Below are 60,948 nucleotides of genomic sequence, written 5' to 3'. Positions count from 1 at the left end.
AACAGTGGAAAAAATCCTAAATTTTCATCTGTATGGGATGGTAAAATAAATTCTGTACTTTTTTTCTGACGCTCATATGAAACTATAAAAAAGGGAGCTCCCTATGTAGTAAAATGGAAATATCTTCAGGATACATGGTTAAGTTAATAAGATGCAGCATACTGTGTATCACATGCTGTCATTTGTATTAAGAAGCTTGCTGGGCTGGCTGTGGTGGCTTACTCTTAAATTCTCAGCACTTTGGGAGGCTGAGGTGAGAGAATTGCTTGAGGCCAGGAGTTCCAGACCAGCCTGGAAAACATAGTGAGACCTTGGTCTCTACAAAATAACTAAAAATTAGCTAGGTGTGGTGGCACTCCCCCTGTAGTCTTACCTACTTGGGAGGCTGAGGTGGGAGGATCACTTGAGCCCAGGAGTTCGAGGCTGCAAGGAGATATAATCACACTACTGCACTCTAGCCTGGGCAACAGAGCAAGATCCTGTCTCAAAAAAAAAAGCTGAAAAATGAGTTGTAATTTTTGCTTGTGTGTGTAACATATGTCTAGAAGGATACGCAAGAAAGTAATAATAGTAGTTGCTTGGTTGAAGATGAGATGGATGGTAATTTGATAGATGGGACAGATTTCTTACTCTATTATTTTACTGTTTGACTCTTAACCATATAATTGTAATATATTTTTCAAGAATTAAGTAACTGCTGTGAATACAAATGTTACCATATTTCTTTATGTTTCAGGAGGAGGGGGACAATTCTTAATGGATCTGAGTGAGATTCAGTGACAACTCTGAAACACATACTAAATCTTTTGACACTTACGTTTTTGCTATGGAGTTTCCTACTGCCTCATTCTAAACTTTCATTTAATGGAAATGATTACTTTTTCCCATAAGTATTTTTGACAATTTTCACCTGAGATGTCAATTATTTCTGAGATACGAGTTTTTTCTCTGTGCATTAATTGCTTCTCCAATAATTGTGTTCGACAACTTGATATCAATTGTTTTAATAGCTTAAATGGTAATAAAATTGCTCTTCTAGGTGCTATGACTATAACATATTAAATGGATGTAATCAACACAGTCATAGGTAAACTGTGGACATGTGAAATCTGAGACAGGCGAATTTATTTTCTGCTTATACTGCTAAAGTGACCCAAGAACTAGAGAAGTTCTTCTTAAGATTGAACTGAGGTTTTGGAGAAGCACCTGAAGAAATGAGAAAGGAAAGACGCACGCACACAGTTGCCTGGTTGGCCAACTCCGGGTGTCAGATGGAGATACAGGTGTGGCAGATTGATCACCAGCAACCTATGTAGAATTGCCAGCTAAGTTTAGGTAATGTTTTCTAATTTTCCTTGTGATTTCTTTTTGATGCATTGATTATTTAAGAGCATGTTTTTTTAACAGCATGTTATTTAATTTTAATTATTAAATATGAATAATTATTAAGACCATGTTATTTAAGAGCAGGTTATTTAATTTGCACTTTTTTATGAATTTCTCAAACTTTCTTCTGTCATTGATTTCTATTCAACTGTGGCTGGAGAATACACTTTGTATGGCTTCAGCCCATTTACATTGACTGATGCTTGTAAGAATTCATGTGTGGTCTATGCTGGAGACTGTTCCATGCGCGCTTGAGAGGAATCTGCATTCGCTGTGGGGTGGAGGGTTCTCTAGATGTCTGTTAGGTTTACGTTGTTTATAATGTTGTTCAAATCAACTATTTTCTTACTAATTTCTGCCTAGCTATTCTACCTAATATTAGAAAGCAATAACAAGTATTATTAAGCAACTGTTCTATTACAGACATTGAACTAAATTTGTGACCTTATTTCTATGTATATGTCTCAAAAATAATGACAACAAAGAATATAGCGATTCAAAAATATTTTAAAAATAAGTAACTATGTACATGGACTATATCCTATTATGAACCAATTTAAAAGACCAAAGTAAATATATCAAGGCTCTGAAAATAAGGCATAAAGTGGAAATCACAGCACCTAAATTTAGGAACATCTGGAAATCTGTCTGTTCTGCCATAGCTGTTGGATGGATGGTCACAGGTGCTGTCCATTCCCATTACAGGTTAAAAAATGAGAACAGCCAAAGCTTCACATGTTCTGCTGCTTTTTTCCCCATCCACAAGTCTTTTCTGTATTAAACAACTCAGGACAGCTACTTTTGGTTGATGTATTATCATATCACAGATGCTTGTTACTGTTTGTTCTCTGGTATTTGTGTTCTTTTATTATACTTTAAGTTCTGAGATACACGTGCAGAACGTGCAGGTTTGTTACATTTTTTATGACTTTTTCTGATTCGTGTGTGTTTTTGTGATGTGTGTGTATTTTTGTGATTTTGTGATTTTTGTGTATTTGTGATTTTTACAAGACAGAATTCTACTTGTAAGTAGGAATTCTGTAATGTAAATGGGGGACATTATGTATTTACCAAAAACTCATGTCTGTTTCTTTCTGGTCTTATTTCTACACCAATTGTCCTCTACCTCTTGGTCTAGAGTCTCTACACTTAAAAAATTATTGATGATCCCAAAAATGTTATTGTTTATGTGTTTTCTGAGTGTTGAAATCAATTTTATTAAAAATTAAAGTAAATTTGAAAATATTTATTAATTAATTTAAAAATAATAAATCTACAATGTTAACATATTTTTTCATGAAAAATGAATATATTTACCAAAACAGAAAAATATGAGAAAAGTGACATTATATGTTTGCAGATTTCTTTACTGCCTGAATTAACAGAAGATAGCTGGATTTATGTACCTGTTTCTATTAATATAGCCAATCTGTTTCAATTAGTGGTTTTGGTTGAAATATATGAAAGTAAATGTGTCCTCACACAGATATGTAGTTGGAAAGTAGAGTAGGATTTCAAAAGTATTCTCATTGTAGATATTAATTGGAGCTACAATTATAGGCATTTTTTCTTGGATTCTAGATCAAAACTGGAGAAGAGACAATTTCTTAAAGGTTAGTTGCAATGAACTTTATATATATGGTGGCATTAAAGTCCATTGATCTATCTTGCATTTGAATATATCTTTTATCCACACATGATTGTTGTTACATAATGATTTGGTCATTTGGAAAATATTGGTTCACCAGCTTATGCAAGTCTTCCTTTAACTGTTAGAAATGTAAAAGCTTGGCCGTGTGCGGTGGCTCACGCCTGTAATCCCAGCATTTGGGAGGCCGAGGCGGGTGGATCGCTTGAGGTCAGGAGTTCAAGACCAGCCTGACAGGGTGAAAACCTGTCTCTACTAAAAATACAAAAAATTAGCTGGGCATGGTGGCAGGTGCCTATAATCCCAGCTACTTGGGAGGCTGAGGCAGTAGAATTACTTGAACCTGGTAGGTGGAGGTTGCAGTGAGCCGAGATCATGCCACTGCACTGCAGCCTGGGTGACAGAGTGAGACTCTGAAAAAATCATGCTGCTATAAAGACACATGCACACGTATGTTTATTGCGGCACTATTCACAATAGCAAAGACTTGGAACCAACCCAAATGTCCAACAATGATAGACTGGATTAAGAAAATGTGGCATATATATGCCATGGAATACTATGCAGCCATAAAAAATGATGAGTTCATGTCCTTTGTAGGGACATGGTTGAAACTGGAAATCATCATTCTCAGTAAACTATCGCAAGGACAAAAAAACCAAACACTGCATGTTCTCACTCTTAGGTGGGAATTGAACAATGAGAACACATGGACACAGGAAGGGGAACATCACACTCTAGGGACTGTTGTGGGGTGGGGGGAGGGGGGAGGGATAGCATTAGGAGATATACCTAATGCTAAATGACGAGTTAATGGGTGCAGCACACCAGCATGGCACATGTGTACATATGTAACTAACCTGCACATTGTGCACACATACCCTAAAACTTAAAGTATAATTAAAAAAAAAAGCTTGAGGCACTTACATTTTCACAAACTTTAGATCAATTGTAAAAACTGGGAAGCCACCAAAGAAAGCAGAAAACATAATGTTCAAGTCAGATTGGCCCTCAAAGATGAATGCAAAGGGGGTATCTGTGAATAGGTGGAGCGAATTTACAGATAGTAGTGGACTATGGAGATTCTTCTCCAAAACAAAACCAGGAGCTAATCAGCGAAACACTCCCAACCCAGGAGAGGATAGCTGCCCATCAAGGCTTATGGGTGAATGGACCTGTGTGCAGTGTTTTTACACACTCTGAAGGAGAAGGTTTACTGAGGTTGCCCAGCCTCTGCTCTCCCACATGTATTGCACATGTATGTGATGACCACATGACTTGCACTGCAAACTAATGTCACCAGCCCATGAAGGGCCACATCTGCAGCAGAAAGTGAATGATGTTTCATATCATCTATATTATTTTGAAATCTGAGCTGGTGTGGTACTTAGATGGAACCTGAAGTGCCTTCCTTGGATAAGAGCAAGTGATTTTCCGTTAAGAGAAAAAATGAAATGGATGCTTGGGCACAAGAAGAGTGGACTATGGCAGAGACAGTGATGTGCTCCTCCCATTTTGTTTCCTCTCCCCTGCGGACAGTGGGGCTACATTTCCATCATATTCAGGGCTGTCAGGTGGTTCCAGTTAACCCGCCTCCCAGGGGTGACTTCTCCACTTCTGTCTGATTCACATCAAAGATGAGTCTTAGACATCACCAGATGCACAAGTAGTTTATTCTGGCAGTGTACTTAAGAGTCAGATAGTGGGAGCAGGCTGAGGCCTGGGCCAGTCTCAGACTGGGGTCAGGTGATGGCCTGGCTGAGAGGACCTCCATCTTGACACCATTCTCAGAGTTTGGAGGATTCTTCCCCCTTTCTTATAACTGTATTCAGTCTCGGTCAGTTACCAAGTATTTCCTAAAGAGAGTTAAACTATTCTTGCACGAATAACCTTTGTTTTAAGACTCATGAGAGTTGAATCTGGCTGAATTTGCCTTATCTTCTGGAAATCCCCAGGCCAGGGTTAAAAATTCACAGACCAGCTTGTAGCTTACTGTTAAGTGATGTGTAGTATTGGCCCTGGGAGATGCTTGGCTGGACCTATGGCTATCATTAATGCTATAGGCACTGTATGACAATTTCCCAGCCTTTCATGAAGTCCATTGGGGCCATTGAACACTGACCATGTGAAAGGATTGTCTTGCAATCAGGTATGTTAATATTGACCCTAACCTCAGCGAGAAATAATGTTCTATTGTGTAAAATACTTGGTTTGCTGGTTGCTTTTGTTGTGTTGTAACGCTAGTCTTACTTGGCTGATGTTGCTAATTCAATAGTGTTTCCACGTTTTAAAGCTCACAATGTGCTTATTTAATAGTTTCTGTGAGCCATATGGCACCCGATTTGATAGCAAAATTCAGTGAAAATTCACTTGCTCTTAAAATCCAAGGAAGGCACTTCAGGTTCCATTTAAGTACCACACCAGCTCAAATTTCAAAATAATATAGATGATATGCAACATCATTCACTATCTGCTGCAGATGTGGCCCTTCATGGCCTGGTGACATTAGTTTGCAGTGCAAATCTCCCACATGCAATACATGTGGGAGAGCAGAGGCTGTGCAACCTCAGTAAACCTTCTCCTTCACAGTGTGTAAAAACATTGCACACAGATCCATTACCCATAATCTGAGAGTGTTGATTGATTACTAACTCAATGAAATCTAGAATATGACAAGGTACAAAAAAGCCTAGTGAAAAGGTCCTTCTGAGACCCTGATAGAGTAAGAAGCAATGCTAATTTTTCCTTCAAAAATATCCAAAGGGAAGAGAATTTGTAGCAGCAAGAGCAGCATCAACAACAATGAACAGAATATGGTCTTTTCTCAATAAGACAATAGGGCTTTCTACACTCAATAATTTTGGAAATATAGGCTATAATATATTCCCCCATATGTTTATCTCATAATTTTGAACCTATATGATTTCTCTATATTTACTGAATTCTATGAAGGTGTGTTTGGTAATATCCAATAATACTGTCTTGAATCCAGTTAAGATTCTTGATTGGCATTAGGGTATGAGAATGATTTACCCTCTATTTGTCCCTGGAGGGAAATAATTTTTCTATTAGAAAAGGTGCCTCTGGATAGATTTTAAAGGCAACTCTTTGAAAATTGTCTGTTATTATAACAATAAAATACAAAATTTAACAGCAAATACATCTGTTGTATTTGGCATTCATTTGAAATGATCAAGTGAATAATGTTTAGAGACACAAAGAAAATCCTCCCCTTGAAAATATTTGCTTCATAAAATAAAATAATAGAGTGATTGGTATTTATTCTCAATTTGATTAGAGAGTATTTCATGCATCAAACAAATAGAGACAGAAAGATAATGCATTGAAAAGAAGACCTTAACAAACTAAATAAATTAGATTTGGAAACAATTAAAAAGTAGAATTAAGCTTGCAGAAAAGATAATCTGTGATATTTAAGATAAAATTAAGAAACAGTGAATCAAAGCAATTATAGAAAATATAATGTAATAAAAAATAGTATAAAGTAACTTAATCTAGGAAAGAAAGTAACTGTTGATGGAAAGAGAGGAAATAAATGAGAACATAGTATGCAAGGTAAACTGGGAGAAAATATCCAGAAACAAACAAATAAATGAACCTCTAGCATTGCCTAATAATATAACTGATCAATTCCTGTGACAACTGCAAAATATTATACGTAATTAAGAAGCATATTGTTTTCAACAAAATGGATAAATAAACTGTGATGTATTTATATAATGAAAAACCATAAAGTGCTAGATATAAATGAGTTACACTTGGAGAAGAACATGGATCAACCTCACATACATAATATTGACTGAAAGAAGCAGACATAAAAATATGTATTTCATAATTTTATTTAAATGAAGGCTATTTGTGACAATAGGATTTGCTTATTTCTGTATTTTTATGTGTGAATATATTTTAGAATTTTTAATACTCATGCCCTTAATAAATGGTATGTACTAATATTATTGCCATTTATCAAAATGTCATTACTTTTTTGATTTACTTTTCCCTTACAGACTTCTCAAAATAGATGTAGCATGTTGAAGACCCCGAATTAGTGACAGGAGGATTTAAGTGCTAGATCTCTCTTTAATACAATGTAAAATTGTCGGAAAATCATATAGTTTCTTTATAGATTGGCTTCCTCATTTGCACACCAGATAGTGCTTTACAAGGCATAGAACAAGGACATCTAACTATGGGCCAACATAGTTGCAACTCTACAATTTGACTCAAAGAATAACAATGACATCTTTTGTTTTTCTAATTTGAAAGATAATAATCTAATCCTTCACTTCATGAATGTAACTACTTTGCAATTTTTGATAGGTGGAAACTATTCTTACAGGGCTTTAGGATAAATTATGATATAACCATAATCTGTCAATAACAAGCAAACTTGAACATCAAGCAGATAATTCAAATAACACACACTTGTAAATATAAATCAGAGTTCGCTTTATGCCTGATAGTCTTTTCTGTATGACATGTATACTTTTCTAAAGCAAATAGGAGCTGGAGCAGCTGCAAACTTGGTGCTTGCCTATTTGTCCGTTGTTTGAAAACTGTGCAAATTATTAGCACTTGTACTATACTTGGATACTTGGAAGCCATTTTTGCAAAAAATAGGAAGCAATTTTATCCTAACATGGATTTTAAAGCAAGCATATTGGCTAGGAAGGCGCACTGGGCAGAGATTTACATCAAACTGACACTTCAAATAAAGAGTATCGTGGGGAAATGAGATGCCACTTGCCTCTTGAAAACTATGACCAGGCTTTGACCTTAGAGAAGTAAAAGGAACCTTTCTCTCCTTATGAAATTGGCTATATAAGTGCGTGGCTTGGATAAGCAAACACGCAGAAAAAGAGAATTCCTCTAGCATTGAATAAGTTAAATTATGTGCTTGTTGTACACAATTTTAAAACTGTAGAAGTTACAAATAAAAAAAATCAGCCATGTCCTCATCTTTCCAAGATAGAGTATCATTTGTTTTCACAAAATTGGAATCCTTCAGCACATTAATTCTCCATCTTGCTTTGTTCACTTAACATTCCATCATATAAATTTTCCTACATCATTTCTTTCCTTTAAAAATGCAGTTAATTACATTTTGTGATTACACATTATGAGTCCACTACAATTTGTTTAACCAGTACTCAATATTGGAGGTCTACATATTTGCTCTTGTTTACAAAAATGTGGTGAATATGTAAATCTGATAAATCGCTTAAAGTATTTTTTTTTGCTATAAGCAAAATAAGTTATTGGGTGACAGGGTGTCTTAATTTTTAAGGTTCTTCAGAAAACCAAGTACTGCATGTTCTCACATATAAGTGGGAGCTAAATTATTAGAACACATGGACTCATAGAGGGGAACAACACACACTGGGGTTTATTGGTGGGTGGAGGGTGGCAGGAGGGAGAGGATCAGGAAAAACAACTAGGCTTGATATGTGGGTGATGAAATAATCTGTACAACAAACCCTCATGACACAAGTTTACCTACATAATAAACCTGTACATGTACCCCTGAACTTAAAATAAAAGTTAAAAAAAATTACAGAATAGCTTCTGAAAAAAACTTTTTAAGATTCTTGAAGCATATTTTGAAGTTGCTTTCCCGAAAATTTTTTGTTGATTTTATATTCACAACAGATGTTGTGAATTTTTAAGTTTTTGAGTTAAATTATTAAATTGATAATGGATTCATACAATTATTTGTAAGGTTCTTTGACACCCTGACCCTAACACAGACTGGAAGGAATTCTTTCTTGTAGTCGTATTTCCCTCCACTACCCTAGGGAGTGAGAAGTTCTAGGATGACCAGGTGTGCTTGAGTACATTTGAGGACAGAGTTCATTGGTCAAAGCAGCTTTGAGAGCAGGGATTTGCTGGAAGTAATGAGAACTTCCTGTTTCTAGGGAGAGCAGATAATAAGAATCTATTTTTCTATGGGATAAAATATTTATTTCTCCAGAAATATTTTAAAGAAATTAAATGGTATATTTTTCTGGAAAGTTCATAATGCATGCTCTCCATTTTAGGCAGATATACCAAATAATGCTTAAAATAGTTTATAATATCATTACATGATATTAAGAGATAAATCAAGTCATCCTTTACATTCTTTTTATAGGATCTTCTCTGGACTTGTAATATAACCTGGTTTCTATTTTATATGATAGTGTTTTGTGGTTGTTGGTGGTGGGGGGACTTCTCTCGTTTATTGTGTCCTCCTTAAAATCTAGCACTCAGCCCCATAGGCAAACACTCATAAAAACTTGTTGAATGGAGCAATCACTCATAAAAATTTGTTGAATGGGGCAATGAATGAATCAATGAATGTGTACATGAGTTTTATGTGTGATAAACTAGTTACTAGATTTAGCACTAGGATGATTAATCAGTTTATTAGGTCCTTCTTGGTTCTTCCCTCCCAAGCTACTTGAATAGTTCAACATTACTTGAACAGTTGGGTGACCTAATTTGTATTGTATTGCTTTTGCCCAGTCATTCTTAGTGTTGGATTCATAGAGTTATCAACTGTTGGAGTGGTTTCAATGCTTGGAATCCAAGGGATAAAGTAATTAAAGCAAACAAAACAGGGGCACAATAAAATGTTTCCTAACTTTAAAATTTTGTAAAAAAGATAATAAATACCACCATTAACTTATGCTATCACTTTTATTTCACAGGATAGAAGTCATTTTGACATCCCCAAATAGGAAGAATTTACCCTTTGGAATTCTTCTGAGAGCTGATTGTATATCTAACAAATACTTAATTGTTTGTTGATTGATTATTTTTTTTTTAGTATTGAAGACAAAATGTTTATTTTTTTCAAAGAAAAATGGCAATAGCCAATTAGAAACCTACTTATTTTTTCAACTGCAATTTTATTTTCATTACATGGAGAAGTGACTTACTGACTTACTATTTTAAATAGCTCCTTCCCCTTCTCATCTGAAGTTTATTGCCTACTTGTGGTGAATCCTTCCAAAGAGATCATTCCACTGTCCCTCAAGTTCTGAGGCTTTGTTTCTTATACCAAAAAATGCAAAATGTAATTTCATAGTGTTATATGTGTGTGTCAATTGTTAAAAATGAAAAAAAATTGGAATAGGCAATTAAGTTGAATTTTTTAAAAATCCACACAAATGGGGCTTGGTTGAAGCAGAAATCCATTCCTGTGCTCCAGGACATCTGATTTGGCTCCATGAGTCTTTGTAAATTGTCTTTTTTATCCTAGCCACATTATGATTTTAATAATATTAATTCAAATGTAAAGAATAATTTCATGGCAAAATATCTTGTGTGTGATTGAACTGAGGATATGTTGGCATGGGCTGGCATTTAGGAACTAATGACAAGAATACCCTCCTTTCCAGTTTGAAATTCCTCTCTTAGTGTCTGTGCACCTGATCCTTAGCATGGGAGGTAACCCCTTTGTGCTGTGGGAGGCACTGTCACATTGAACATATCTGAGACCTTCAATATTTGGTAGAGCCGGAGCCTGTATCTCTTTTGCTCTGCAACTGTTTTATGAGAAACTCCTGAAATATGCTCCTGTAAATTTGAAATTTTAAATAGAGTGACCTATTCATAGGTTTATAATATGAATGGTATATACCAGTTTATAATACAAAGGAAGAGCTCTTGCCCCCTTCCTCCCCGCATACTTTCATACTTTCTCTCAATCTGCAGGAGGGCTATTTTTCTTTTTCTTTGCTTTTTCTCTTTTCTTTCTTTCTTTCTTTCTTTCTTTCTTTCTTTTTTTTTTTTTTTTTTTTTGAGACAGAGTTTCCCTTTTGTTGCCCAGGCTGGAGTGCAATGGCGTGACCTCGGCTCACCGCAATCTTCGCCTCCCAGGTTCAAGCAATTCTCCTGCCTCAGCCTCCCCAGTAGCTGGGATTACGGGCATGCACCACCACTTCTGGCTAATTTTGTATTTTTAGTAGAGGCGAGGTTTCTCCATGTTGGTCAGGCTGGTCTTGAACTCCCGACCTCAGGTGATCTACCCACCATGGCCTCCCAAAGTGCTGGGATTACAGGCATGAGCCACTGCGCCCGGCCTGGGCTATTTCTTTAAACCCATATTTTCAAATTCTTCTGGGAGCTGATTCTATTTCTACTAAGTATTTATTTAATTATTGATTAATTGATTGACTTCACACTTATATAGTGACCTCCTGCCAAGGCCTCAAGGCCCCCCTAAAGTATCTTCAAGTGACTTAGAAAAGGCTGGTGCCTGAGTGCACAGCTTAGTAATCAGACGGGGGCTGGACTCAGTCCCACTGGGTGATGATCTCTGGGCAAGTCACAACAACAGTAGCTATGTGTGGCACCCCCACTTCAGATTATGCTGGACAAGGAATGGGCCTTTCTTTCTTCAGCCCCTCCCGATTCTCTTGGGTTGTCAGAGACAACCCAAGATGTACTTGGTTACACTTGATGCCTCTTGCTAGTAATTCCTGATCTTGGCCCACCCTGGTTCTATTTAAGTCATCATGCCAAGATCAGGAGAACCCAATCCTTCCAGAATGTTTAAACTTAACATGCACCCTATTTTGACTTTGGAACAAAGTCATGCACACACTCACCCAAAGAAATGCTTTCTTTAAACAGACATGCCTACAATCCTCCTGGCGTATGACTTCCAGGAAGTAAGTTGCATTGAATCAAATTTTGCTATGGGCACCAACAGATTCATTTGAGGTACAAATTTTGTCAGGTTATAGTATGAGTATTAGAATAAGACTGTAATTTTTGTTGCTCTGGTTTAATTTATGACTCAAGACCAGTAGCTGTTGCATCAGATTAAAGGGAATTAGCAAGAGCTCAGCAGACCTTACAAATAAGGTCTGCCATTTTCTGTAGAGTATAAAATGTTCTCTGATCTGGGCCCAAATAAAATCATACAGAGTTGTATTATTGAGAAAGAAAATGAAACACCAAAATTTTATATGGATGAAGATCAATGGGTCCTGAAAACAGCTTTTCAGAGTATTTAATTAGTTTGATAGGAACCATCCACAATTCTCTAAATTTCCATCACTGAGGAAAAAATACAATATTCCTTTGTTTACCATGGTCTTTGAAAGCAGAACAAAGAGAGAATCCACTTAGATTGCCTTAATACCTTTATTTTCCAACATTATAAAAGACAATCTCATTTGTACCCAAAATAATAGTGGCTGGCACATGTGCACTGTTTGCCAGGCATTCTTCTAAGCTTATATATATATTGGCTTGTTTAAGGAATTCAGCTTAGCCAGACCATAAGAAAATTGGAATCTGAAGTCTTCATTTGTATCTTCCAGGATTGCATGGTATTTTAAATTTCTGCTTCTCCTTAGTTCCTGAGAACTGGAAAATTAGGATGCACAGACTCCTTTTTTTTGTATCTTTTAGGGGTTGCATAATATCACTCATGTGTGTTACACATTAATTTTCCTCCTAACCCTTTCCTCTATTTGCACATGGCCAGAGATGACCTGCCCAGAGGCGGCTTCATAGGAGAGATCAGCTCCTGGGAGTGGAATCTGAGCACTTTAGCTCACTCTATGGGTTGGTCTGAGTCAGATGTCTTCCCTGTGTCCAGTAGGCTGTGGTGACATCGGTAGGAGTCATGAGGTACAATCTTTACCAGAGACCATCCTGAAGTGATTTCAGACTTGGAGAATGGGCTGTCAGTCGTCCCAAATCACATCTAGGAACCTTGAAGAATGGGGCCTCTGCAAGAGGAGGTGGGCTGGGTCTTCTTGGTGAGTTTTGCAGCCAACGTCTGCCAGGATGGTGTGTGGTAATGGTGAGCCAGGCAAGGCCGGGGTGGAGCCTCTGTCCACTGCTAGGAGGCTGCAGATTCCTGAAGGTTCTTCCAGACGTGCCTCTAGATCTCCCCATCATTCCTGTTGGAGTTGATTTCTAACTGTTCCCTCTCTTTTCACGTCTCTCTCCTCTACACCTCAGACAGAATTACCCTTCATAAATACGCATTGATCCTATGGATTTACTATTAAAACTTCATTCATTGATCCCCATGGCTTGCAGCAGCAGCGTTTACGGGGTGCCAGGTACACTGGTCAGTGTGACCCAGTTGGCGAGCTGGTAGGAGGGGGCTGTAGGTGCCACCGCTAAAGGGCAGGAAGCGCCATCGCGGCGCCTTATCCCTGGGCTCCAGCTCTGGGGAGTTGGAGTCACTGCGGGAAACCGAGGGGGGCTGGCCTGAGGAATTCTCACCGTGGCGCCTCCTCTCCAGCCGCGGCCCACCTTCTGCTTCAATTCGCCTCCTGTCAGCCTTAATATTCTCTCCCAGTCTAGACACCATTTCCTGAAAGTCCCCCTCATCCCTCCCTTGTTTATGTTCTTTTCTGTGACCTAAAATGCTCTTGCACACCCTCCTTCCCAGCCTGCAGAGACTCGTCTTTATGAATCTCATCTTGTTTCTTGGCGCAGCTTCCCTTTTCCCATCTGGCTCGGGAAGCCGGCTGCTCCTCCTGGTTTCTCTGTATTGGACACGTATTGATCACAGCGCTCAGTGTTGCTTAGTGAGGCCTCTGTTCCTCCCACCTCACCGCGGACTCCTGGAAGGTGGTGAGCATTTCTATTCATCTTCCTTTCCACAGGCTGCACTCAGCCTTCATGGGCACACTTTTCTGCTGAGACTCAGAAGTCTGAGTGCTTGGCTTGCAGGTGCTTGGCCATCCTCTCTGTTCTCCGCCGCCCTTCCTCAATCTCCTTGATTGATCCCTGGGCCGCCGCTTGCTTCAGCTCCTTGTGTTCGTTCGTGAGTCGAGGCTGTGGTGGAGTCTGGAGGTGCTGAGCCGCTCTGGGACTTTGGAAAGGCTCCTGGAACATCTCCACTTAGCATTTTCACACCATCACGATGATCTGTCAGCACTATTATCTCCACCACGGGATGACGAGCTGTCCTGACTTGCCCTGAACTTTCCTGACCGGACTGAGGAAACCTCTCAGGCCTGGGCAAACCGGGATGTTCAGTGTCGGTAAATCAGAACCTGGATTCCTCCATGGCAGGGCTCTACGTGTTTTATCTTTCAATCCCTGTAAAGTAGTATGGCACTGGAACAGAGGAAATGCTCACTAAATGTTTGCTGAGTGAATGAATGAATGGATTAATTGCAAAAGGCTGAACAACAGCTAGGAAAAAAAAACAAACAAACAAGATTCAAGCTGCTGATTAGATGGCGCTGACTATGAGGGTAGGTTTTCCCAGCAGCCCTCCTGGTGCAGCTGCAGCCAAAGCTTTAACCTAGAAGCATGCATTTCAATGCTAATGCTTCATGGTGTTGTATGATTCCCAGGGAAGAGCAAACACTGGTGCTGAGTAAGCTGCCCACTTTTGTGTCTATTGCATTTTAAGTAGGAAGCCAAGAACAGAGGCAGGATGCTCTGAGGACACAAGCTAAGCCTGCTTCTAGCTCTCAGCTGCCTGTTACTCACTTCTTGCCTTAATATTGATTTCATTTATTTTACTCCCAGATTTGTGGCAATATAATTTCAATAGATAGTTTACTATTCAGCAATGGTCCTTGTAACCATAAAAAAATCTCTATTTCATTGTCGATTTTTCCAGGCTTCCAGTTCGGGGCTGTGGATCTGATGATGTGGTGTCTTATGTGAGGGGGTCGAAGATCATTCCTTACAATGCTTGGACCCATCCGCACACCAGTTGTTTATATGAAACATTTGCCAGATTAACAGATACCTACTTGAGCCTCTTCTGGGCCAGGAATTGTCTTTGGTTAAATGCCCTCCCTGAGAAACCAAGCTTAAGGGCTCCTGACCCAGGTTGGGTTAGGGGTGGGAGACACCTAGACCAACTGTGCGGGGAGCGTGGAGCCTGAGAGAAGGATCCAGGAGGCCATATGGGAGGAGCAAAGCTCAGTAAAGTCATGAATATGAGGACACTAGGCAGACAGGGACGAGAGGTAAATTAAGGAAATCATTGCAAGTCAGAAGTTTCAAAGTCAGGGTTGGAAACAGCACCTGGAGAAATTCCCTGATGACCCGAAAGAGAGAATCTAAAGCTGCCTGTTTATTCCTGGGCAGAAAGGGAGCCAGTGTGGACAATGCAGCCTGGCTGCTCTCTACCTCTCCTATTGCTGGGAAGACCCGTTCACCAGACCAGCCTGGAGCAGTGGCTTAGGCAACCCTCAGATGTGAGTCCTGCCTCAGACCCTTCCACAAATGATTTAATATCATGAAGCCTCAGTTTCATCAGGTATAAAATTAGGTGAGGATCAGGCTGTCCTGGGTAGTTTGGGGGATCATTAAGTGAAAGAATTTATACAGGCAATAAAGGACTAGCTTGGTCATAGTTGTGTGTTGTCATTCATTTGAGAACCTCTTTGGATGACTTCAGGTTCAGCACACAATGAAATGTGAACCTGTGAATCAGCCCCTTAACATATACTCATGCTTTCTGGGAGCTCCCTGCAGAGGTATCAAGGGCAAGCAATCTAGTAGTCACCGTAGAAAAAATACTTAGGTAACCACAGTAAAAACTAAAACCTGCAAAGTGCTAATAGCTAGAAGTATAGCTAAAATAACATTGAGTTTTAAAGGAGAGAGAGATTTGTTGTATGTTCTATTTCCCAGGCTGAGATGTCTTCACAGAAAAATCTGGGGGGGTGTCTAGAGAGGTAATAATTGGACCAGTGATTCTCAACTTGGCTGCCACATGTGGGAATTTTTAGATATTAAATATGCTTGGTTCTACCTCCAACCTACTGATTTGGGGTGGGGCAGGGCCATGTGCATGACAGAGCTCTACACACCTCTCATGCCTATCAGGAGCACACATGTGGGTCTGATGCATGGAGAGGTTTGGTTTTGGTGCACGTAACTAGAAGTTATAGAAAACAAGGAATTGTAGGTGAGGGCATACTGCAGCCTGCTCTGAAGCCTGTGTAAAGAGGTTTGAGTGTCTGTCAACGGATTTTGGGAAGCAGAGTTGCATGACTAGACCTAAACTTTACCAAGCCCCTCCTAGATAAAGAAGGTACATGTTTAGAGGCTGCAGAGGTATCCCAGGTGATATATGAAAAAGTCTCAATTTAGTGAGTGGGATAATATGGGACTAGAAGTGGGAAACAGGCATCCTTCTGGAGAGGCAGTTTGAGGTTCCTAAGTGTCCATTCACCTTATAAACATTACTGTGCACTGTGCTATCAGCAGGCACTGCACTTTCAGCACTGTGCTAGGGGCTGGGTGTATATGCAGTGAAGAAGCTACAGTGGCTACCTTCATGATGCTTACACTGCATTAGCATCCTATTTAATGGAAAAAATTGTCACACATGTGACGGCTTCAAACAATACAAATTTATGATCTTATAGTTCTGGAGGTTAGAAGTGTGAAATAGGTCATAGAAGGCTAAAATCAAGGTGTGGGCAGGGCTGCGTCCTTCTGGAGGCTCCAGAGAACTGATAACCTTTATTTCCAGCTTCCAGAGGCTGTCTGTATGGCTGGCTTGTGGTCCCTGCCTCTGTCTTCAAGGTCAGCAATGGGGGTGAGTCGCACACCACGCCACTCTAACATTGACTCTTCTGTCTCTCCCATCCACATTTAAAGGATGCCTGAGATTCCATTGGCTTTGCTTAGATGACATTGGGTAATTTTCTTATCTTAAAGTCAGTGGATTACTAACCTTAATTCCATTTACAAACTTAATTCTCCCTTACCATATGTCATCATATGTTCACAGATTCTGAAGATAATGCATGGACATCTCTGAGGAGGCACTCTTCTGCCCATCACACACTATGCTGAGGGAAGCCAGATGGCAAGATAAACAGGTACATGAATTGCATGCATTTCTGTATCTATGTGCATTTGTATACATACATAACTTCACATCAAGGAATGCATATTGACAGAAGCAAAGAAAATGCTGTGATGGAGAATAAAATGGAGAACAAGTCTGTTGGAAGAGGAGATATCTGTGCTGAGAACTGAGAGAGAACACAATCTCTCTTCCAATTTCTCTTCTCTAAGAAAATAGCTTTATGGTTTACACTCATTAGATTGTTTTGAGGATTGAATGATGTAAATGATGTAACAATTTTCACAGAACATCTAGTAGTGTCACTGATGATTCCCCAATGCTTAGAATAGTTTCTTCACAGCGGTGGCTGCAGAACAGCGGTGGCTGTAGAACAGCGGATTTTGGTGACCCCCAAATGCTGCTGCCCGATCATTCCTCTGGAAGTTTTGTCTCAGAGGAGTACCCGGCCGTGTGAGGTGTCAGTCTGCCCCTACTAGGGGGTGGCTCCCAGTTAGGCTGCTCGGGGGTCAGGGACCCACTTGAGGAGGCAGTCTGCCCGTTCTCAGATCTCCAGCTGCGTGCTGGGAGAACCACTACTCTCTTCAAAGCTGTCAGACAGGGACATTTAAGTCTGCAGACGTTACTGCTGTCTTTTTGTTTGTCTGTGCCCTGCCCCCAGAGGTGGAGCCTACAGAGGAAGGCAGGCTTCCTTGAGCTGTGGTGGGCTCCACCCAGTTCGAGCTTCCTGGCTGCTTTGTTTACCTAATCAAGCCTGGGCAATGGCAGGCGCCCCTCCCCCAGCCTCACTGCCGCCTTGCAGTTTGATCTAAGACTGCTGTGCTAGCAATCAGTGAGACTCTGTGGGCGTAGGACCCTCCGAGCCATGTGCAGGACATAATCTTCTGGTGTGCCGTTTTTTAAGCCCGTTGGAAAAGCGCAGTATTAGAGTGGGAGTGACCCGATTTTCCAGGTGCCCACTGTCACCCCTTTCTTTGACTAGGAAAGGGAACTCCCTGACCCCTTGTGCTTCCAGAGTGAGGCAGTGCCTCGCCCTGCTTTGGCTCCTGCATGGTGCACTGCACCCACTGTCCTGCATACCAGAATCTCTGGGACACATTCAAAGCAGTGTCTAGAGGGAAATTTATAGCACTAAATGCCCACAAGAGACAGCAGGAAAGATCCAAAATTGACACCCTAACATCACAATTAAAAGAACAAGAAAAGCAAGAGCAAACACATTCAAAAGCTAGCAGAAGGCAAGAAATAACTAAGATCAGAGCAGAACTGAAGGAAATAGAGACACAAAAAACCCTTCAAAAAATTAATGAATCAGGAGCTGGTTTTTTGAACAGATCAACAAAATTGATAGACCGCTAGCAAGACTAATCAAGAAGAAAAGAGAGATGAATCGAATACACCCAATAAAAAATGATAAAGGGGATATCACCACTGATCCCACAGAAATACAAACTACCATCAGAGAATACTACAAACACCTCTGCGCAAATAAACTAGAAAATCTAGACGAAATGGATAAATTCCTCGACACATACACCCTCCCAAGACTAAACCAGGAAGAAGTTGAATCTCTGAATAGACCAATAACAGGCTCTGAAATTGTGGCAATAATCAATAGCTTACCAACCAAAAAAAAGTCCAGGACCAGATGGATTCACAGCCGAATTCTACCAGAGGTACAAGGAGGAGCTGGTACCATTCCTTCTGAAACTATTCCAATCAATAGAAAAAGAGGGAATCCTCCCTAACTCATTTTATGAGGCCAGCATCATCCTGATACCAAAGCCTGGCAGAGACACAACAAAAAAAGAGAATTTTAGACCAATATCCTTAATGAACATTGATGCAAAAATCCTCAATAAAATACTGGCAAAACAAATCCAGCAGCACATCAAAAAGCTTATCCACCATGATCAAGTGGGCTTCATTCCTGGGATGCAAGGCTGGTTCAACATACACAAATCAATAAATGTAATCCAGCATATAAACAGAACCAAAGACAAAAACCACATGATTATCTCAATAGATGCAGAAAAGGCCTTTGACAAAATTCAACAACCTTCATGCTAAAAACTCTCAATAAATTAGGTATTGATGGGACATATCTCAAAATAATAAGAGCTATCTATGACAAACCCACAGCCAATATCATACTGAATGGGCAAAAACTAGAAGCATTCCCTTTGAAAACTGGCGCAAGACAGGGATGCCCTCTCTCACCACTCCTATTCAACATAGTGTTGGAAGTTCTGGCCAGGGCAATCAGGCAGGAGAAGGAAATAAAAGGTATTCAATTAGGAAAAGAGGAAGTCAAATTGTCCCTGTTTGCAGATGACATGATTGTATATTTAGAAAACCCCATCGTGTCAGCCCAAAATCTGCTTAAGCTGATAAGCAACTTCAGCAAAGTCTCAGGATACAAAATCAATGTACAAAAATCACAAGCATTCTTATACACCAATAACAGACAAACAGAGAGCCAAATCATGAGTGAACTCCAATTCACAATTGCTTCAAAGAGAATAAAATATCTAGCAATCCAACTTACAAGGGATGTGAAGGACCTCTTCAAGGAGAACTACAAACCACTGCTCAATGAAATAAAAGAGGATACAAAGAAATGGAAGAACATTCCATGCTCATGGGTAGGAAGAATCAATATCGTGAAAATGGCCATACTGCCCAAGGTAATTTATAGATTCAATGCCATCCCCATCAAGCTACCAATGACTTTCTTCACAGAATTGGAAAAAACTACTTTAAAGTTCATATGGAACCAAAAAAGAGCCCGCATTGCCAAGTCAATCCTAAGCCAAAAGAACAAAGCCAGAAGGCATCACACTACCTGACTTCAAACTATACTACACTGCTACAGTAACCAAAACAGCATGGTACTGAGACCTGGTACCAAAACAGAGACATAGATCAATGGAACAGAACAGAGCCCGCAGAAATAATGCCACATATCTACAACCATCTGATCTTTGACAAACCTGACAAAAACAAGTAATGGGGAAAGGATTCCCTATTTAATAAATGGTGCTGGGAAAACTGGCTAGCCATATGTAGAAAGCAGAAACTGGATCCCTTCCTTACACCTTATACAAAAATTAATTCAAGATGGATTAGAGACTTCAATGTTAGACCTACAACCATAAAAACCCTGGAAGAAAACCTAGGGAATACCTTTCAGGACATAGACATGCACAAGGACTTCATGTCTAAAACACCGAAAGCAATAGCAACAAAAGCCAAAATTGACAAATGGGATCTAATTAAACTAAAGAGCTTCTGCACAGCAAAAGAAACTACCATCAGAGTGAACAGCCAACCTACAGAATGGGAGAAAATCTTTGCAATCTACTCATCTGACATAGGGCTAATATCCAGAATCTACAATGAACTCAAACAAATTTACAAGAAAAAAACCAAACAACCCTATCAACAAGTGGGCAAAGGATATGAACAGACACTTCTCAAAAGAAGATATTTATGCAGCCAGAAAACACACGAAAAAATGCTCATCATCACTGGCCATCAGAGAAATGCAAATCAAAACCACAATGAGATACCATCTCACACCAGTTAGAATGGCGATCATTAAAAAGTCAGGAAACAACAGGTGCTGGAGAGGATGTGGAGAAATAGGAACACTTTTACACTGTTGGTGGGACTGTAAACTAGTTCAACCATTGTGGAAGTCAGTGTGGCGATTCCTCAGGGATCTAGAACTAGAAATACCATTTGACCCAGCCATCCCATTACTGGGTATATACCCAAAGGATTATAAATCATGCTGCTATAAAGACACATGCACACGTATGTTTATTGCGGCACTATTCACAATAGTGAAGACTTGGAACCAACCCAAATGTCCAACAACGATAGACTGGATTAAGAAAATGGGGAACATATACACCATGGAATACTATGCAGCCATAAAAAATGATGAGGTCATGTCCTTTGTAGGGACATGGATGAAACTGGAAACCATCATTCTCAGCAAACTATCGCAAGGACAAAAAAACCAAACACCGCATGTTCTCACTCATAGGTGGGAATTGAACAATGAGAACACATGGACACAGGAAAGGGAATGTCACACTCCAGGGACTGTTGTGGGGTCGGGGGAGTGGGGAGGGATAGCATTGGGAGATATACCTAATGTTAAATGACGAGTTAATGGGTGCAGCACACCAACATGGCACATGTATACATATGTAACTAACCTGCACATTGTGCACATGCACCCTAAAACTTAAAGGATAAAAAAAAATAGTTTCTTCACATACAAGGGCCTCAATAAACACTTGTTGAATCAAAAAATTCATTTTGAGTTTTGTGCTGGTGCAGCAGGGATATTATTTTTGGAAACATTTTCAGACGTATTTCTATATTCTGACGATTTTTGCCTTCGAGACTTCACCCTGACTAAAGCAATGAGTTTTAGTGCTTTAGAGAGAGAAGACATACCTGCTAAATCAATAAACTCGTTTCTCCAGTTTGACTGTCAAAGTAGATTTTTTTGCTTAAATCTATATCAAGAAAATAAGGATTGTAAATCAGACTTTGTGAGGACAAACAGGAGCTTGAGTAAAAGCAAGAGTGAGAGAGAAATAACTTTCTGAGGCCTTTTGGAATACCAGAAATCAAACCTGGAGGCAGCGCATTATGGCATTCCTGTTCCTTCCAGAAACGTGGAGTGGACACCTGCACCTATGCCGGCAGGAAAGTCAGCTGTGCAGTCAGGGAGAAGGAGGGGTAAGGAGAGAAGAAAGAGAAGGGGGAGCAGCACACAATGTAGGGCCAGGAGACTCTGCAAGCCAATTCCTTCAAAACTTGTAAGATGGTTCCAGGGAAGGAGACAGGAAGCAATCCTGAAAGACTGGCATTTCCTCCTCTCCTTGGAGCTTGTGCCTTGAAATGGGGTTTCTCAAAACATGTTGATGGATATTGCATGTGAGAAGAACATCAGGAGCATAGCTCCTTTTGCTGGATGTGCAGTCATTTAGGGCAGTGGCTCTGAAACTTCAGGACACGTCAGAATCTCCTTGAATAAACGTCAAGAGCTTTAAGGTACAGATTGCTGGACCACTGCCCCACCCACAGTTTCTTCTTTGGTTGGTCTGGGGAGATGCTGGTGTTTGTGGTCTGGGACCATACTTAAAGAATTACTGCTCTAGGGGAAGACCTCTGCCCTATGCTGGACAAGGATAAATTGAAAACTTTGGAAGCAGGGGGCAAGAGATTTTTTTGGCACCATTTCTGGGTCCCTTTGATCTTCCTATGCCATAAAAAGAAACTGGAAATTCCTCTGAATTCACTTAGAGGAATTTTCTCACTTTAGTCACTGAGAATACAGTGGACTAAACAAACTTGGGGTTAGGATTAATATAACCCTGAAGGCAGAGAGTGTGAGAATGGATGCTGGAGGCAGGCACTTCAGGAATAAGTTCTTCTCTGGCAAGGGAGTTGGAATCTAAGTGATAGGGTATTTTGACTGAAGAAGTGAAGATTTAGCTAAGAAAAAAATTTTAATTTTGTAAATCAGTCTAAGTTTCTTGGTTGGTACTTACATCTATTTTACTTATTTATTTTCTGCTCACACTGTCTTGGATGGGAGACTATGTGAAAGATGGACTGTAAACGAAATTTGAAAGCTGCACTTTTTTTCTCTAAACATAGTTAGAATATGGTGTCTGTAAAGCTGAGATCTTACTACTTTCATTCACTTGTTACTATCTGCTTCTGCCCATTCAATTGTAAGTTCTTTAAAAACAAGGACCGGCTGGGGGCGCGGTGGCTCACGCCTGTAACCCCAGCACTTTGGGAGGCCGAGGTGGGTGGATCATGAGGTCAGGAGTATGAGACCAGCCTGGCCAACATAAAGGAAACCACGCCTCTACTTAAAATACAAAAAAAAAAAAAAAAAAAAAATTAGCTGGGTGTGGTTACGGGAGCCTGTAGTCCCAGCTACTCGGGAGGCTGAGGCAGGAGAATCACTTGAACCCAGGAGGTAGAGGTTGCAGTGAGCTGAGATCAAGCCACTGCACTCCAGCCTGGGTGACAGAGTGAGACTCCATCTCAAAACAAACAAAGAAACAAAAACCCACAAAGTCCTTGCATGTCTTGCTGATTCAAGTAAGTGCTTGATGGATATTTAATAAATGAATAAATAGAAAAGAAGGATCAAAGTGTAGTAGAAATGGTCACCAATGATATGAGGACATATAAAGAAAGAGTACATAGCCATTAAATTATTTTCCAAAATATCCAAAGTTATATAGAAATCTTTATATTATAGTGTTAACAGTAAGAGTTATAATTCGATATGTTCTCAATATGCAAAGAGGAACTTCTCTGGGAAAAGCACACCCAATGTAAACAGTTACTCTAGGAAGTGGGTTCATGGGTCATGTTTATTTTCTTCTTTATGCTTTTCTGCTTTTGCTAAATTCACCTATTTAATGTTGGCACAGGCTCTTCGATGAAAAATGCTATGCCAAGTGAGTGCGCATGAATATTGTCCAACGGGCCCCTATTAAAGGAACATTATTGTAAATGAAAGTTATTGCTTTAAGGAATGTAGCCATGAGATCTGCAATGATGAGAGCACAGGGAAGTGGGAATGTAATTTAAAAGACCAAGCAAACCGTGGCTGCACAATACAAGCTAATTCTGGTGATGGTAAATAAAATAGTCCCTTGTTATTCTCATCAACTCAAGCACTTCCTGCAGCCCTGCCATGCCAGAATGCAGGGAGCTAGCAACCGAGGTAGATGTCCATGGCAACTGGGGGAAGACTGCCTCATCCATAGTCATGATCTTTCCATTTCAAACCAAGCAGAGGTGTTTCTTATACACATAGTGCACAAGGAAATGAAAAAGCATTCGAGAGTTCTAATGCTTTCCTGCCTTTTCTCAAAGGGTTCATAGGCAGGCCAAGAATATAGATATAGATGTAAATGTAGAGGTTGATGTAGATGTAGGTATAGATATATGGATGTAGAAATTGGTATAGGCATATATGGAGCTGGAGATGATGCAGAGTTAAATATATAAATGTAGGTATAGGTGTGGATGTAGATGATGTTGATGTAGATATACAGATGTAGATGTAGGTGTAGGTGTAGATAAAGTTGATGTAGATGTATAGATGCAGGTGTAGGTGTAGATGATGGTGATGTGGACACTCAGATGTAGATATGGTTGTAAGTGTAGATGTAGGTGTAGAAGATATTGATGTGGACATACAGATGTAGATGTAGTTGTAGGTATAGGTATAGGTATAGGTGATATTGATGTAGATATACAGATGTAGATGTAGGTGTAGGTGTAGATAAAGATGACGTAGATGTATAGATGCAGATGTAGGTGTAGGTGTAGATGATGGTGATGTGGACACTCAGATGTAGATATGGTTGTAGGTGTAGATGTAGGTGTAGATGATGTTGATGTGGACATACAGATGTAGATGTAGTTGTAGGTATAGGTATAGGTATAGGTGATATTGATGTAGATATACAGATGTAGATGTAGGTGTAGGTGGAGATCTAGGTGTAGATGATGGTGATATAGATATACAGATGTAGGTGTAGGTGTAGAGGATATAGATGTAGGCACTCAGATGTAGATATAGGTGTAGGTGTAGATGATGTCGATGTAGACATACAGATGTAGGTGTTGGTGTAGGTGTAGATGATGTTGATGTAGATATACAGACATAGGTGTAGGTGTAGGCATAGAGGATGTAGATATAGACACTCAGATGTAGATGTAGGTGTAGATGTAGATGATGTTGATGTAGACACTCAGATATAGGTATAGGTGTAGGTGTAGGTACGCCATGATCTGTCTTCTACCAGCTTCTCTGGCTTCCTCTTTCTCTTATTCTTCATGGATTATAAATTCTTTTGTCTCTTGTGCACATATTGTGCTGCTTCATGTCCTATTGCCTTTCTTTATGTCATTTCTTCCACCTGGGAAACACTTTTCTTCCTCTCCAGGGCCAGACCCAGTGGTCACACTTTCAGGAAGACTTTCCTTTACTGTTTGGGCAGAGGGGTGGGTGCCCTCTCCAATCCCACGGATTCTGTGTTTTTCTCTGCCTTAACACTTATCACACAAGGAGGTCATTGCCTTCTGATGGGGACTGGGATTGGAAGGAGGCTGAAGAGCATAATAAGGTATTTCTCCAATGGAGGTCCACAATTTTCTAGGCCATTGCTAGTCTACCCCTGAGCATAGCCAGGGATTTTAGTGCCCATGAGTTTGTATTTATAACTGAGTTGGCGCCAAGGAATGCTTCTTTCACTGTCACAAGCTAATAGGAAATGTATTTGGGTGAAGTAACTAATAAATGATGTGCTTTCACCTAGTGGAGGCCGGATGGCACCATGGTGTGCAGTACCAGCGAAGTTTCATAGCTGCTCAAATAGAGGGAAGTGGTGGGAGATGCTGGGGCTCTGGGACACAGAGGAGCCCTCCTCAAAGGGATTTTCCTAACTTTATGAGATTTATGGTTGCAAAACCTCATCCTCTGCCTCATTAACATGCAAGTTTAATTTAAGTTCTATTGGTTTTGTGGTTTCCATAGTACTTAAAGATGTATACCATGTTATGAGATGTGTACCAGGCGTGAGAACTGAAGGAATTTGTGCTTAGTTTTAAGTCTTTAGGTAGTTACCATCACAGCACAATAAGTTACCTGATGAGGATGATGGGGAGCCCCTGCCCCCTCTAATAAAAGGACGCTTAGGAAACGTATGTTGGGTGGTTAATCACGTGACCTCTAGGAGCTAACTGATTAGTTTCAAATTCCTCCTCCTCTACTTACTTTCTGAATGGCCTTAGAAAAACTTCTGAAACTTTTTGAGCCTTAATGTCCTCATTGGAAAATGGGGTAAATATTGCTACTTACTTTATATGGTTGTTACAGAATTTTATTTTATTTTATGTTTTAAGAAATAGGGTATTGCTCTGTCACCCAGGCTGGAGTGCAGTGATGCGATCATAGCTCATTACAGCCTGGAACTCCTGAGCTCGAGTGATCCTCCCACTTCAGCCTTCCAAGTAGCTGGGATGGCAAGCCTGCATCACCATACCTGACTGAATGTTATAGGATTAAGTGAAATAATTCATGTGAAGTGGTTAGTACAGTGAGTCATGCTGATCGCAAATGAAATTCATGTTATTAATGTTATTCAGCAACTTCAGAGCAGATGCTATACCTTATTTAACTCTGTTCCCCTGAACAAAATCAGGTGCTTGGAATATATGAAATATATAAATGTTTATTAACATAAAATCCTCTTCTCCACCATAGTTTCTGGCAAAGGGGTTTCCTACATGGAGGCATAGATTCACTGTGACTCCTAAGTCAGCTCTGACTGAGACAGAACCTATGTTCCCAGCTCTGTCTTTCAATAATTGGATCTTTGAATGATGCAACAGGAGCTCATGACTCCCAGAACCCAAAATAGCTCCCAGAAGTCTCTTTGCTGCCAGTCTGACCTGGGGCCTTTTGTTTAGAAAATGATTCTTTAGTTTTAGAAATTGTATCTCAGTGTCTCTCTACATGCTAGCTTGTTAATCCCATCCTTACCCCAGCCTCTTTGTGTTAACCCGATATTTTTATAGACTTTTGCATTAATCCCCATGCCCCAGTTCCAGCCAGTTTCTTTGCCACATCTGCCAGGCCTGTGGCTCCTACATACAGAGGGCCCTGCAGTCTCAGCTTGCTTCCACCAGCCCTCCTCGAAGGGAATATTCCTAACTTTATCCTAGTCCAGTGGCATGGCTTGCAGATGATGAATGTATGCCCATGAAACACATTGCTTGAATCCCCTCCCCTGTGAGCTTCCTGTTACCTGAATGATGTCTAGACTCATCCCAACTTGAAGATTCTGCCCAGCTCACCCACTAGAAACTTCTAAGGCAGTCATTGGAACCTGACCAGATGTTTAACATAGGGCGTCATTCCAGGGGCATCTCTTGAGCTGGTCTCTAATTTCCCCATTCTCTTTGCCTGCCTGAAGTTTCCTTTAGTATGAAGATGGTTTGCCCTAAAGTCTCAAAACAGTAAAGCTCGTCATAGATAAGAGTAGTGGGGGAAATCACAGAGTAGAGTCCTGGAAATAGCCATGCTCATTCAGGGTGTGATGCAGAGGCAATTTCTCTGGTGACAGGCTCATTGTTAGCATGGGCAATCAATGGAAAGTTAGGCAGAGGCCTGAACAGGTGTCTTAAAAAATAAGAACACATGTGCCCACTAAACCTGTGTGGAGATTTTCAACACTGTTAGTAAAGAGAGAAGTGAAAAATCAGGAACAGGATGATTTAGTATTTTATACTCGTTCAGTAGGCACACATAAAAAATCCGCAAATGTCAATTCTGGAAGGGATGTGGACACATAGGTACTCTCAATTTTTGCTGCTGGATTGAGCTTGGTGCAGTTTCTTTGGGAAACAGGTCGGCATTATTTTCTAAAATGAAATACATACCTTGTAACATTTGCAATTCCACTTGGAACTACTTGAGAGAAACAATTACACATATCCAACAGAAGACATGCAAGAATGTTCATAGCTTCCCTGTTTAGAAGAGAAAACCTAGAAATGATTGAATGCAAATCACCTGGAGAGTAGACTAATCAATTGCTGTGTATTCCCACAATAGAATAATTTTCTACAATCCAAACCAGTATACTCTAGTGATAGATGAAACTGTGGATGAATCCTAGCAAGGTAGCATTAAGTGAAAAATCCCCAAGGATTATACATGGCATGATGCCTGATATATAAAATTTTAAATAATATAAATAATATTGTTTATGTCTGTGTGAATATGGGTGGGGATGCAGAGCAAAATCATATCAATATATATTGTTAATCCCATCATTACCCCAGCCTCTTTGGGTTAACCCCATATTTTTCTATGCTATATTATGGTGATATGGTTTGGCTCTGTGTCCCCACCCAAATTCAAATATGTATATTATAAAATTATAACATATGTATATCAAGTCCTCCTAATAGCTACCCTCCCCTCCAGACTGGTGCCCTCTTCACTCCCACCAGCACCTGGGGCCCACACTGGTTGGCTCCCATGGTGCCCTGTCTGCAATGTGCCCCCCAGCCCCAGGGGCTTGGCAGAGCTGCACCATCCTTGCAGGTGGGTGTTGTTGTGTAAGTTATTTTTGTACATGTTCAGGTGTGGGTTCTAAAGCCTCAGCCCTTCTCCCTCAGCCTCACCATATTAATTGTACAGAATATTTCTTTATTGTTATTATTATTATTATTATACTTTAAGTTTTAGGGTACATGTCCACAACGTGCAGGTTAGTTACATATGTACACATGTGCCATGTTGGTGTGCTGCACCCATTAACTCGTCATTTAGCATTAGGTATATCTCCTAATGCTATCCCTCCCTCCCCCAACCCCACAACAGTCCCCTGTGTGTGATGTTCTCCTTCCTGTGTCCATGTGTTCTCATTGTTCAATTCCCACCTATGGGTGAGAACATGTGGTGTTTGGTTTTTTGTCCTTGCGATAGTTTGCTGAGAATGATGGTTTCCAGCTTCATCCATGTCCCTACAAAGGACATGAACTCATCATTTTTTATGGCTGCATAGTATTCCATGGTGTATATGTGCCATATTTTCTTAATCCAGTCTATCATTGTTGGACACTTGGGTTGGTTTCAAGTCTTCGCTATCGTGAATAGTGCCGCAATAAACATATGTGTGCATGTGTCTTTATAGCAGCATGATTTATAATCCTTTGGATATATACCCAGTAATGGGATGGCTGGGTCAAATGGTATTTCTAGTTCTAGATCCCTGAGGAATCGCCACACTGACTTCCACAATGGTTGGAACTAGTTTACAGTCCCACCAACAGTGTAAAAGTGTTCCTATTTCTCCACATCCTCTCCAGCACCTGTTGTTTCCTGACTTTTTAATGATCGCCATTCTAACTGGTGTGAGATGGTATCTCATTGTGGTTTTGATTTGCATTTCTCTGATGGCCAGTGATGATGAGCATTTTTTCATGTGTTTTTTGGCTGCATGAATATCTTCTTTTGAAAAGTGTCTGTTCATATCCTTTGCCCACTTTTTGATGGGGTTGTTTGTTTTTTTCTTGTAAATTTGTTTGAGTTCATTGTAGATTCTGGATATTAGCCCTATGTCAGATGAGTAGGTTGCAAAAATTTTCTCCCATTCTGTAGGTTGCCTGTTCACTCTGATGGTGGTTTCTTTTGCTGTGCAGAAGCTCTTTAGTTTAATTAGATCCCATTTGTCAATTTTGGCTTTTGTTGCCATTGCTTTTGGTATTTTACACATGAAGTCCTTGCCCATGCCTATGTCCTGAATGGTATTGGCTAGGTTTTCTTCTAGGGTTTTTATGGTTGTAAGTCTAACATTGAAGTCTCTAATCCATCTTGAATTAATTTTTGTATAAGGTGTAAGGAAGGGATCCAGTTTCAGCTTTCTACATATGGCTAGCCAGTTTTCCCAGCACCATTTATTAAATAGGGAATCCTTTCCCCATTACTTGTTTTTGTCAGGTTTGTCAAAGATCAGATGGTTGTAGATATGCGACATTATTTCTGAGGTCTCTGTTCTGTTCCATTGGCCTATATCTCTGTTTTGGTACCAGTACCATGCTGTTTTGGTTACTGTAGCCTTGTAGTATAGTTTGAAGTCAAGTAGTGTGATGCCTTCCGGCTTTGTTCTTTTGGCTTAGGATTGACTTGGAAATGCGGGCTCTTTTTTGGTTCCATATGAACCTTAAAGTAGTTTTTTCTAATTCTGTGAAGAAAGTCATTGGTAGCTTGATGGGAATGGCATTGAATCTGTAAATTACCTTGGGCAGTATGGCCATTTTCACGATATTGATTCTTCCTACCCATGAGCATGGAATGTTCTTCCATTTCTTTGTATCCTCTTTTATTTCATTGAGCAGTGGTTTGTAGTTCTCCTTGAAGAGGTCCTTCACATCCCTTGTAAGTTGGATTCCTAGGTATTTTATTCTCTTTGAAGCAATTGTGAATGGGAGTTCACTCATGATTTGGCTCTCTGTTTGTCTGTTATTAGTGTATAAGAATGCTTGTGATTTTTGTACATTGATTTTGTATCCTGAGACTTTGCTGAAGTTGCTTATCAGCTTAAGGAGATTTTGGGCTGAGACAATGGGGTTTTCTAGATATACAATCATGTCATCTGCAAACAGGGACAATTTGACTTCCTCTTTTCTTAATTGAATACCCTTTATTTCCTTCTCTTGCCTGATTGCCCTGGCCAGAACTTCCAACACTATGTTGAATAGGAGTGGTGAGAGAGGGCATCCCTGTCTTGTGCCGGTTTTCAAAGGGAATGCTTCTAGTTTTTGCCCATTCAGTATGATATTGGCTGTGGGTTTGTCATAGATAGCTCTTATTATTTTGAGATACGCCCCATCAATACCTAATTTATTGAGAGTTTTTAGCATGAAGGTTGTTGAATTTTGTCAAAGGCCTTTTCTGCATCTATTGAGATAGTCATGTGGTTTTTGTCTTTGGTTCTGTTTATATGCTGGATTACATTTATTGATTTGTGTATGTTGAACCAGCCTTGGATCCCAGGGATGAAGCCCACTTGATCATGGTGGATAAGCTTTTTATGTGCTGCTGGATTCGGTTTGCCAGTATTTTATTGAGGATTTTTGCATCAATGTTCATCAAGGATATTGGTCTAAAATTCTCTTTTTTTGTTGTGTCTCTGCCAGGCTTTGGTATCAGGATGATGCTGGCCTCATAAAATGAGTTAGGGAGGATTCCCTCTTTTTCTATTGATTGGAATAGTTTCAGAAGGAATGGTACCAGCTCTTCCTTGTACCTCTGGTAGAATTCGGCTGTGAATCCCTCTGGTTCTGGACTTTTTTTTGGTTGGTAAGCTCTTAATTATTGCCTCAATTTGAGAGCCTGTTATTGGTCTATTCAGAGATTCAACTTCTTCCTGGTTTAGTCTTGGGAGGGTGTATGTGTCGAGGAATTTATCCATTTCTTCTAGATTTTCTAGTTTATTTGGGTAGAGGTGTTTATAGTATTCTCTGATGGTAGTTTGTATTTCTGTGGGATCTGTGGTGATATCCCCTTTGTCATTTTTTATTGGGTCTATTTGATTCATGTCTCTTTTCTTCTTTATTAGTCTTGCTAGCGGTCTATCAATTTTGTTGATCGGTTCAAAAAACCAGGTCCTGGATTCATTGATTTTTTGAAGGGTTTTTGTGTCTCTATTTCCTTCAGTTCTGCTCTGATCTTAGTTATTTCTTGTCTTCTGCTAGCTTTTGAATGTGTTTGCTCTTGCTTTTCTAGTTCTTTTAATTGTGGTGTTAGGGTGTCAGTTTTAGAACTTTCCTGCTTTCTCTTGTGGGCATTTAGTGCTATAAATTTCCCTCTACACACTGCTTTGAATGTGTCCCAGAGATTCTGGTATGTTGTGTCTTTGTTCTCATTGGTTTCAAAGAACATCTTTATTTCTGCCTTCATTTTGTTATGTACCCAGTAGTCATTTAGGAGCAGGTTGTTCAGTTTCCATGTAGTTGAGTGGTTTTGAGTGAGTTTCTTAATCCTGAGTTCTAGTTTGAGTGCACTGTGGTCTGAGAGACAGTTTGTTATCATTTCTGTTCTTTTACATTTGCTGAGGAGTGCTTTACTTCCAACTGTGTGGTCAATTTTGGAATAGGTGTGGTGTGGTGCTGAAAAGAATGTATATTCTGTTGATTTGGGGTGGAGAGTTCGGTAGATGTCTATTAGGTCCGCTTGGTGCAGAGCTGAGTTCAATTCCTGGATAATCTTGTTAACTTTCTGTCTCGTTGATCTGTCTAATGTTGACAGTGGGGTGTTAAAGTCTCCCATTATTATTGTGTGGGAGCTTCAGTCTCTTTGTAGGTCACTAAGGACTTGCTTTATGAATCTGGGTGCTCCTGCATTGGGTGCATATATATTTAGGATAGTTAGCTCTTCTTGTTGAATTGATCCCTTTACCGTTATGTAATGGCCTTCTTTGTCTCTTTTGATCTTTGTTGGTTTAAAGTCTGTTTTATCTGAGACTAGGATTGCAACCCCTGCCTTTTTTTGTTTTCCATTTGCTTGGTAGATCTTCCTCCATCCCTTTATTTTGAGCCTATGTGTGTCTCTGCATGTGAGATGGGTTTCCTGAATACAGCACACTGATGGGTCTTGACTCTTTATCCAATTTGCCAGCCTGTGCCTTTTTATTGGAGCATTTAGCCCATTTACATTTAAGGTTAGTATTGTTATGTGTGAATTTGATTCTGTCATTATGATGTTAGCTGGTTATTTTGCTCATTAGTTGATGCAGTTTCTTCCTAGCCTTGATGGTCTTTACAATTTGGCATGTTTTTGCAGTGGCTGGTATTGGTTGTTCCTTTCCATGTTTAGTGCTTCCTTCAGGAGCTTTTTTAGGGCAGGCCTGGTGGTGACAAAATCTCTCAGCATTTGCTTGTCTGTAAAGGTTTTTATTTCTCCTTCATTATTGAAGCTTAGTTTGGCTAGATATGAAATTATGGGTTGAAATATTCTTTTCTTTAAGAATGTTGAATATTGACCCCCACTCTCTTCTGGCTTTTAGAGTTTCTGCTGAGAGATCAGCTGTTAGTCTGATGGGCTTCCCTTTGTGGGTAACCCGACCTTTCTCTCTGGCTGCCCTTAACATTTTTTCCTTCATTTCAGCTTTGGTGAATCTGACAATTATGTGTCTTGGAGTTGCTCTTCTTGAGGAGTATCTTTGTGACGTTCTCTGTATTTCCTGAATTTGAATGTTGTCCTGCCTTGCTATATTGGTGAAGTTCTCCTGGATAATATCCTGCAGAGTGTTTTCCAAGTTGGTTCCATTCTCCCCCATCACTTTCAGGTACACCAATTAGACGTAGATTTGGTCTTTTCACATAGTCCCATATTTCTTGGAGGCTTTGTTCATTTCTTTTTATTCTTTTTTCTCTAAACTTCTCTTCACACTTCATTTCATTCATTTCGTCTTCCATCGCTGATACCCTTTCTTCCAGTTGATCGCATTGTTTACTGAGGCTTGTGCATTCGTCACGTAGTTCTTGTGCTGTGTTTTTCAGCTCCATCAGGTCCTTTAAGGACTTCTCTGCATTGGTTATTCTAGTTATCCATTCGTCTAATTTTTTTTCAAAGTTTTTAACTTCTTTGCCATTGGTTCGAACTTCCTCCTTTAGCTCAGAGTAGTTTGACCTTCTGAAGCCTTCCTCTCCCAACTCGTCAAAGTCATTCTCCATTCAGCTTTGTTCCGTTGCTGGTGAGAAGCTGCATTCCTTTGAAGGAGGAGAGGTGCTCTGATTTTTAGAGTTTCCGGTTTTTCTGCTCTGTTTTTTCCCCATCTTTGTGGTTTTATCTACCTTTGGTCTTTGATGATGATGATGACGTACAGATGGGTTTTTGATGTGTATGTCCTTTCTGTTTGTTAGTTTTCCTTCTAACAGTCAGGACCCTCAGCTGCAGGTCTGTTGGAGTTTGCTGGAGGTCCACTCCAGACCCTGTTTGCGTGGGTATCAGCAGTGGAGGCTGCAGAACAGTGGATATTGGTGAACCGCAAATGCTGCTGCCTGATCGTTCATCTGGAAGTTTTGTCTTAGAGGGGTACCCAGCCGTGTGAGGTGTCAGTCCGCCCCTACTGGGGGGTGCCTCCCAGTTAGGCTACTCAGGGGTCAGGGAGCCACTTGAGGAGGCACTCTGCCCATTCTCAGATCTCAAGCTGCGTGCTGGGAGAACCACTACTCTCTTCAAAACTGTCAGACAGAGACATTTAAGTCTGCAGAGGTTATTGTTGTCTTTTGTTTGTCTGTGCTCTGCCCCCAGAGGTGGAGTGTACAGAGGCAGGCAGGCCTCCTTGAGCTGTGGTGGGCTCCACCCAGTTCGAGCTTCCTGGCTGCTTTGTTTACCTACTCAAGCCTGAGCAATGGCAGTCGCCCCTCCCCAGCCTCGCTGCCACCTTGCAGTTTGATCTCAGACTGCTGTGCTAGCAATGAGCAAGGCTCTGTGGGCGTAGGACCCTCCAAGCCATGTACAGGATATAATCTCCTGGTGTGCCATTGGTTAAGCCAGTTGGAAAAGTGCAGTATTAGGGTGGGAGTCACCTGATTTTCCAGGTGCCGTCTGTCATACCTTTCTTTGACTAGGAAAGGAAATTCCCTGACCCCTTGCACTTCCCAGGTGAGGCGATGCCTCGCCCTGCTTCGGCTCATGCACGGTGCACTGAACACACCGTCCTGCACCCACTGTCCAGCACTCCCCAGTGAGATGAACCTGGTATCTCAGTTGGAAATGCAGAAATCACCTGTCTTCTGCATGGCTCACGCTGGGAGCTGTATACTGGAGCTATTCCTATTTGGCCATCTTGGCTCCAACCCCCTGTACAGAATATTTCTATTGAATTTGAGACTGTCCTTTCCTTGGCTTTATATACATTAAACAGATGTGAATCTTAAAAATATAGATAGATAGATAGATAGATAGATAGATAGATAGATATGGTTTGACTCTGTGTCCCCACCCAAATCTCATGTCAAGCTGTAATTCCCAGGATTGGAGGAGGGGCCTTGTGGAGGTGATTGAATCATGGGGGTGGACTTCCCCTTGCTATATTTGTGATAGAGTTCTCATGAGACCTGGTTGTTTGAAAGTGTGGGGCACCTCCCTCTTCACTCTTTTGCTCTTGCTCCAGCCATGTAGGATGTGCTGGCTTCCCCTTCCCCTTCAGCCATGACTGTAATTTTACTAAGACCTCCCTTAGCCGTGCTCCCTGTACGGCCTGCAGAACTGTTAGCCAATTAAACCTCTTCTCTTTATAAATTACTCAGTCTCAGGTAGTTCTTTATAGCAATGTGAGAACAGACTAATACATATATGTTTGTTTGTAGGAGTATATGTGTGTTTATACATACATACGTATTTCCACCTTCTTTCCAAAACACTTCCATATTTTGTGAGAGTACATAAAAACAATATCAAAGTATATAAAAGTTAACAAAAAGGGGCAAGATGGACTTGGAATACTAGCCAGGATACTTCAGAGTGACAGAACCAACAGGATATATCTGTATACAGATAGACGAGAGGGGATTTATTAGGGGAATTGTCTCACACAATTATGGAGGCTGAGAAGTCCCAGGACAGGTCAATTGCAAACTGGAGACCCTGAGATGCTGGTAGTGTGGCTCAGTCCAAGTCCAGAGGCCTCAGAACCAGGGAAGCTGATGGGTGTAACTTTCATTCTGAGGCCAAAGGCCTGAGAATCCAGCGTGGCTGCTGGTATAACTCCTGGAGTTCAAAGGCCAGGGGGCCCAGGTTTCTGTTATCCAAGGCAGAGGATGAGCATATTCCAGCTCCAGGAGATAGACTGACACATTGGCCTTTTTAAAATTTTTGTTCTCTCCAGGTTCCTAGTAGATTACATCGTGCCTGCCCACATTAAAGATAGATCTTTACCTAGTCCACTCTGACCCACATGAGAATCTCCTCTGGAAAAACCCTCATAAACACACCCAAGATAATTATTTACCATTTTTTCTAGATATTTCTTAATCCAATCAAGTTGATATCTAAAATTAACCATCACACATGATATTCAGAATGTTGATCACCTTAAGTTAGGAGAGGAAGTGAGATAGGAGGAATCATGGTCTGCTCAGTATGGGCTGCTGTCAGGGTGTCAAGGTCCTGGGTTTTGTTTAGGGTAGTGGGTACACTAGGGCTTAACACACAATTATAATAACTAACTAAACAAAACTAGCTGACTGTGTCAAAACAATGATGAGTGCATGCCATGACCCAAGATTATTATTAATTATTTCCTGGGCACCTGATATGGTTTGGATTTGTGTCCCCGCCTAGAGCTCATGTTGAATTGTAATCCTCAGTGTTGGAGGAGGGCCTGGTGGGAGGTGACTAAGTCATGGGGATGGATTACCCCTTATGTTCCTATGATGTGCGTGAGTTCTCACGAGATCTGGTTGTTTAAAACTGTGCAGCGCCTCCCCCTGCTCTCTCTCTCTCCTGCTCTGCCATGTAAGGATGTGTTGGCTTTTTCTTCACCTTGTGCCATGATTGAAAGTTTCCTGAGGCCTCCTCAGCCATGCTACCTATACAGCCTAAAGAACTGTGAGCCAATTAAACCTCTTTTCTTTATAAATTACCCAGCCTCAGGTAATTCTTTATAGCAATGCAAGAATGGATTAATACAGCACCTGAAATCCATAGGAAAAAATAGTAAATCAAAATAAAAACTAAAGAACAATGAACAAACAAAACTCAAACTCAATTCTTGTTACTGTGAAAATGGAATTGCATAATATATACATAAACGGTGCACCATAGTGCTGGACACCTGGAGTGGGAATCTTTTTTCTGAAGAGCGTAAAATAAACTTGTCTCTTACATGTCCTTGGCCATCTTGAGGGTAACAGGGGTTCTGGTAGGAAGCCACTCATAGCAGTGCCATCAGAGTTCTGGGCAAAGGCATGGGTGTGGGAACAAGACTCCTATCCTGGAATGAAATGGAGCAGATCTGGAATCTGCAGAACAGGACCCAAGACAGGTCTAAGCAATTATCAGGAAGCAAGCTAGGAACAGGGAGCCATGGTGAGGCAGGAATGAACACATGATAGGCACTGGAGCCTCGAGGGATTGAGTCACTTGAGTGAGGGGCACTAAAGCCAGGTAGGGTGTGCCCAGAGCACAAGCATCCAGGTGGGAAGCTGGGGCCTGAGACCTCACCTCCATTCTGCTAGGTACTACTCTGTGTTCTGTGGTGAATTCATTTCCTCTGTCCCCTTCAGTTTCTTTTCCCATAGATAGAAAACATAAAATAAATATAAAATATACAAAACCATGTAATTTGTATATTTCAAAGAAAATAATATAATATAAATGAATATTATAATATGGAAATTTCCTCATTAGGTTGCCATCAGCATTAAAAGAGTTAACACTGGCCAGGTGCAGTGTCTCACACCTGTAATCCCAGCACTTTGGGAGGTGGAGGTGGGAAGATCACTTGATATTGGGAGTTCGAGACCAGCCTGACCGATATGGTGAAACCCTGTCTCTACTAAAAATATAAAAATTAGCCAGCTGGTGGTGGCACACACCTGTAATCCCAGCTACTTAGTAGGCTAAGGCAGGAGAATCGCTTGAACCTGGGAGGTGGAGGTTGCAATGAGCCGAGATCATGCCACTGCACTCCAGCCTGAGCCACAGAGGGAGACCCTGTCTCAAAAAAGAAAAAAAAAAAGAGTTAACACTTATGAAGCCCTTACATAGTGCACATACTATACAGAGGGAGTGCTGAATACATTTAAAATTCTTTTATTATTGGAATTACTATAAACTCTAAGTCGTTCTTTTATGGAATGCCCTTCCAGCAGTTTTGGATCATGTGTTTATTGGCACAGGAGAAAATGTCTAGCCCCAGATTTGACCCACTGTTAACGCTTCCCGGGGTAGCAGACTCCTCTCTGCTTTCCTAGGGTACTGTTGAGGGCAGAAAGTGAAGTGTTATTGAGACTAGTGTTCAGATCTAAGCTCTATCACTCACTTGCTCTGTGATCTCTGACAGCTTACTTCACTACTCTGAGCTTTAGCTTCTATCTTCGTGGCAAAAACAATGCAATATACTTTAAGATTTTCTGTAAAGATATTAGGTAATACAGGCAGTCTTCACTTTGCAAGGTAATGTAAGACCATAAATCTGACTGCAAACAGTGTTAATTTAAACCAATGCAAAAGTTATGATTCTTTCATGACATATGAACATTTTTGTCAAAACATTCAAAACTTTCTTACTGTCACTTATAGATATATGAGAAAATAAAACTTAGTAAAACCAATATTATTTAGTAAACTGCACTTTAAAATATCAGAAACATGGAGAATTATGAGGTTTTATTTATTTGTTAGAAATCTGCCAAGAGCCTTTGAAAAGTGTTTGCTTTCTTTTCATCCCTTATGATACAGAGCAAGCATCTTTTCCATGCCTTGACATATAGCCATTCTCTTTGCTAAGACTGGATCAACTTCCAATGTTTTGTCCTTAGTGCTTTCCATGTTGTGAAACATCTCTGAGAGTCCTTTTAGTGGGAGATATTTTGCCAACCTTCCTTCCTCCAGGAAATGACGTCCTTTTTTGCCATTGATGTCAACTATCCTCTGTCCCTGAGCTCCCCGATTGCACATCTGGAGTCTCTCGAAGGCTGAGTGTTCACGTTCCCTCTGTCAGCTATTTCTTCTACAACCTGATTTACATTTTATTCAATTTCACTTCCAGCATTATCACTTTCCATTTCCTTGCTGCACTTTTATCTTTGTTGGCCAATTCCCTCTTTTGATTACCAATGTTGCATATAGGAAAATAAAAAATAGTACCAAGCTCAATGGTAAAATATCATGCCAGTTTATCATGGGGGACAAGAGACAATATAACTACATGCTCTCCTGTCTGTGCATTGCAGAGTTTGTCTCCAGAACAACGACAACAACAAAAAACCCATGTGTAAATTTTCAGGCCAAACCATAGGCAATTACAAAGGCTTTACCTGGCAGACCTCAGGGGAGCGTTTTCCTCCCTACATCTGCACAGCCAGTGCTTTGCAGACACTGTAGGGAGTTTCAGTCAAGTTCTCACACCCCCTGGGCAGCCATTTTCTTATGCGTTTTTGCACTGCCAGCCCAGATGATTTCATTCCTATGTCTTTTTATCTATGGTCCTCTTCAGGGGCCTCTGCTGAGGTCTTCTTATAGAGGAGATGGGGAGGAGGCGGAAACCCTGAAGGCACTTTTCCCCATTCTAACTCACTACCCAGTATTTCTCCACTCCAAATCCTCCCTCATCTTGCCTCCTAGCCCCTGGGTCAGTAAAATTACAGGAGCCATTTGTTTGGAGATCCTTTAACTGTGAAAATGATGCCCCAAAATGTCTATGCTGACCCTCGACTGGAACACCGTTCCATGGGAGAAAACAGAACAAAGGGGAGTCAGCACTTTTTCTGGTTCAGCCTTTTGCTTATACCATTGCAGTAAGTGATTAAAGCCTTGATTATGAATTCTGTTTTGGCTTGTTGCCTTGTATCAGCTACTCTGGCACCTGGCTACTCAGCTATGTCTCCAGCTAGACTAGCTCCTGACAAGTGTGACCTGAATAACAGGTGTTCAGGGCCAAACCACTGGCAGACTTTGCAAGAAGTGAAGTGATTGGTCACTGATCATGATGCACATCTAGTATTTATGTAGGGATGTGTGAACTGAAGAGCTAACAGTGAAGTCAAAGTCATTTTGTTGGAGGGACAGGTATTATATCAGCCATAGTAAATGGAATCTATGCATGTCAGAATTGAGCAAAATGAGGACTGCTTTTCTGTGTAATTGCTTGATGTTAGTACCAAGCACATAGAAGGAATTCAATGCAATTTGGCTCTTCCCTTACCCCAAATTCCTTAGGCACATCTCTGCCCATTCCATAATGAAGCCTCTGTGTCAGCCTGCATTCCAGATGGCTAATGTTTCAGATGGACAGCCAATGAGCATTGCAGCCTTAACACAAGCATGAGCTCACCCCAGATGGAGTGTAGGGCCCCAGACGGGCCTTCACAGTCAGCTCTGTTCTGTCATATACATCTATTTCCATACTCAGACATCAATTTTAACTAGTTCAGTGTCCATCACTCACCCACACTTATGACTTCTTGACCTGGATCCCCTAAGGTGCAGTGCTATTCTGGTGACCCACAAGGGAACATCCTGGTGAGTTGGTGCCTTGATGAGAAGCTCTGTCTCCTGCACTGACACTGCACACATTCATTCCTGTTCTCCCCATGGAGATTTCAAGTGATGCAATACCTATTGTTTGATTGATTCATCGATTTCACTGAGTCATTGATTGATGTGTTCTTCTGTTCATTTTCAAATACATACTATTAATACTATTAATAGTATTTAATTAATTAATTAATTAATACTTTTAACCATCTAATATGTGTTGGGAACCATGCTTTGTAATTTACTGAAACAGATTTTGAACAGGTTTCTTTATCTTTCCGTTTCTCCAAGTGTACAACAGGACAATACTAGAATCTTCCACCAGGGATGTGAGGGAGGCACAGGCCATGGATGGGATGGGCTGGGAACTGCTCCTGGCTATCAGGAGGCTCTGGAGGTGTCAGCCGTTGTTGCTGATCCTGCGGGGGTCAGCCTCTGCCTGCAGCCCCCTCACATTCCGATATTCCTCGGTAAGCTCCGTTTTTGGATTCCTAGGGCAAATTGTGTTTGATGGTGTCTACAGTGAGCAGAACTGACACACAAATCTCTGAATTTGAAAGATGTTTTAAAATTGCATTTGAAGTCATCGCTGAGCATCAATATTTCACCCTGAAAGGAAACTAAAGCATTTTCTGTCTATGTTCAGAGCAAGCTAGGACATCCTTCTCTTTTACCTGACTTCTGTAACTGTGGTCCTCAGCAAGGATCAATCTCTGAGGCGAGAAAGCACAAATCATTTGCTCCAATTAAGGCAAACAGAGTGCGGGCTGCCAAGCAGGGCTCCAGAGCCTTGAAAGGGATCCTTTCAGGAGCTGCTAATCACAGCCTGCCCAGCTGCTGGCAGCTCCTCTGCAGGCGGCCCAGATCGATGCCACTCTCCAGCACTGCTAAGGAGAGAGAGCCTGGACAGCGCCTCCAGTCACCACTGCCACAGCCATCACTGCAGCAGCCAAAATGAGTTCACATTAGTCCACGGCAGTTTATTGAAGGCACAGCTCATGGACTGCATGGGAAAATGCCCACTGTCCCTAATGGGAATGTAGCTGCTGTGCAGAGGGAAGAATGTGTCCTGGGGCCACTTATTTGGTAAAGGATGGATTCCTCCCTCTCTGCCTTCATATTGTCTTCACAGACTCAGCTTTTTTCAATAGGCAAGAAAAACAGTCTGTCCAGAAAACCTTGGTGTAGAGAAATGTGTGAATGACAGGTGATATATCACAGGCTTTTCAGAATGTCAGAACAAAAGGAGATATTATTTTTGGTCTTTTATTTGTATAAATTTATGGGGTACAAGGTGCAATTTTGTTACATACGTAGATTGATTGGTAGTGAAGTTAGGGCTTTTAGAGTATCCATCACCCAAACGATGTGCATTGTGCCCATTAAGTAATTTCTCATCAACCACCCTCCTCCCATCACCTCACCCTTCCAAGTCTCCATTCTCCATTGTCTATTTCTTTTATTATTATTATTGTTATACTTTAAGTTCTAGGGTACATGTGCACAACATGCAGGTTTGTTACATAGGTATACATGTGCCATGTTGGTTTGCTGCACCCATTAACTCATCATTTACATTAGGTATTTCTCCTAATGCTTTCCCTCCCCCTGTCCCTTACCCCACAACAGGCCCTGGGGTGTGATGTTCCCTGCACCGTGTCCAAGTGATCTCATTGTTCAATTCCCACCTATGAGTGAGAACACGCAGTGTTTGGTTTTCTATCCTTGCAGTAGTTTGCTCAGAATGATGGTTTCCAGCTGGATCCATGTCCCTGCAAAGGACATAAACTCATCCTTTTTTATGGGTACATAGTATTCCATGGTGTATATGTGCCACATTTTCTTAATCCAGTCTATCATTGATGGACATTTGGGTTGGTTCCAAGTCTTTGCTATTGTGAATAGTTCTGCAATAAACATACGTGTGCATGTGTCTTTATAGTAGCATGATTTATAATCCTTTGGCTGTCTATTTCTTAATTTTAGAGATGAGCAAATTGTGGCCAGAGAGAAGCGTCTTAAGGACTCCCTTCCCCCAAGAGCCCAGAATAGAATAAGAATGTTTATCACGGAGCAGGCTCTGCCAAAGATGTTCTATGGGAGGTGAGTTATGCTGGAAGCAGAAGCAAAGGTTTGTACTTAAAACAACAGGCAGAAAATCTTGCGTTGCACACACTAACAGAAGTTTCTTTCTTTAGGCAAATGCATATTTTGAATCTCTGAGAAAGGATTAAGTATGTATTATTTCATAAACTTAACTTTCCAAGGAATATTTTTTCCGAGAAACTCCCATTGGGAAAAACCTGATTCAGTGAAGTCACCAGGCTCAGACATTGGCTCGCACCCTGGTAAACCTTTTGCTGGTTGACCATTGTTTTACTTTTAAGGGTAAATGACTTAAGTATCTAATTTTTTTTTTTTTTTTTGCAAAATGAATATAAAATAACCAATTTTGAGTTGTTTTGATGAAGAACTAATTTTTAAAATGTGTAGAAAAGGAACAAAGGCAATGCAATGTATAATGGAATGATTTCACCAAATGATGTCAGAAGAACTGGACATCCACATGCAAAAAAAAATATATATATATGTAGACACATACCTTATACCTTTCACAAAAATTAACTCAAAATGGGTCATTAGACCTAAATGTAACACACAAAACTATAAAACTCCTCGAAGAGAACGTAGGAGAAAATCCAAATGATCTTGGGTATGGTGATAAGTTTTTTTTCATGAATCACCAAATGTGTTATTCATGAAAGAAAAAATTGATAACTGGCATTTCTTAACACTAAAACTTCTGCTCTATGACAGACCCTGTCAAGATAGTAAAAAGGCCACAGGCTTTGAGAAAATATTTGTAAACCATATATCTGATAAAGAACTTATATCCAAAATATTTTTAAAAGCCTCTTAAAACTCAACAATAAGAAAATAACCCATTTAAAAAAGAGACAAAAGGTCTGAACAGACACCTCAACAAAGAAGATGTACAAATGGGAAATAAGCATTTGAAAAAATAATTACCACCATATACCATTAAGTAATTGCAAATTTAACAACAATGAGATGTCACTATACACCCAGTAAATGGCTAAAATGTAAACACAACAGCAAATGCTGGTGAGGCTGTGGAGCAACAGAACCTTTCATTCATTCCAGGTACAAAGGCAAAATGGTATTGTCACTTTGGAGGATGGTTAGGCAGTTTCTTACAAAACTAAATACACTCTTATGATCTGATCCAGAAATCATGCTGTTTGGTATTAACCCAAAGGAGCTGAAAACTTACATCCACACTAAAATCTTGACAGAAGTGTCTAAACCAGCTTTCTTCATAATTGTCAAAACTTGGAAGCCATCAAAATGCCCTTCGGTAGGTGAATGGATAAACTGTGGTGCATCCATACAAGGAAATTTTATTTAGTGCTAAAATGAAATGAGCAATCAGGCAGTGGAAAAACATGGAAGAATCTTAAACGTGTATCACTAACAATAAGAATTCAAATTTAAAAGCCTGTGTACTTAAGATCAGTGCTTGCTAGGGATTCAGAAGAAGGAATGAATAGATGGAACATAGGGAATTTTTAGGGCATTTAAACTTTTCTGTTTGATTCTGTAATGGTTGATACATGTCATTACGCATTTATCAAAACCCATAGAATCTACAAGACAAATAGTGAGCCCTGGTGTACACTATGGACTTTAGTTTATAAGAATGTATCAATATTAGTCCACCAGTAGCAAATGTGCTAAAGTAATGCAATGTTAATAATAGGAAAAACTGTGGGGTGGGAGAAGAGGGAGAAGGTATATGGGAACTCTATACTTTCTACTCAATTTTTCTGCAAATCTGCTCCAAAAAATAAAGTTTATTAATTAAAACACAAAAAGGAAACAAAAAAGATGTGTGTAAAGCATGTAATGCATTGGCAGGTATCCAGTAATGTGTTGCTCCTTGAAATGAATGAAGTAACTTCTCCCATGTCACAGATCCTGCAAGGAGTTCCCTCTGATTTTATTTCACCATATGGGTGGCCAGAGTGCAGCTCTGCCTCAAGGATTCCAGGAAAAATAACAAACTAAAAGGAGTGTTAAGAGGGTGTAATCCCCTTGGAGGAAGTTCTGAAACATGGAAGAAATCAGACCTTTAGGTACGACACACTTGCCTGCTAAGTCATTTTGTGCATAGTTATTGGTTTGTCATTTCTGACTTCTTCTGAGCACATATTATGTCTACACTAGGAACTTCACTGCTAAGCCTTCCAGCATGAAAAATTTCTTTGATCTTTGGTTCATTGTAGGGCTGTGTCATTTTGACTCATATCACTGGTTTCTGACTAGTAAAAATGGTGCTGATAAAAGTGACAAATTCTGCTTTCACTTGAAATGAACTGTTTTGTCACCCAGCAGAGGACAAGTTATGGAACTTATTAAAGACCATGGGGGAGGCCCCAATTTCAATATGACACATTCAATCCATAGTTCAACTGTTCCTCTCTCGAAACAGCCCAGAGACAAGACCAAGCAAATGTAAAAAATGATATCTAAATATCCTCAAAAGTGCTAAAGAACAGAAAAGAGTGCCATCAATAGGCTATACATTTTGAGAATTTCTGTAACTTTCGATTGTGTTGAGGAGCTCCCTGGGATCCAGTTGTCAAATGAGGTTCACACAAATCAGTTTCCCAGTGTTGGTCTCTGGGACTAATGTCAGGCATGCAGACAACCAGGAGGCTCAAACAAAGGCAAGAGCAGTTTGGGGCATCAAAGGAGGCTCTTCACATCCTCCCTTCCTCCTTTGGACATGCACCTCTGGACTACAATAGTAGATGAGGCCTCTAGGTGAGGTTTTCAGGATACTTCCCACAGCAGGAGGAGGATGTGAGTCATGGAACATCTCCAGATCATCTTACAGACAACTGTGTACCTATGAGACATTGTCTAGGAGCCAGGTCTCAGGTAATCTGTGTGTATTTACTCTAGGTTATCCCTTAGCTGTATACTGGGAACATCCTGCTATGGGCATGCTGTAGATAAGTACTCTTTCCCCTTGCAAATGTTTACCCAGATTACAGTTGCCAAAGAGATTGAACTGGATGGTATGCTGTCTTCTATTCTTTCCCAAGGGCATCCCTCCCCCAGAGGGAAGAGTAGATCACAGGCCAGCTGACTCCCTCGTGGTGCCTTGGGACAGAAAAATACTGATCAGGGTTGATCTTCCAGAATAAGCCAACAGTGTCCTACTAACCCACTGAGGAAATGTGGGACAAAGACCAGCTTTTTAAATAGTGGACAGAAACACCTTCAAAATCATAGCAACAAGAATGTGCCTCAGCACGGTTACTCAAAAAGCAGAGATGGATATTGCTCTAGGCTTGCTTGTGTTCTCCTAAAATTCATATGTTGAATTGAATTTCATCACCCAAAGTGACGGCACTTGCAGATGGGCCTTTGGGAGCTAATTATGTTGAGATGAGGTTGTGAGGGTAGTGCCCTCATGATGAGGCTACAACCCTTATACAAAGAGTCACCAGAGAGCTTGCTTTCTCCCAGTCTCCACCATGTGTGGACACAGGGAGAAGGCAGCCATCTGCAAACCAGAAAAAGCCCTTATTGGGGAACCAAATCAGCCTGTACCTTGATCTTTGACTTCCCTGCCTCCAGAACTGTGAGAAATGAAGTTCTATTGCTTAAACCAGCCAGCTTGTGGTTGTTTGTGATGGTAGCTGAAGCTGACTAGCACAAATATGAATTTTCAACCTGCAAGCAGCTCTCATACCCATATTTCACTTTTCTTGCTACATAATGTGCGGATTTGTGGGGTGGCAGAAACATGAGCAGCACAGCCATATAGGGAAGGAAGAATACCTTGTGCAACCTCAGGCCACTATTATTAGATTCAGCTCAGAGGTTACATAGTCTAAATAGTCCCATCTCCAAAGCAATGCCTGCTCTACTTCCCAACAATGACAACCTCTCTGATAGCTCCACAAATCACCAGCAGGGGCTGGACACATGAGAGCTTGTAGGACAGTGACCAGGGTGCAACACTAGGGTCTCTGAAAGCCCTGCATGTGGAGATGGGACTCTGGCCTAGTGGGTTGTTGAGAGGATGAGCACCCTGTGGGGACTGTGATGCCAGACTATGTAGAAGAGGAACCTGTGGTGGCCAGCAGCGAGAGGGGTTCTGATCAAACCAGACCTCTATATGCATTTACACAAGAAAAGAATCCCTCATCACTTTAGGAGAATCAACAACTTAGAAGAAGCAAGCTAGACTGATCAAATGGAAAGAAACTATCCAAAAATAGTAAAAAACAGTTATTACTCTCAGTGAGATTTACAGAGTGTGGCACCCAGATAACAAGAACAAGCAGCTATGAAGAATGAAAATAACTAGAATGTTGAAAGCAAGAAAGAATTCTTGTTATTCCAACTTGTGATTAGTAAAATTAGGAAAACCATGGAGTTTAATGAACTTTGCAGAAAAATGAAATAATGATTTAAGACAGTTTTTGGTAAACCTCAGCCTGTGAATGAAACTCAGGGGTACTTTTTGTATATCCCTTAAGTGTATGTGGATAAATGTAATATATTGGGCATGGTGTCCATTTGAAAGGAGCTCCAAAGTGAGAGAACAGAGGACACAGAGAGGAAGCAATAAAGCAAAAAATAAAAAAATAAAAAAATGCCTACTAAAGAAATGTAGATGAGTTCATGTCAGAAGGGCTCATTTAAGGACCATTGGAATATATTGAAGGGAATCACATACATAGATATGTCATACATCAGGAGAATTCCAGAATTTTAAAATTAAAAGAAAATCCCACAAGTTTCTAATTCAAAAGAAAAAAATGTCACCAAGTAACATGAAAAAAGTCAGTATCTCTAGCCTTATCATCCTTAGCACCAAATGCCTTAGGGCAACAGATCAATACTCAAATTTCTAAAGAAAGCTGGATTTTAATCCTAAAATTTCATATCCATCCAAGTTATTATTCACTAGTGACATCAGAAGAAAATATTTTAGGATTAGCAAGAACTCAAAAACTATTAGCTGCCATTTACAATTTCTGAAATTAATTACTCAAGCAAGTACTCCAAAGAACTGATGGAAGAATTATGATAACATGTTCAAGAAAAGTGGAAAGTGATGTATACAAAACACGCTGGTGGTCAATGAAGAAGTTGATAAGAGTAAATGATTCGGGGCGTAACTGCTTAAAGGTGGCAGAGTGAAGACAGTGAGGAAAGCCCTTGGTGGCCATGTTTTCCTGCCCAGCAGGCTTGCTGCCATGTGTCTTCTCTGGGTTGCCTCATGGGGATGGGGGAAATTAGAGTGTTTCCAGGAGGTTCGCCCGGGATTCTGACTGCTTTCTGTCTTTCTCGAGGAAATGGCCCATGTCTCACCTTCCATCCCGCTGTCGGCCGGTGCCATAAGAACAAAGAAAGCTGCTTTGCTAGTGTTTGGCTGCTTCTTGGAGTTTCCCGCTCATCTTTTTGTGGGATGAAGATGCCTACTGAGTGACAAAGACACTCTGCTGATAGCGCATTATTAATAATTCCAACCATGACTCCTCTCAATTGATCTCCTGTCCGCAACTTCCTTAATTATAACTTTTACTAGGTAAGGTTCTCAGAGAAAGCAAAAGGGAACAGTTTTCACTTGCACTGGTCAATGTCATGTTGGCAGAAGTGATTTATTATGAAAATTTCCAATGGAAATGTCCCCTGCTGTGCAATGCATCACCCCATGCTAGCATGAAACTCTGCAGTTAAAAAAAAAATCTGTTGTAAGAGGTGGCCTGACTGGCTCCCCCTGGGTAAATGAGATGAATTGGTGCTTCAGTCATAAGACTGGGGTTCCGATTTGGAGTCAACAGTTTCCCATCAAGGGCTTGGTGTATGTCAGTCATTAGCTATATACATTTGCTTACATGAGCTTATTTAGGCTTCTAAAGAACTGCATGATGTAAATTTTACTACTTTCATTTTATCACTCAAACCATAAAGGCATGGCATGGGGAGTGTTACTCCCCTCCTTTACCTTCCCCCACTGTAATTTTCCCAGGACCACATACCTTCAAACACTGGTGAAGATAAGATTTAGATACTGGCCTGAATTCTATTGTAACATATGGATGTAGCCTTAGGCAGCAACATGGAATTTCTTTTCCTCAGATTCTTGTCAGGGAACATAATCTCAAAATCTTTGCCATGTATTTTCCACGTAGGGGTACATGTCCATATTCACAGATGATGGTCTGAAGACTCTCAGTTTGCCCATTCCTCTAGCTACCCCCATTTGACTGTTGGATTAAGTCAGACCACAAGGGGGTGGCATGCTTGGGAAATGGTGAACTGGGCCCTCTGCCAAACTAGACTGTCTTACTTGCATTTTTGGTTTGTGTCATCTGGTATCATTGTGTATAATTTACTTACTGAAAGGCATGGAACTTGCTGCTATATTTCCAGTTGGAAAACTGTGGAAGGTGTTGTTTGCTACATCACACAGGATTCCATTTATGAGTTTCCAGCAGGCAGTTGGAGGACTGGGTCTAGAAGCTCGCAGTGTGTAGAGATGGGGAAGAGTGCACTCAGAAATACTTGGGGTTGGGGTGTATCTTTACAATTGTTAAGGAACAGGAGGTGGTGCCAAGTGGAGTTGAGGTCTTGAAGAAAAGCGGATACTGGAGAGAAATCAGGGAACGCAACCAGTCACAGATGAAAATATAAAGACTGGGCACTGAAATTGATGCAAGGTTGAAGTGATGACAAATGCATGGGTCTTTAAGTCTGAAAGCCTGAATTCAACTCAAGGGACTTGAATTTTCTGAGCATCGGTTTTCCTCATATAATATGGGGATAGAACACCAACATACAGGATAGTTTTGAGGATTAAATGAGAGTATTCATGCAAAGTGCCTGAAATGATGATTATGACATAGCCAAAGCTAAAAAACATAAGGAAAAGAAATCATAGGCACTATCACACCCATGTGTCTGGGTACCAGAGCAGAAAATCTAAACGTATGCCTGCCTTTGAAGAGTCTCCTTCTACCTTTCTTTCTCTCTGGACTGGGGCACCTATATGGTCTGAAATGTAGTAGGGTCAGAAAATGGCTCTAGGTGCAGCAAGAAGGGCGGCAGGACCAACCACTCATACACACCATCTCTGCTTGTTGTTCCACTGCACCTTACTCGTTTCCCTCACATGAGGTCATTTCGGGAGAGCAACCACAGAACTCCACTGCTCATGTTCTGAAGTACACAAGCGTGGGAGAAATGGCTGCATGGAGTAAAATACTGAAATTGGAAAAGAAATATTTGTCTTCCCATGAGAGGTAGCCCCTGGCACTGGTAACACACATTTAGTGTGTTTTCCTCCTCCAATTACTTCCTCTCCTTGGATTCTCTCTACTGTTTATGCTTTTCTTCTTACTTAATTCTTTTCTTCTCACTTAATTCTTCTTACTTCATAATCTGGTACAGGTACAATGACATTCATTTAAATAATTAAATTCCTCTTCTATGTTATAGTTTCCATTTACTGCCTCAGAAATCAGACTATACTAATTCATCACAGAAGGAAATGTAATTAATTGTTCCGATTTAATTTTAGTTATGAGAGATCTAGTGCTAAAATGAGACCCTACAGAACATAATGCTTGAGGAGAGAGAGTAAACGTTAATGTTCTCATTCCTCTGTGTCTCAAAAGAACTTTGGTTTGATGGTTGCCTACTCTGTAACAAGAATTCTGTAGGGAATTTCATACACGCGATGTCAATTTTTGTTCACAGCCTTTTGTGAAGCTGAAGCAGTTGTTATCATTTCCATTTTCTAGATGAGGAAACAGGATCACAAAAGTCAAATAATTAGAAAGTGGAGAAAGCAAGATTTGAAGGTATATCTCTTTGATTTTAAAAGATGTTCATTTCTATTTATGATTGTCAAAAATAATATGAATACAAAAGCCTGTGATGTTATGAAAATTTTATGACAAATAACACATGTTTATGAATGATAGGATAACTGTAGGGCTCTGTGGGGTTGGCAGAAAATGAACAGTGTAGCCTCTGCCATCCAGATAATATTTTTAATTGATAATGTTCATTCCACATTTTAAGGAGAATACTAAGCTCAACAATAGGTTTTATGGAACTCCATAATCACTTTAGAGAATGAGGTGCTGCAATTTCGGGAACTTGGATCCTGATGTTAGCCTTAGGTGGGATAAGGGCTATGGGCCATCTCCAATGGAGGTGTGAAAAGGTGTGACCCATTCTGCCTGCGTGGGAGCAGGTTGCTGCATATGGATAAGTGTGTAAGGAGGTCTGTGTATATGGATCTGAGTGTGAGGAGGTCTGTGTATATGGATCTGAGTGTAAGGAGGTCTGTGTATATGGATGTGAGTGTGAGGAGGTCTGTGTACATGGATGTGAGTGTGAGGAGGTCTGTGTATATGGATGTGTGTGTGAGGAGGTCTGTGTATATGGATGTGAGTGTGAGGAGGTCTGTGTACATGGATGTGAGTGTGAGGAGGTCTGTGTACATGGATGTGAGTGTGAGGTCTGTGTATATGGATGTGTGTGTGAGGAGGTCTGTGTATATGGATCTGAGTGAGGAGTTCTGTGTATATTGTGTGTGTGAGGAGGTCTGTGTACATGGATGTGAGTGTGAGGAGGTCTGTGTATATGGATGTGTGTGTGAGGAGGTCTGTGTATATGGATCTGAGTGAGGAGTTCTGTGTATATTGTGAGTGTGAGGAGGTCTGTGTATATGAATCTTGTGTGAGGAGGTCTGTGTACATGGATGTGAGTGTGAGGAGGTCTGTGTATATGAATCTTGTGTGAGGAGGTCTGTGTACATGGATGTGAGTGTGAGGAGGTCTGTGTATATTGATGTGTGTGTGAGGAGGTCTGTGTATATGGATCTGAGTGTAAGGAGGTCTGCGTATATTGATGTGTGTGTGAGGAGGTCTGTATACGTGGATGTGAGTGTGAGGAGTTCTGTGTACATGGATGTGAGTGTGAGGAGGTCTGTGTACATGGATGTGAGTGTGAGGAGGTCTGTGTATATGGATGTGTGTGTGAGGAGGTCTGTGTATATGGATCTGAGTGAGGAGTTCTGTGTATATTGTGTGTGTGAGGAGGTCTGTGTATATGAATCTTGTGTGAGGAGGTCTGTGTACATGGATGTGAGTGTGAGGAGGTCTGTGTATATGAATCTTGTGTGAGGAGGTCTGTGTACATGGATATGAGTGTGAGGAGGTCTGTGTATATTGATGTGTGTGTGAGGAGGTCTGTGTATATGGATCTGAGTGTAAGGAGGTCTGCGTATATTGATGTGTGTGTGAGGAGGTCTGTATACGTGGATGTGAGTGTGAGGAGTTCTGTGTACATGGATGTGAGTGTGAGGAGGTCTGTGTATATGGATGTGAGTGTGAGGAGGTCTGTGTATATGGATCTGAGTGTAAGGAGGTCTGTGTATATGGATGTGATTGTGAGGAGGTCTGTGTACATGGATGTGAGTGTGAGGAGGTCTGTGTATATTGATGTGTGTGTGAGGAGGTCTGTGTATATGGATCTGAGTGTAAGGAGGTCTGTGTATATTGATGTGTGTGTGAGGAGGTCTGTATACGTGGATGTGAGTGTGAGGAGTTCTGTATACATGGATGTGAGTGTGAGGAGGTCTGTGTACATGGATGTGTGTGTGAAGTCTGTGTATATAGATCGGAGTGTGAGGAGATCTGTGTATATGTGTTCATGTAGCTCTTTCTATATGGTTTTGTATGTCATAGGCAGCCCACTCTGGTGGTGAGAGGATCAGAGATTTTCAAAAGTAAAGCATCATCTGCCTCAATGTGTGTCTTGCCTGAGAAGATCAAAATACAGGCTTTGGGAAAACTGGCTAGCAGTAAAGGTAACAATTGCAACTTTTTATTACATACCAGGAGGCAGATCCCTACATCCCTTATTACTAATTTCCTCCACAATGGATTTAGGGTAAGAGCATATTTAACTTGCTGGCATTCAAACTCAAGAATGTTTAACTTGAAACTTATGCTCTTACCTTCTGCCCTGCTGAGTCAAGCACTTTGTCCTTGGGGTACCCGTCCAAATCCTGGAAGAGAGTTGAAGTTTACTTAGACAGAAGCAGCGGCTCTGCCCCACCAACAGGCTCCTACAGCAATTGTGCATGTCATGTTGGCTGACATGCATTAAGTAACTTCTGCATACAGGGAGCAGGTGGGTGAGGGAGGTGGGTGGGAGTTGTCCGCATCATAGACGGTCTTATGGATGGGGATGCACTGTAGTTTTCCAAAGTGTTAAATACTAACTGCTGTTGACGCAAAGATAAGGCACTGGGTGCAAAGAAAAGATGAAAAGATTCAACCCTCTGGACGCTGAGCACTTCCTCTTGTGGGACAGACAGGAGCCTTGGCCTCTCCGCAGGTGTCCTTAGCATATTGTCATTGGAAGCAAGGCTGGTGTGGAGCCCATTTGCAGCTCAGGCCCCTGGTAGGGCAGACCTGCAAGTAGTGGGGGCATCACAACTCCCACTGAGATGGCCTCAGATTGCTGGAGTGGACACTCAATACACTTAGTAAGTTTTAAAAAGATTCATTAAGCTCAGAGGAATGCTTGCTGTTGGGAAACCTGGAAGAGATGAGTGCACCTTGTTCGTGGCATCCCTTTTTCCACCCTCTGGGTGGGGCTCAAGTTCTCCTGGAGTGTCTCCTGCCCAGGCACTTCATCAGGCCCGCTCCTCCTTGGTTGTCTTCCTCACTTCTGTGCTCTCTATCTGAGCCTTTCTTCTGACTCTGGGTTCCAGCGCTTGTCCAATCTCTTCCATCTGCATCCCGCCTGCTGCCAGCAACTTTCTCTGCTGCTGGATTAATTCCCATTTCTATTGTCTCAGTGACCTCAGGCAGGCCTGCAATTCAGTGTGGTAAAGAGTTTGAGGGTTTTTTCTTTCTTTTTTTGGTTCTTCTGTGGGAACAAGAACATGCGTATGCACAAACGAATTATTTTTTACAAACTTACGGAATTAGAAAACAGCTGCAAGGATGATTCTGGGATTAGGAATAATCATATGCATTTGTTGGAGTAGAGAGGTCATCTTAATATGTGCAGGGTGCCTGACTGGGTGTCCAAAGCCAAGTGCTCATTATGGTCCTGTCCTATGGCCTTGGAGACTCTGAGAGCACTCACCCACTCTCTGCCTTGGCTGCTTTTCTTCAGAGCCAGGCGAGCCTGTGGGTTTATCCCCAGCAGTCCTGGGAGCTCAAGTACTATCTCACCCTTTTCTTTTTTTGAGAGTTGTATTTCTTTTAGTTATCTTTTCTGGTGTCTTGCTCTTCCCAAACCCTCTGAACTCTGTCCTTGGGTCACTGCCAAAGAGATTGTCAGAACAAGATGCCCAGTTCCCTTTTTTGGAGGTGCTGCCCAAGTACACTTGAGTCTTTTCTTTCCTGAACTACCATGACTTTCAAATGGATTCAGTCCAAAGTTAGCATGTGATGAAGACATATTTGCAGGCCACAGTTTTTTACCTGGTCAGTTAACAAGGCTGAGAGCTCAATCTATAGCCTTTTAACAAATTATCAAGCAGAAAGCACAGGGGGTTTGCTTTAATTGGGTTTGGATTATGAGTCCATGCTGCTGACTCATGATCCAGAAGCAGAGGCTGCAGGAGCCCCCTTTCACATGCTGTCTTTCCCTGACTCCACAGCAGCCCAGCCTGCCAAGTGAGGCTGCACACCTAGGGCAGCTAGTCCTGGCTTCCCTGTTTCTGTCTTAGCTGTTTTTGACAAGTTTTCTTCCCTTGCACATGTCTTCTAGAGCTGTGCTGTCTGTGCTGTGTGGTATGGTCTATTAACCCCCCGACCCCCATTGCCAGCCTACACTCAGGACCAGCTACACTCTTTTTTCCTCTAAAACTAATTTCTTTCCTTCTCTCCTGTTCAAGGAAGCTGCAAGCTCTTATCGTAACTGAAATCTTATTGAATTCACAGTAAAAGTGCTAGGGTGTAAAGTTACTCTCCAATATGAAAAGCAGTGAGGCACATAGACGTCAAGGAGCTCTATAACATTTAAAAAAATGAATCCTAATCAGTTTGTGGTAGGGGACAAAACAAAAATAGAAAACTTATTTTTAGGAACTCAATTATCTTCCTCCAAAAATTCATGTGCTGAAGTCTGAACTCCAAAGTGACAGTGTGTGGAGATAAGGCCTTTAGAGTGGTAATTTAGGTTACATGAGGTCATAAGGTGGGGCCTTAATCTAATAGGACTGTTGTCGTTCCGAGAGAAAGAGCCATCACGGGTGTGCATGCATGGAGGAAAAGCCGTGTGAGGACACAGAGAGTGGACGGCATCTGCAAGCCGAGGAGAGAGGCGTCGGGAGAAGCAACACTGCCCACCCCCGGGTCTTGGATCTCCAGTGTCTAGAACTGTCAGAAATAAATTTCTGCTGTTTAAAACACTCAGTCTGTGGTATTTTCTAAAGGCAGTCTGTGAAAACTAATACAGAAATCAACTTCTAGAAGGATTTTTGGGAAGGATATGGACCCTGAGTAGGCCAGGGAAACAACTTAACATTAGGGGTTACTAAGAGATGTTTTCTGACACATGGTAGACCCTAAGTATTTGAGGGATAGATGGGAGGATGGGCATTTGGATGGAGGAATGAATTACTTGGACATTGATTGTCCTAACAAGAAGAGGAATGTCTCCAAGGATCATGCAAGGCACTCTCCCAAATAAAAGTGTGGGGCACATTTCTAATTAGCACAGTACCTGACCCATTAATGAGAATCAATAAAGTTGGGCTTAATCTGAACTGAATCTTTCTTAATCCTTGGATGTATGTATGTGTTCTTGTAATTTTCAAAGACCAGCACTGGCTCTGGCTTACCAAAATAAAATTAAACAAGTCTGAGTCACCTGACCATTCCCCATGGGTTTTCTTCAGGATGTTTTTTCAAGGAAAACTCTTCAACTGAAAGAAGTAGGTTACATTTCATGAGCTTTAAGTGAGCGCTAAAGTCAGTCAGAGTCAAGGCCCTCTAAGACTAATCCAGGAAGCTGTAGGCACTTGGGCAGAAATCACACTTCCAGTGTGGGAAGCTGTGGCAGTCAGCAGCATGTGTGAAGCAAACCATGGGGGACATGGGGAAACTGATGCAGGTCTCGGCAGAAAGTGCCTCTGACTGTGCATCTGGGGATGGAGAAAGTGCGTGTGGAGGGATCTGGCAGAAGAAGTCCTGGACTTCAATCCTCAACCTTTACTTGTCTCTTAGCAGATTTTTCTCCTTGAGAGGAGTATTAAAACCCCATCATGAAACCCCCAAATTGGAATTAACATAAAATAATCCTCTGGCATGTGTCCATTTATGTTTTCTGCATTGGTGTTAGGAAAGCTGAAATGACATATTCCCACTTGTATTGCTTTGGGAAGAGTGACAGAATTGAAATAAACTACCACTATTTAACCTTTAAAATGAGGCAATTTGTAACAGGTGCAGGGAGGGAGGAAAGAACATGGACTTTGGAGGCAGAGCTGTGCTCCAGTGCTAAAGGCCAGTGTGGCTTGTTCCAACACCTTCAGGGAAGTTGCCAAATCACCCCAAGCCTCAATTTTTACATCTGCAAAAATGGAAACCTGACCTTGTTTCCAGTAACATAGTAAAATGAGCTACTAGAAAATATCTCCTGTTCACAATACATAAATATGCTGGATAAAATCTAATGACGAAACCAAAACTAAAATCCATGGCTGGGTTCAAGAGAAAGAAAGAGAAGTTGAGGTGCCAGAAATAAAGTCCTTTAAAACCAGACTTGAGAGTTGAAGACCTAGTGCTGCTGAATTATGAGGGGCCAGGAGTAGGAAGAGAATGTGGGATATATAGGAATAGGGGCTTGAGCTTCCAGCCTTGTAGCAGGAAAGTGAGATGCATTAAAAAACTGGGTGCCCACCCATGGCTGCAGTAGGGAGATATGTCTACAATGACCCCAAGTGTACCTGGTGGGGATTAAAATTAAAGTAAGAAAATAGGAATTTTAGATACAGACACACACACACGTACACCAATCCTGGAAAATCAAGAAGTCACAACCAAACAGTATTCTATATTATTAAACTTATACAAACATGCAGTATAGGAACAAAATATCCAAAAAGTAAATACACCCCTTCAGGTAACTCTAGAAAGGGTGAATAAGTTGGGTGATGAAACTCATCTGTGTATGTAACATTTTATTTTTTCAAAGGAAGAAAAAGGAAGTAAAGAAAGAAGAAATGGATGAAAGGAGAAAGGAAGAAAAGGAATGATCTAAAGTAAATACAGTAAAATGCTAATATTTTAAAAATCTGGGCTGTATGAGCAGGAATTTTTAAAAATTATTTTTAGTGTTTTTTCTATAAGTAAAAATATCTTATATTAAAAGACAAAAAGAGATGAAACTACCTATTTTTTGAAAATACCGATTTTTGTAATGATTGTGATTATGTGTTTTATATGTAATATACATCATGTAATGAGATATATGTATATCACAGTGGATATTAATATTACATATATACTTAGAAGATACATATCATTTACACCAAGTATATCAGTGTATAAAAAGTACAGTTGTTTGATCCTATAATTATTTCCATAAAGGTTAATGATTTTTACCCAAATTTATCTCTTTCTTTCAAGGATTCAAACTACTGCAACTTTTGCAAGTTCTTAAAAAGACACCAGAAATGAACTAGACAGGATTTGCAAGCTTTGGTAAGTCCTCCAGTGTGGGGCAGGACCACACTGGTCACCAAAAAATAGCAGCTCTGGGCTGGATGCCTGGGCCTGAAACCCAGCTCCACCGCCTGTTAGCTGTATGGCTTCTGGCAAGTCCCTTCACCTCCCCACACTTTAGTTTTGCATGTGTAAAGTAGCTGTGTGATGGTATTTACCTCAAAGATTGTTATAAAGATTAAATTAATATATTAAACTTGGAATATGGCCTGGCACATAGTAAATACTATCTATATATTATTGGTAATTTTAATTTTATTTATTATCATCATTATTATTATTATTTGAGGCAGGGTCTTGCTCTGTTGCCCAGGCTGGAGTAGAATGGTGCAATCACAGCTCACTGCAGCCAAGTCCTCCCAGGCTCAAGTGTTCCTCCCATCTCAACCTCCCAAGTAGCTGGGACCACAGGTGTGTGCCATTACAGTGGGCCAATTTTTGTGTTTTTTGTAGAGATGGGGTTTTGCCATGTGGCCCAGGTTGGTCTCAAACTCCTAGGCCCAAGTGATCCTCCCACCTCAGCCTCTCAAAGTGCTAGGATTACAGGCATGAGTCACTGCACCCGGCTGGTAATTTTAAAATAATAATTTAAAAAATCCACAAAGTGAATTTATTTTCACAAATTTAGAGAGATATTCACATATTACTTGTGTTGGTCAGTCAGTGGCTACTGATGCATTAGATAGTATTTAATGGATAAAGAGTGTTGTCCTCCAGCACTTTGGGAGGCCGAGGCGGGTGGATCATGAGGGCAGGAGATCGAGACCATCCTGGCTAACAGGGTGAAACCCTGTCTTTACTAAAAATACAAAAAAAAAAAAAAAATTAGCCGGGCGTGGTGGCGAGTGCCTGTAGTCCCAGCTACTTGGAGCTACTCGGGAGGCTGAGGCAGGAGAATGGCGTGAACCTGGGAGGCGGAGTTTGCAGTAAGCTGAGATGGCGCCACTGCATTCCAGCCCGGGCGACAGAGCGTGACTCAGTCTCAAAAAAAAAAAACAAAACAAAAAAACAGTGTTGTCCAAAAGAACACCAGAATGGCTAAAGAGTAGAAAGGAAAGTTTTCCTGGTGATAACTGTTTGCAAACGAGGAAGAGATAGTTCCCCACACATGCCAAAGTTGCTCTCTTCAAGGAGGGAAAGGGCAGTTGGCTTTTATGCCTCACAGGGCCCATATCACGCAATAGAGTCTTAGATATTCTATGGTCTTTAGGGAAAAGCCTAATTTATGAGGGGAGCTGAGCACATATGCAATGAGTAAACTTGTATGTAATATACATCTCAGGTTCAATTTCTGATGGGGTTTTAGCTTTAAAATAAAGTGGAATTTGGCTGTTTGCATCAAAAGATGGACCATAGGACACAAAGACAGTTTGTGCACAATCTCTGTAATCAGGCTGAAACTGGCTTAAGTCTGCAGCTGCCTGTCAGGAAAGGGTGTTTGTCAGGCTGGTCCTCTGTCCATTCGCAGTTGTTGTGGTCTGGACTGTAATTCAGCGTTAAGACAGGTTTGATCATTCATCTGATAGCTCCTATTGTTAGGGAGTTTAGCAAGCATGTGGTTTTTCTTGTAGCCATAGGAATTTAGGGAGTTGCCATGTCAGTCAATTCCTGAACCCTCAACCTATTGGTATAGGTAATGTTGCTTCTTTAACCTTGCAGTCCCTCTTAGTTGATAAAGGGGCATTTATTTTGGTCTCTGAAATCACAAGAGAAGCACCCCCACAAACAGCTCCAATGCTTCTTCCAGCCTTGCTCCTCCTGAATTCTCATGTTTTCCGCTGGGAGCTGGGTCTGCTGAGCTGCCAACCTACTGCCATGGTGCAATTTACCATCTGTGTCAGCTCATCATGTCAGGTTAAGGTGGAAACGAATAGTAATACCTACTCTCTTTGTTGTTAAAAATAGGGAAATCGTTCCTTCCTGGAGGTTAAATAAGACCAAGTAGTGAAGCAGTCAGCACATTGCAGAGTGGTACACACATGGCAGGGTCTGGTGTTTGAATCACCACCTCTTTGTCTGGAGACCTTGTCCTTTTATTTTCCTTGCCTGCTTTTTATCTCATCTTTCCAATAAAGGAAATGAAGGGTGTGATGTTCCCCTTCCTGTGTCCATGTGATCTCATTGTTCAATTCCCACCTATGGGGACTGTTGTGGGGTTGGGGGAGAGGGGAGGGATAGCACTGGGAGATATACCTAATGCTAGATGACGAGTTAGTGGGTGCAGCACACCAGCATGGCACATGTATACGTATGTAACTAACCTGCACAATGTGCACATGTACCCTAAAACTTAAAGTATAATAATAAATAATAAAAAAAAGGAAATGAAGGGAAATAACATGAGAAGACAAGAAAAGAGATGAAAACAAAAAAGGAAAAGAGAAGAAGAGACACGACTCAGTGGTGTTTTCCAGAATGGGCTGCAAGGCCAGAGGTGTGCTGGTGGGTTTGAGCAGTATTAGTAGGCAGCTGGCTCAGAACATGGTCCAGTGACAACATTCACATGTTGCTAAAGCACCTCCTTAGGAGAAAGCAGTTACTTTCTGTCTTGTATTTTGCTTGCATTGTGTGGGGTCTACCAGATGAGAGGTGGACACCATGAGCTCTGCTTCCACAGCCCCCAAGTCTGTTCTCTGAATTCCTGTTAATCAAAGACTCAAAAATATCACTCTGAAGGTCAGATTCTTCTTAGCCTGCATGAGGAGCCTACTATATCTTAGCTAAGCCCTAGATCCAATAATGTACAAAAGCAATTAAATCACATGAAGACCTTTGAATGGTTCTCATCCTATTTGGAGAAATGGAAAAGTACATGGTGACCTTAGTACAGAGTGGGGCTGCAAGCATTCTTTGAAAGTACCCGGAGGAGGGTCACACTCTCTGGAGGTGTGGGAGTTCCAGCCCAAATCATAGGCAGAAAGCCTGACATTTTACAAATGCACTGAGTCACTCCATAATGTTCTGTGAACTTTCTTTTTGAATTTTCTGGATTGGCTCTCTACAGTTCCTAAATTAACAACCTACAAGCTAGCTTTCTCATTCCCCTTTTGCTGAAGGCATCCAGTCTCATTATGTCTATTTATAACAACATAAAATCCTTCTGTGAATGAGACTAATAATATAAAATGTATCAAAGTCATGTCCAAGGACTGCAGGGCATATTAATTTGCTTCCATGGGTTTTAACTTGGCAGTTCCCATTAACATTAATGGGATTATTAGGTTAAAATGCAACATAATGAACAAAGAATAGTTATTAGAACAGGCCCAAACAATTCATGTAAGAAACAAAAATTCCATAATAATGCAGATTACATGTACATATTAAAATAGCATTATGATATCATGGAAGAGAACTTTTGTTATTCAAGAATGTGTTCACAAAGTTGGAATGCACGCTGGATCCTAACTGGTCACCAAGCCCTGTGATTATAATAATGTGAGCCTCCTACCCTTTGTGGTGGTTATTGCTAAGGGGAAACTCTTTCAGTCCCAAGGAGAGCTCATTAACAATAACATCTGTTATTCATTACTACCAAAATGAAAGCTTTGTTTTCAGAAGATGAAACTCCAAGCAGAATGATGCTAAAATAGGTAAAATTTGTCTGCAAACTAAATTATTTCCAGACAAATCAATCTCTGACAAAAATTATCCTGGCAATATATCAATAAAGATTACTCGTGCAGTTAGAAGCAATGCAAAAATAGCTTATAAAAATGTGCTTCTCCCTGAGTGCCTACCTTATTTTTTTTTTAAATTGGAACTGCAAAATTAGAGTCCAGAATAATTGAAATATATATAAATATATCTATTCACACACATGTGTACATATACACATACACTCATATATATACACATAAATATACACACACATACATATATATAAAGTATTTTTCTATCTATCTGTATTAGTTTATTAAGGTGGTCATGAGAAACTGCCACAGACTGGGTGGCATAAATAATACAAATTCATTTTCTTACAATTCCAGAGGCTGGAAGTTCAAGATCAAAATGTTGACAGGTTTGGTTCTCCTGAGGCCTCTCTTTGGCTTACAAATGGTACTTCTCACTCGGTCATGTGGCCTTTCATCTGTGTGTGCTCATTCCTGAGGTCTCTTCTTCTTACAAGGACACTAGTCCTATTGGTTTAGGGCCCACACGAATGACCTCATTTTAACTTACTCGCCTCTTTAAAGACCCTATCTCCAGATACAAACACATCCTGAGGTGGTGCAGGTTAGTACGTCTGCTTGTAAATTTTGGGTGGGAGCACAATCAGTCTGTAACCAACTATCTGATTTCTCTCTCTTCTCTCTCTCTCTCTCTGTCTCTCTCTCTCCCCCTTTCATTTGCCTAGTTTTCAAACCTGTTGTTCTTAAACCTGGAGTGCTATAAAATTGATAGTTTTTTAAAAATAAAATTAATATATATTTGAAAACTG

General features: G+C 40.8%; 1 long non-coding RNA gene across 1 annotated transcript; it reads left to right on the top strand.

Annotated features, from left to right (window-relative positions):
- Nucleotides 1-1,049: 1,049 nt before the first annotated feature.
- On the top strand, nucleotides 1,050-42,081 carry LOC104005055 (uncharacterized). The gene is made up of 3 exons (XR_678199.4): nucleotides 1,050-1,335; nucleotides 16,779-16,869; nucleotides 41,683-42,081. It is a non-coding gene; the product is annotated as an uncharacterized LOC104005055 (long non-coding RNA).
- The last annotated feature ends 18,867 nt before the right edge of the window (nucleotides 42,082-60,948 follow it).

Source organism: Pan troglodytes, chromosome 6 (genome assembly GCF_028858775.2).
Source record: "Pan troglodytes isolate AG18354 chromosome 6, NHGRI_mPanTro3-v2.0_pri, whole genome shotgun sequence".
NCBI lineage: Eukaryota > Metazoa > Chordata > Mammalia > Primates > Hominidae > Pan > Pan troglodytes.
Note: the sequence above shows the minus strand (reverse complement) of the source record. Positions and strands in the feature narration are given on the sequence as shown.